The sequence below is a fragment of the Malania oleifera genome, chromosome 4 (genome assembly GCF_029873635.1).
Source record: "Malania oleifera isolate guangnan ecotype guangnan chromosome 4, ASM2987363v1, whole genome shotgun sequence".
Classification (NCBI taxonomy): domain Eukaryota; kingdom Viridiplantae; phylum Streptophyta; class Magnoliopsida; order Santalales; family Ximeniaceae; genus Malania; species Malania oleifera.
Genome location: NC_080420.1, coordinates 7,452,343 through 7,513,290, shown reverse-complemented (window position 1 = coordinate 7,513,290; position 60,948 = coordinate 7,452,343). Strand labels below are relative to the sequence as shown.

At 36.2% G+C, this 60,948-nt stretch overlaps 2 protein-coding genes across 3 annotated transcripts; both read left to right on the top strand.

Moving 5' to 3' along the window:
- The first annotated feature begins 826 nt into the window (after positions 1–826).
- Positions 827–8,830, top strand: LOC131152790 (pentatricopeptide repeat-containing protein At1g11710, mitochondrial). Of its 2 annotated transcripts, XM_058104650.1 has the most exons (3): positions 846–3,395; positions 3,512–3,603; positions 8,522–8,830. In XM_058104650.1, the coding sequence occupies exon 1, from the start codon at positions 1,242–1,244 to the stop codon at positions 3,264–3,266; it is 2,025 nt and encodes a 674-aa protein (XP_057960633.1). In that variant the 5' UTR covers positions 846–1,241; the 3' UTR covers positions 3,267–3,395; positions 3,512–3,603; positions 8,522–8,830. The 2 variants fall into 2 exon arrangements, with proteins under 2 accessions (XP_057960632.1, XP_057960633.1); XM_058104649.1 differs by lacking the exon at positions 8,522–8,830 and having other exon boundaries at positions 827–3,395; positions 3,512–3,784.
- Positions 8,831–16,305: 7,475 nt separating this feature from the next.
- Positions 16,306–17,943, top strand: LOC131152789 (ATP synthase gamma chain, chloroplastic). The gene has a single exon (XM_058104648.1). It carries the CDS (start codon positions 16,566–16,568, stop codon positions 17,694–17,696), a length of 1,131 nt encoding a protein of 376 aa, XP_057960631.1. The 5' UTR covers positions 16,306–16,565; the 3' UTR covers positions 17,697–17,943.
- Positions 17,944–60,948: the final 43,005 nt, after the last annotated feature.

The following is a 60,948-nucleotide window of genomic DNA, read 5'->3' as shown; positions in this document are numbered from 1 at the left end:
AAAATGATGAATACAATAGTTGAAGCAAAAATCAAAGAGTGACCAAGAGATGAGAGTGAGAGAGTGTGAGAGATGAAAAAAAAAATTTTAGAGAGACTAAGAGAGAGAGATGTGAGTAATAGATAATTTGAAATACAAGAAAGTTGTTAGTTGGGAAATATAAGACTTGAAAAAAAAAGAATTAAATTATATTTATTTTATGTTTTAAAATATAATTTCATTTATTTGTTAGTTGGGAAGTCAATTATGGGAATAGAGCATAATAAATAATATTAATATTATTTAATTAAAAAAAATTTTGGGGCCCAAAAAGTATATTATTATATTAAAAAAAAAATTGAGGGACCCTAGGCGGATGCCTCAATGGCCTAAAGGCATAGCCGCCCCTGACTATTAGCCCTAGTAAATAATATTTTTTGCAGGAAGAAAAATTACCAATTAGCAGATATTATTTATAAGCATGCATTTTAAAGCCTTATTTTTTAAATTTATTAATTTTAGTGAATAATCAATAATGTGATAGTTAAAAAATTGAGACTATTTTTTAGAAGGTGATTGAATAAAAAAATGAATTACAAAAAAATTTCTTTAATTTATAGTGCATATATACATAATTATATAAAATTTTAAAAAGAAAAAAAATTGGGCATGTTGTTCTTGCAACTTTAAGGCTAATAACTCTTTTATTTCTTATCCAAAAAAATTAAGAATTAATCTAGAATTACTGTGAACTCTTTTAACGAAACATAGCGTGATAAGACAAATAAATATATAATTATTTTTTTAAAAAAGATTTAAAGATAGAAAATTGAACTTATAATAATATATGGATGACTGCCAGGAATGTGACTTGCATCTCTCGTTATCTCAAAAGGCCATCGTTTTGATATGTTTTGAACTTTGATTTTCAACTACTTTGTTTTGAGCGGAAGGGTTTTGCCGGTGCTCGCCATTTGCTGAATACTAGTAGGGTTCTTGCTTTCTACGCTGTGGATCGTGGTCTGTTCTACAGTATTGTACTGATGTGTGAGGTTCTTAGATACTGGGGCTTTAACTGGAGGGTTCTTGTGGTCTCTCTTTCTTCAATTGCAGCGAAAGAGCAAAAGACCCACCTTTACGGTTTCCCATTAAGAGCAAAACGGGGTTCATCTGATGCTTTTTTATTGGAATGCCTTTGTTCTTTGACGAATAATTCGTTGTGATTAACTGGGTTGTCTTCGAAAACCGCTTACAAGCATTCTATGGTTGTAGACTGCCATTTTTTAAGAAAAAGTTCAGCTTTAATTCGAGGTTTTCACGTAGGTACGCGCTTCTCCCATCCACCTACCGAAGGCATTGTTTTCAAGGCCATTTGTGTTAATTTGAGGCAGAGGAGATGGAAAATCTTGGAACAGCTATTGCCCAGTCTCACAAATTCACTGGTATGTCGTGTTATTCGCGAGTTTCGACCCTCGCCGCAGTTAGCTTTGGAATTTTTCAATTGGGTTGGAGAGCACAAGGAGTGTTCTCCTCAGTCGCTAGAGTCCTGTTGTACTCTGGTTCATGTGATGGCCAATTCAAGAAGATTTGAGGACGCTCTGAGTGTTATGAGCAACTTAATGTTGAAGTATGGTGTTGCACCATTGGAGGTGTTGGAAGGGTTGATCAATAGTTATGAGACGTGCACATCGTGCCCGGCAGTGTTTGATGCGTTGGTTAGGGCCTGTACCCAATTTGGGGCAACTGAAGGTGCTTATGAAGTAATCAAGGAGTTAAAATTGGAGGGTATTTGGGTTACAATTCATGCATGGAACAACTTTTTGAATCATCTCTTGAAGCTGAATGAGTTTGGGAAATTTTGGATGACATATAAGGAAATGGTTTCATATGGGTATTTTGAGAATGTGAATACTTTTAATTTAGTTGTTTGTGCTCTTTGTAAGGAATTTAGAATACTTGAGGCGATCTCGGTATTTTATGGAATGTTGAAGAGGGGAACTTTCCCCAATATAGTTACCTTTAACATGCTCATAGATGGAGCTTGCAAGATGGGTGATGTTGATCTTGCCTGGAAGATTGTCAGGAAGATGGGAGTTATGTCAGGGGAGTCTGTGAAACCCAATTTGATTACCTACAATTGCTTGATCAACGGGTTCTGCAAATCAGGAAGAGTGGCCATGACAGAAGAACTTCGAGATGAAATGATCAAAATGGGTGTTGAACCGAATGTTAGAACCTATGCAACTTTGATTGATGGGTATTCAAGAGGAGGGAGTTTGGAGGTGGCCCTTGGGTTGTGCAGTGAAATGATAGAAAGGGGATTAATCCCAAATACCGTCATTTACAATTCAATTATCCATTGGCTTTACATGGAAGGAGACATGAAGGGAGCTTCTTTGCTGTTGTCTGAGATGATCAGTAAGTCTATTGGTGCCGATCAATTTACGTACTCTATCCTCATAAAGGGGCTCTGCGGAAATGGATATTTGCATGCAGCTTTTAAATTTTTTAACCAAATTCTAGGAAATAATCTTGCAGAAGATGCTGTTTCATACAATATACTCATTAATTATCTTCACAAAAACAATAATATAGCTGGAGCCAAGCAACTGTTAGGCATTATGTTTGTTCGTGGTTTGATTCCTGATCTCGTCACATATGGTACATTGATTGATGGGTACTGCAAGAAGGGTAACATTGAAACTGCAGTTCAGGTTTATGACAAACTATTGAATGACGAGAAAAAACCCAACTCAGTAATATATAATTCTATTGTAAATGGATTGTGCAAGGAGCCATCAGTTGCTGTAGCAAAGCATTTGATCGATGAACTACAGCAGGCAGGTTTAGTTGATGCTATTACTTACAATACTTTGGTAACTGGGTACTGCAATAGTGGGAAGATTGACGAGGCTTTTGATTTGATTGTGGAAATGAGAAGGGCAGGAATTTCTATGAATGTTGTTACTTACAATATACTGATAAACTTCTTCTGCAAGCTTGGGTGCACACAGCAAGCAAAGGAGATCATGAAGGTGATGGCTCTTAATGGCACAGTGCCTGATACTATAACTTACACTACTCTGATTACCACTTTGTGCAAGAACAGCAGTGCAGAGGAAGTAGTTGAATTGCATGATTATATGGTTCTTAAGGGAGTAGTTCCTGATAAGCAAACATACAAGTTCATTGTTAGCCCACTTATTGGAAAGAAAGTGCAGAGAATGTCGGCATGTTTGGTTCACAGTAATAGCTATTCTAGTACACCTCTATTTCAGACTGAATAGTTCTTAAGGTGTTTGGTTCATTTAAGGGGTGAAATAGCTATTCCTTATTCAATTCTTATTCCAGGCATGTCTAGAACACAAATTTTCCACCCACCTTACGGAAATAGCTTGCTGTTCCACACAGAGAAGGTTAAAATTTTTTATCCCAAGAGTTTCCTAGTATAATTTTTAAAACTGCAAAATATTTCTATTTTGATTTTGATTTTTTTTGTCTCAATCACTCTCATTCCACATTTTGTCTCCAGATCACTTCCCTTGTGGACTCTACCGGAAATCTCACTTGCCTCCTCAGTCCTCCCTCACCAAACCAGATATCAACATCTTTCACTTCTGTGAGGTTCTTGCACAAACCTTAACTTTTGATTTGATCCAAAGATCAAAGTACCAACATAACCATATATTACCTCCATGCTCAGTTTCTGTATATTTATTTATTAGATTTGACTTTTAATTTAGTTGATTGCTCCAACTAGTTGAACTTGATAATGGAATTGTATACAAATTGGTTGTTTGTTTTTTATATTTCTTATTTTGCTTGGTTATTGGTATTGAGAAAAAACTTAAGTGGAACAGAAAAATTTACCTCCAAAAATTATGAAGTAGGTTTTTACATCTCATAAAACATCAATTTTTGCATTTAAGGAAATAATATTTTGTCTATAATTGAAGTGAATGTGTGTTTTTCTTCACCTCCCAATTATTAGAAAGCAGTGTCACACTTAAAAGAAAAAAATAGAAGTTTTGAGATAGATTCTTCAAGTGTGAAAATATAAAACAATTGACATGATAGTCAACTTGGTATAATTTTTCCAAATCTAGAAATGAAAATGTTTCTTTCACACTTAGACTTAAAAAATGTTATGAGACAAAATAAGAAAGAGACACCTACAGAGGAAGAGGAGAAAAATCCATATTTTTTCAATCATAGCAAAAAAGAAGTGAATCATAGATAAAAACTCACCTTTCAAATCTGATATTAGATTTGATAAGTTGATATTTTGAATGGCACAAAATGTTGAAGAGAAGAATGTAGAAACAAATACATCCATTGTTACAGACAGCGTGAATAGGTTTAGGGGTTAAATGAAAAAAAAGAAAACAAAAAAGAGAAAATAGATATCCCACCCGCTGACATGCAAGAGGGAGCCAGAAACTCTCAAATGGTTTGGCAAAACAAGAACAATGACAGTCAATATATAGATGTGACTATTCCTTACATTATTTTCTAGGACCTCATAAATAAGATCCATATATAATATGCCTAGAAATGAAAAACAGATAGTATGTCTTTTGTTTATGCTGGTTGTTTTTTTGTTTATTTTACTTGATTCTTAAAGTATTTTGCTCAATTATCTTGTTTGCATCTCAATAGCTAATTATTTTTTCTTTTATTATATTTGTTAGATTGGTATCAGCTTATGTTGTAGGGTATTATTGTCTCATTGTTTTAGGGTTACTTTTTTGTCATCAATCCTTATTCTTTCATAAATAAAATGGCTTGCTGGTCTGTGAGAATTCTTCTCTGTAGACTGGAACTTCTCATTTAATTTCTTCTCTCTTTTCTTCTCCTTTCTTGCTTTAATGTAAACTTGCGTATGGTATCAACGCCATGATTTCTAATGGGTTTTTTTCTTGTTGCTCTCATTTATTGTCAGCTTATTAAAAATTATCTTATTTCCCATAGTGGGTGTTATTTATTGTTTGTTGGGCTGCATGTGCAGGAGAGTCTAAGGCTTGATATGCATTTTTTACTTAACCTAACAACTTAAGCTTTAGATAGAAGTTGATCAAACATGGTACTAGAGCTTTGGTTCTAGGAGGTCCTTGGTTCAAGCCTTATTATCCGTGTTTCTTCCCTTATATCTATTATACTGCAATATTTACTGTGCCTGTTTCTGCACTTGTTCAAGTCATTCAAGTTGCCTCTTCAAGTCCGATACAGGTTCACACTGCAGAAACCCCAATTTGGCGGCACCTTACGTTTAGAGAACCTTAAATTTGAAAGTTTTGCATATAATTGTATGAGTTTGAATGCAAAATCTAAAATTTCTTTTTTGGTGGGGGGGTGTGAGGGGGTTAAAATTGCTTTCTTGAGGATGCTTTAGGGATAAGAAGAGGATTTAAATGCCTTTTTGGTAATTTCTATTCTCTTTTTTGGGGGTATTTTGGGGATCAAAAGTTTATTTGGGTAATTAAGGGTCTATTTGATATCATTGTTGTTTTTCGTTTCTATTTATGCACAATGAAGAAACAGATTATAAAACGCGTTTGTTTAGGACTTGTTCGGTATTGTTGTTGTTTTTTGATTTTGCACAATAAAAAGATAGTTTATAAAAACATGTTTGCTTATGTTGCCAATTTTTTGTTTCTGTTGTTGATTTTTTGTTGTTTGTAAAATAACTAAAAATCAAATTTTATGGTTTTCAGTTGTTTTGACAATCTGTTGCCAGAAATTTTAATATTCAGAAATAGTTTTTTTGGATTATATCATTCATTTTATAAACTTTTAAATTAAAATAAAATAAAATGACCATATGAATTAAATATATTGAAATAAAAATATGCATAAATTTCAAAAAATAATAAAGTCAATTACAAAATATTTTTACTATTTTCAATTGTTATGTCCATTAAAACTTTATTGTAAAGCAAATTTTAAAAGTATAACAATTAAGTAAAATAATTATAATAATTTTATTTTTATTATTGTGTTTTTCTTAATGTGTATTATTCTGTAATTTTATTATTTTAATAATATTTCATAAATTATTTGTTTTGAAGACGAAAATGAGTATTTTTTTTAATTAATTTTTAACTTTTTAATTTTTTTTAGTTTTATAAATATTAACCAAACAAGTTACTGGTTTTTAGGTTTTTAGTTTGTGTTTCCCACTTTGTTTTGTACCAAATGGCCCTTAAACTATTCTCCTAAGGGCATTTTTAGGTTGAAACACAGAAAAAGAGTAAGAAACCATCCCGACTCAAATTCCAAGATAATTCGGGTAGAAGAGGTCTAGCACTTCAAGAACACCTACAGGTTTGTTAAAAAGACGAGGTGAACCTAAGGGCGGCACTAGGGGCATACCCATTTTTTTGCTTCATTTTTTCTTGCATTTTTTGCCCTTATCCTGTGCTTATTTTTATATTCAGTTCTTATCATGCCTTTTAGCACCATCTTGGGCACTAAGGTAGCCTAACATGGCGCTAGGGGTGTACCCATTATTAGCTTTGTTTTTTCTTGCGGTTTTTTACCTTCTTGCTTGCTTATTTTCATCTTGAGCTCTTATCATGCCTTCTAATGCCCAATTTTCAACAATTGATGTTTTTTTATCATATTTTGGGCCATTGAATAAGAGGAGGACTCTATCTCAAGATTTAGAGCCATACTGAGAGAACTCCTTGTGTTTAAAAAGGAGACCCGTAGGGTCCCTTTTCTAGTAGGGAGCATGATTAGGGTTTCTATTTGTTGTTATTGAAAGCATGTTTAAGATTTATTGTGTTGATGGGATTATGGAAAGCATGATTAGGATGTACTTTTGTTTCGTTGAGAGCATATTTTGGATGTATTTGGATGGAAGCGTATTTTAGAAGTATGTTTATGATTGGTTTATAAATAGGTGATATTTATAATTTTGTGCATTTTTGTCTTTATAATGCATGATTTCATTGCATGATGAATACAAGATTTTCATATTTGTGTGCGTGTGCATTTTGGTATTGACCCTCCTCTTCATAAGGGATCTTGAACTACAAGGGATTTTATTCCCCTTTCAAAACGTGGATAATTAATCAACTAGGGCTTGCATCCCCAAATGCTTATCCTTGGCTAAAATGCTGTTGTATGTGTACTCCCTTTGTCGTTTAGATATTGTGCTCTTCATTATTTTTCTCAACTCATGGTTAGCTATTAGTTATGGATTGACGTTAATTTAAAATATGTGTGACATAAGTTGAGAGAATAATTTGACATAAGTTGAGAGAATAAATTTTTTATAAAAAAATTTTAATATGTAAATATGTAAAATATTAAAATGGTATCAATTTAAATGATTTTTAAAATGAGACCTCTAATGAGCCTACTATTGAGTTTATAAACAAGCCAGCTAGAGAGTTAGTTCAACAAGGCATCTCAAGTTCTCAATGGGCCGAGTAAGTTCAAGTTGTAGCTTGACTTATTTATTTGGCTAGCTTCAAATCTAAGCTTGAGCTCAAATAGTTTATCTTACGAGAGTTCGAGTGAGCCATTACAAACTAGTTTGCAAGTTACTTGGCTCATTTGTAGCCCTATATGGGCCCAACTAGGTGGGATGCAACTTGAAGGTCTTAAAGCTTGTTCCAAATCCTAGTGGGGCAACTTGGAATCCAGTTACGTTATTAGTCTATGATGTTGGAATTTCTTTTAGCAAAAGTATTTTTCCTATAAGGCCTAACTACTATGGCCTAAGAATGACAGATGAGATGATGTCTTGCCTCTTGCACTCTCATTATGGTCTTGTAACCTTGTAAATCAAGTTGGAGTCCTTTTAGAGTTGAAACCATTTGCCTTCCTCATAAAATAGTGTCTGACCCCAAAATCACTATAACCTAATAGCAAGGTTGTTAGAATCAAGATCCTATATAGGATCATTGGGAGGGTCCTTAGGATTGAATCGTAGGATCGGATCGTGATTCGTGAATCATAAGATTGTACTTACAATGTAAAATAAATTTAAATTTTATATATTTGGCATTTTATGACAACTCTCAATAAAATAATCCTGAAAACTTGGCTGTAAGTTTAAGAAGTTAAAACAAATTTTAGGAATGTAAAGAGCTTGCTAGCAAGCACCTAGCAGGGTTTTCCTTAAAAAATTTTGGCCCTGAAAACCATCTGACTAGTCTAAACTACAAAGTGCTCTGCAAAGGGCAGGCTGTTGCTAGCTTATTTATTTAATAATTGTAATTAAAAAGAAAAACAAGTAGAATGAAGAGAAAAAGGAAGAAGAAATTGCTAATCCTAATTCAGTGAACTGATGTAAATTTCTCAGCTTCTGTTGTTTTGTTAGTAGACTATAAAAAATAAGAAGGAAAACAAGGAAGAGGAGGAAAGCTATACGCTTTCTGCTTTGGGAAAACATATAAGTCTCTAGCTTGTCAATAATATGAGAAAAAGAAGAGGAAGAAAGTATATGTATATAAAAAAAAAATAGTGCATAACTGCTACAAACATGTAACTTTAACCTTTCAGCCTGACTGCTACTCCCTATTTGTTGCAGCTCTCGGCTGGCCTTACTGGAAGAAGGAACAGTCCGAGCCTACTGAGAGACAACCTTGGATCAGCCTATCAAGAACTCTGAGCTTTCAGAGAGCTTTCAATTTTGAAGGAAGAGAGCTTTCAAGAGATGCTCAGTTGCCCTTTTGACTTGGATTGAACAAATCCTAGAACATGCTCATTGTTTTGCCCTAATTTTGATGCATTTGGGCCAACTAGACCAATTTGTGTGTCTATTGCAAATGTAGAGTGTTTGGACCAGTAAAAATATATGTTGAGCCTTTTTCTTAAAATCCTAAACAGGAAAAATCCATATTCCATTGTACAAATAGGTTCAGGAGGATCGCAAGTAGGATCGTGATCCTAAGAACCTAATGATCTGGATAAAAAAAAAAAGCCACAGTTCCTATCGTTTTTTTTTTTTCAGTGTATAAGGAAAGGATGTTAGCTCCATGGTTTCTGAATTTTTAAGAAATCATGGACACTGAAAATAAGATCGAAGTTGCAACAGCAACTAGGATAATTAAGTTGGAAAACAACAAACCCAAATCCTCACCTCACAATGGAAGACCTGAAATAACATCCAACAACTGGCTGTTGTCCTGCGAGTGATTTGTCAATTTTGATGAGACACACACCTAGATCTCCAAAGTGTTTGATCTTTTGAGGACCAAAGAATGCATCAGGTTATCTCCAATTCTTTGGTGTTAATTTGGGGCTGGAATTTGGATAAGGAAAACACTCTTATTTGATGAAACTTTGACCTAATAGCGGGAGGTAAGTTATTTCCAAGGTTGCCCCTAGCTACGGTTTGGGGCAAACTTTGGGAACGTTGGGCTTTAGCTTACCCAAATGGTTCCATAAGGGAATTTGTGTCATTTGGGTTATGACATTGGTTCCTTTTCTTGTAGAACATTTTTTGTCATGACAACATCATACCCCTAACAACCTAAATGTGGATCCAAAAGCTCCCCCTAAACCTTAGGGTGGTATCGTTGTCCCTCTCTTTATGACACAAAGGTCATCGTGTATGCACTATGTGCACAATGTGCATGAAATGCAAGGACACGTGCACACAATATGTAGTGGGTGCATGATTAGCCCTAATGGTAGGTTCTAAGATTGCATATACTCACAGGTCACGGGTGGGTTTACTGGTTCCTCTTCAGCCTAACAAAGTATGGGTCTTGGAAGGATGCTTTAGTCCAATAGTACACGTGGATCTGTATTATATACCAACCATGGGTTAGTATTAGGCATTGGGATTGATACGTCACAACGGTAATCTGAACATGGAAGTCAAGGCAACTGCCTAGCGTTCTAATCACACAAGGCACATGCAAAGCACAAGATCACATAAAAGTGGTAGTGTAGTGGGTGCATAATGTGAATTAAAAATTACCAATTTGTCATACTTGAAGTCTAATCCTCTATGTTTTTAGTCGATGAAGGGGAGTTTAGGTGCAATGGTAAGGTCGTTGCCATGTGACCTGAAGGTCATGGGTTTAGGGCGTGGAAACAGCCTCTTGCAAAAATATAAGGTAAGACTGCGTACTATAAACCTTTTGTGGTCTGCCCCTTCCCCGGATCCCACATACGCGGCAGCTTTGTGCATTGGGCTGTCCTTTTTACAAGTCTATGAACCCTGCTCCTATCCCCTACAAGAAATAAAAGATTTAAATTAGTTTTGAAAAATCTTTTTAGTTGTTATTTGTGAAGAAAATGAAAATTTGGATAATATAATGTAGTTTTAGATTCACTTCCAAGCTCATTAAGGCTAAAAGAAGTTATTATCCCTAAATTAAATAAATCAAGTGGTAAGAACCCCAAAATGGCCTACCAACTCTAATTTAATTTGAATATTATGGATTCATATAAGCCTACAGCAGGAACCATCTCTATTGGACCATGAACCATGCAACTTAAAGCTAGTGGCCATAGGGTTGTCATCATGGGTAGGCAAAGTCTTAGGCAATAAGGACCCAGTTCATATGGAGTTGCTGTCTTATTATATATAGGATGAAAATGATCAAAATCCTAAGTTTAACTCTAAACTTGGAAATGCATGCCAAATGAAGTATAGCATCTCAAATGAGAAATTATTGGACTTGAGATAAAGTCTGTTGAGCACCTCAATTTGCCCTGTACAAAGTCCTGTTCATTCTGTTGTACTCAGTGAAGGAACTGTCTGAGCATACTTTCTCAACCTCTCACCTTCATCTTCCTGCCTCGCCAAGCAAGCACTCTGCAAGGTGCATTGTTCTTCTTCTTGGCAAATTTGCATTTAACTCTAAATTAACTCAAGTCTAAGTTCCATGGTTTTAAATAGCGGCCACAACCATCTTGTAATGTCATTACATTATGATTTTTTGGGTTCCTTGATACTGTTGCACACTGTTAAATCGGTGGGAAGGAAATTCACAACCATAGCAGCTAGCTGTTACAGATAGCTACTGTTACACAACTGTGTGTATCTGCTACAGGACTATTATGGCAATATATATATATATATATATATATATATATATATATATATATATATATATTATTTTTTACTTTTTAACTTTCTCTTCTCATTTTTTGTTTTTTGTTTTCTCTTTCCTAAGTCATTCTCAATAAGCAAGCTATGTGAAGAGGGGAAGAAGATTATAAAGAGGATGACAATGATACAAAATTTATTTGTTTAGATTAATATTCACAAGAGATGTATTAATTAACAATTTGATACGAACACAATTTTGCTAAGACAATACTACTAACTCGATATTTATTTTCTACATTTTTCAACTTCAACCTTATTTTCTTTCTAGTTTTTGTCATGTTTAAGTTGTTATTACTTTATTTATTTAACGATAGTTTATGATTCTATATTATAATTTTAAAGCTTTGGTTATAACTATAACTTGTTGGTCTAAATTTATTAAATTTTTATTACTTTAACAAATGGATAATAGAACTTGTTTAATTTATTGTATTATTTGTATGTCTTATGTGAATGTATTGTATTATTTGTATATCTTATGTGCCTAATATATTAATGGAGTGCCTAATTATTTCATTTAATTAATTTTTTTTTCACATATATGATTAATGAAAAAGTGAAAAATCTATATAAATTTTTTATTATAGTGGTTTAAAACAAATAAAATTTATAGCCCTTACTAAACAAAGTTAGTAAGTTGAACCAAAGGCATTTCAATGCGTTAAAACTCTCTTAAGAAGGGTTAAGAGCTTAAAACGTGCAAATAAAGCAATATACAGAAGATTGTGCATGCTTGAAAAAATTTCTCGCTGTTACTGTGCTTCCCATTAGGTAACATTCACTACTCCTGCTTCCTGCTACACACATTACCATTATGCCGCCCTACCCCGATGAGTCTAATCACCATAACCATGCATGCCATTATTAACAAACATGAGCGCCATAATAATAAATGATTAAGCTAAATGAATAATGAACAATGCATATAATCTGATCAATATGTATAATATATTCCACAAATATGATAAGAAAATGTTACATTCGCCAATCCTTAACTAGCAGTTAACCATGAGTGGGAACAAAAGACACAGGACATAATATCTAAATGACAACGAGAATAATCTAAAGACACGTGAAGGCATTTTGCTATAGATTTGCATTTTCGGATGAAACCCCAAGTTGCCTACCGACCCCTGCAAGAACTAACCCTTTGCAAGGGCCATCACAGCAAGAGTCAACCCCTCACAAAAGCGAATCCCTGCAAAGACGAGCCCTGCACGAGCCAATCCCTGTGGAAGCAAATCCCGCGAGGACAAAGCCCCCTATGTGGGAATGATTCCTTGCAAAAACTTGCTCTGCTTTTACTAAAAGTTTCTCTACTTCACACCATTTAAATACAAATTTTGATATACAATAATTTCTTCAACAAATCTGAATGAGGAGGCTAAAATGCTGCATTTGGGAGCGTAAATTTCAGACCTTGGATTTGAATTTGAGAGGATTTAGATAAATTTTAATATAATTTTATATTACATCTTATCCAAATGCAATATAAATCCAAATCTAAATGCTATCCAAACATAAAGTAAATGTAAGTGCATACAATTTTGGCCATGCTCGCGATTGTGAAGTTGACCAACATCAACTTTGCTGTGCATAATTTTAAATAAATTGCTAATTATATTATTTTTGCGTTCTTGCGGGCGTTTAAAATTGACAGTATGCTTAGGATGGCCATCGATTCGAGGCACATGACAGGGTCCCCACCATCCTTGCTTTGGGAATTGGGATGCTCTAGAGATTCTTGGTTTGGTGAGTTGGTAGGCTTGAACCAAGGTTCCGCTAAAGAGAGTACTAACCCCTTGCGAGTTTTTTCCCATATTATTATTATTTTATAATAAAATATAAAATAAATATAATTTGTTTCAGAAAATTTTTTCCGATGCTTACATAATCTCGGTTAAACAAATCCCGCAAGTTGGTGTTGCGACATTTGCATGGATCACTTCTCTCCTCTTCTTTTTCTTCTTCACGTGCTGCCTGCGCCTACTTCTCTCTAAGCTTTCCTCCTCTTCCGATGAGAAGGTTCAGCTTCCCCTCTTTGTCCACCCGTTGCCGTGCACGACCACCGCGGCGCGAAGCAAGAGGCGCTGGATTTGACAGAGATGATGGGGTTGGCGGAGCCGCGGAGAAGCCTCAATGGAGGGAAGGATTGTCAAAAGTAGCAGGTGGGTCGAAGCTCAGTTGCTGAGAGTTTAGGGGATCTGGGAGCTTGGGAAGGTGAGAAATGGTGGGAAAGGTGATGGATGTGTGGTAGAAGCCTAGAAGGTTCAAATGAGGGGATATGGAGTTTTGATAAAAAATAAAATGGTGGAAAACTCATTAATTGGGGAGAGGTGCATGTAGGAAAGGAGGCAGCATATTAGATCCCAAAACAATGTCATTTTGACCCTAATTAATTTTTTTTTTTATTTTAAAACAATGAAGTGTCATTTTGCAAGGTGAGCACTGTCTGCATGCACATACTTCTTTTCTATTCTAAAATATAAAAAAAAATAATTTCATTTGATTGAGGCCATGTGAGCAGTTTTGCACCAATTAATTAATCTTTTTAAAAATTTTAATTAATTAATTGATTTTTAAAAATTTTAACTTATCAAAGTAGAAGAAATCACAGGTGGGGCCCAAAAACCCAAAATTTACAAAAATAAAAATAAAAATTCAGAGATCCTAAAAATAATGAAAAAATGAAAAAAAAAAATCCTAAAAAATAAGATTTTTTTTAATGAAAACCATAAGGGTTTAATGCTTAAATGGTACCTGATAATATTTATAAAATTTTATAAGTTAGATAAAAATCTAATAAAATATTAAAATTTACACTTTACCTATAATGCCACTATTTATTTATTTATTTTTCAAATTAACATGTGCAATTAAGAATTCACAACTTTCACCGTTAAGTTGTATATAGTATTCCAAGGAGAAAGAAGTGTCGTTGTACATTGTGATAATATAATGCAATTTTTTATCATAGTTTTAAATGTAATGCATAAATTAAATTATATTAATTAATATAATGCATATTTTTCAATTTAATGCAACAATTTTAAAAAAAAAATACTTACACTCACCAGTTTTTTATACTTTTGAATCTTCATCCATTTTCCCATTTTTGGGCAAGGTATTTGGAAGAAATTTTTGTCTTTGTTTTTATGATGTTCCATTCCTTATTTTTACTAGTTAGGTCTTAGTTTGGGACACAAATTTTGTTTTAAATTTTAATAAATTTAAATAAAATTGAGTGCAATTTTTTATTATATTCTATTTAAATTTAGAAAATCAAATTCAAAATTTAGTATTTAAGCATTAAATATATATTAAAGTAATCAAACAAAATTAAACCCCTTCATTAAACCCTTATGGTTTTCATAACAAAATTCTTATTTTTTAGGATTACTTTTTCCATTTTTTCGTTATTTTTAGGTTCTGTGAATTTTTGTTTGTTAATTTTGGATTTTTGGGCCTCACTTGTGATTTCTTTTATTTTGATAAATTAAAATTTTTAAAAATCAATTAATTAATTAAAATTTTTTGAAAATAATTAATTAATTGGTGCAAAACTGCTCACATACATGGCCTCAATCAAATGACATTATTTTTTTTATTATTATTTTAGAATAGAAAAAAGTATGTGCATGGCAATGCCCACCTTGCAAAATGACACTTCATTGTTTTAAAATAAAAAAAATTAATTTTTTTATCAAAACACCATATCCCCTCATTTGAACCTTCTAGGCTTCTACCACACATCCATCACCATTTCTCACCTTCCCAAGCTCCCAGATCCCCAAAACTCTCAGCAACTGAGCTTCAACCCACCTGCTACTTTTGACAATCCTATACCTTTTGACAATCCTTCCCTCCATTGAGGCTTCTCCGCTAACCCCATCATCTCCGTCAAATCTAGCGCCTCTTGCTTCGCGTTGTGGTGGTTGTGGACGGCAACGGGTGGGCAGAGAGGGGGAGCTGAACCTTCTCACCGGAAGAAGAGGAAAGTTTGGAGAGAAGCAGGCGCAGGCAACACATGAAGAAGAAAAAGAAAAGAAGGAGAGAAGTGATCCATGCAAATCTCGCAGGACCAACCTGCGAGATTTGTTTAACACGCAGGACTAAACTTGTGAGATTTGTTTACGTAAGCATCAAAACGGGAAAATTTTTCCGAAATAAAGTATTTTATTATAAAATAATAATAAAATGGAAAAAAACTCAACCCCTTACCCTTATGCTATACTGCCCAAGCATATCCGTCATTGTGTTGTTTTTAACTCACTGTGAAACGAGTAACGCAAAAACTATTCCAAGTATAAGAGTTATGTTTTGTAATAATTAGCACAAAATACCAAATCGTCTTCTCAGAGAATGCAGTTCAGTTTCAAACTTGCGTAAAACAGAAAGAAGAAAATGAGAAAATATTTTACTGAACATAGTTCATATTCGATTTCTTGGAGTTTTTTGAAAGTTTGTGACAAAATTAAAATAAAGTGAAACCTAAAATAAAAACATAATATGCATAAATAATAAAATAAATACTATAAAATTAAACAGATCAACCAATTATGCCAATCCAATACAATCCATTCACAAATAAACAGTGCCAGATTAAACAAACAAATTAATCAACTCTTTAAACATTCAAATGACGAACTAAAGGAGAAGACTTCATTAATCTCATAAGCATTCAATAATTAAATGAACTTAAATAAGGGCCTAAATAAAAATAAACTATACCTAAATAAAATTTTAAATAAAAATAAACTTAAACAAAGTCTTAAACTCAACCAAAGGTATTAAATAATATTTTTTTTGAGAAAATAATTTTCTAAATGACTTTGATGTAATCTCGCTACTTTAAGTAGCAAGATTTGCCACGTGTCATTTTGGGAATTATTTTTTCAAAAAAAATATTATTTAATATATTTTTTTTAAAAATAATAAATCGAAAAATAAATTCTTATGCGTAATAAATCGAAAAATAAATTCTTTTAATATATATATATTTTAAAATATATTAAATAATATTTTTTTTAGAAATATAATTCCAAAAATGATACATGACAAATCTCGCTAGCGAGATTAGGTCAGAGTTATTCTGAAAATTATTTTCCTAAAAAAGATTTAAAAAAACAAATGGGGAAAAAAACTCCAAATACAAGCCTCATCACCGTACACAAAATATCATCTTCGCATAGCCGCATATTCCCTCCATAAACCGGCGGAGAGTGGAGGGCCCAAAATCAAAATAATCTCACTTACAATCTCTAACGGTCAAAATCGTTATCTCAATGCCTCATCCGTTCCCTCCCCCTCCCTCCACCTCTCATTTCGCTCCTTCTATCCAGCCAGAGGAGCACCAGCGCAAGAGATAAGATATCTGAAGAAGAAGAAGAAGAAGAAAACTAGAGAGCTCTACACCACTCTCTTCTGACTTCTGCTCTTCTCCTCAGCTTCCCTTCTTTTCTGAAGTTTCAGATTTTGGTGTGTGCCCAGAAAAGTGCATTAAACCATGTCCTCCTCCAATCTAACAATGTGGGTTTCCTCCAAACCTTCTCTGTCTGAAGCCTCTTCACTCTCTTTCTGCTCTTCCCTCAGTCCTTTCCAGCTTCCTGCCCATAATTCAGCTACCTGCAGCCCCTATCGATCATCGTCGGTTAATCCAATCCACTGCAGTCTCCGAGAACTTCGAGAGCGTATTTCTTCCGTAAAGAATACCCAAAAAATTACTGAAGCCATGAAGCTTGTCGCTGCTGCCAAAGTCCGGAGGGCCCAAGAAGCTGTTGTCAATGGAAGACCCTTCTCGGAAACTCTTGTCGAAGTTCTTTACAGCATCAATGAGCAGCTCCAAAATGAAGACATAGATGTCCCTCTCACCAAAGTTAGGCCTGTTAAGAAGGTTGCTTTGGTTGTTGTCACTGGCGATCGGGGTCTTTGCGGTGGTTTCAACAATTATGTTCTCAAAAAAGCTGAAAGCAGGATCGCGGAATTGAAGGGTCTTGGCGTTGATTATACTGTGATCAGTGTAGGCAAAAAGGGTAACAGCTATTTCAATCGCCGGCCTTATATTCCTGTGGATAAGTATTTCGAGTCTGGATCCCTCCCCACTGCAAAAGAGGCTCAGGCCGTTGCCGATGATGTCTTTTCGCTCTTTGTTAGTGAAGAGGTTGATAAGGTGGAGCTTCTGTACACTAAATTTGTGTCGCTGGTTAAGTCTGATCCTGTGATCCATACCTTGCTTCCACTCTCGCCGAAGGGAGAGATTTGTGATATAAATGGGAATTGTGTTGATGCTGCTGAGGATGAGTTCTTCAGGTTGACAACTAAGGAAGGAAAATTGACAGTGGAGAGAGATGTTATGAAGACTGAGACGGTGAAGTTCTCACCCATCTTGCAATTTGAGACAGACCCAGTTCAGATCCTTGATGCTTTGCTACCTCTTTATCTCAACAATCAAATATTGAGGGCATTACAGGAATCACTAGCCAGTGAGCTTGCTGCTAGAATGACAGCCATGAGTAATGCAACTGACAATGCAGTGGAACTGAGGAAGACCCTGTCAACTGTCTACAATAGGCAACGTCAGGCAAAAATCACAGGCGAGATACTGGAAATTGTTTCTGGAGCCGATGCTTTAGGCTAGAGGAATATAGTTCTTCCTTGCCCACACATTGAGCGTCCCTATAGGGTTCTATAAGTTTGGTTCTATAGTCAGCAGGGTATGCTTAATTAAAAACAACTTCGCAGATTTGACACTTTTGAATGTAATTTTCAACTTCATGAGCAAAAAAACTGTAATGAATCTGGGAACAGATGGGGCCTTCCAATAATCTTTGTATGTCATTTTTGCCCTCTTTCATATTTATAATACTTGTATTATTTGGAGTTCACTTCCTTTGAACCTCTACGATAAGGTTTCAATTATTGTGCATTATCGCTGCAATTTTAGCTGCTCGTCGTTATTTGTTATTTTTAGCTGTATGTTGTAGACTGCATGAATTTTTACAACGGCGGAAGTTGCTCTTGTGAAATCTGAACTAAATTATTGATTAAAACTAGTGTCACAATGTCGCGGAGAAAGGTTTGAAATTGCGAAAGATAATAATATTAAACGTTCGTTGGAATCACCACTAACCTGTTATTTTCTTAGGTATGATTAGTTCACCTAATTATTACTGGTTGATTGATCTCTAAACTAATCTTAAAGTCAAGAAACCAGTAGTCTCGGTCTATTATTACTAGAGTTGGGATCAAAAGTTCAATTATGCAAGGGGGAGGTACTAGCATCCCTTACACACCTGTTCTATGAACCGTACCTAATTAACTATAAATTATCTCACAGTTGAATCTAATGATCTTAATTAACTCCTTAAAAAACAAATAAATATTAAAATTTTAAAAGAAAATGTGAAATAAGGTGTGATTTAAGAATGTTTAATATGACCTCTAAAGGAGGAGATCTTATTAGATAAACCCCACTTAAAACTAATATAGATGAGGTCTCCAATACCTTTTCACCCTTTGTGTAACCATACCATTGGGAGGCATACACATAAAATAAACTACATACAGACAATAATGAAACAAATTCATCAAATTTGAGCAAAAAAGGAACATTCCCAGGTTTTCAAAATTGAGAGTTTTTTTGAAAAATTTTCCAACATTTTTCTGCAATACTCTCAAATTTTTAAAGATTTTCTCCATTTTATTTATTTTTTATATTTTATTTTTCTATTTTTTTTGTTATCTGAGTAAAAAATATTTCAAATAATTTTTTATTAGTTTTTTTATTTAAAATTTTTCTAATTTTTTCTGATTTTTTACTATTTTTCAATTTTTCAAAAAATTAAAAAGCAATATTTAAATTTTAAAACAAATTGACAATACAAGATGGGTCAAACCGGTTCAACCAATCTTATTCAAATCAATGAGTCAACTTAGGTTGATCTGATTGGGGAAGAGTGATGCCACGTGTCAGCCAGCAATTGCGACACGTGACACTGATATTTTATATTTTATATATTTTTTAAAAAATTTACTGTAGTAGGGTGACATCAGCATGACGTCACACGCTACATGGCAAACTATGACGGGCGCTAAGCTTTTGACATGAATTACTGATGTGACAATGATCTAGTCATCATAGAGAAAACACAATTTGGACGGCCAAGATCACATCGCATTGCTCCCCAAACACACTATCTTGATTATGTCACGTGACACCGTCTGAAAGGTGACACATGTCCCACTAATTATTATTTTTTATTTCTTTTTTTTTGAAAATGTAATATAAGAACCTTTTTTCTATTTTCCTTCCTTTTCTCTCTCTCCTCTCTCTCTCCCTCCGCTCTTCGAATCTCTCTTTCTCTTCATGTTTCATTCTACTCTCGCAGATCTCTCTCATATTGATCTTTCCTTCTTTCTCTCTTCTATCTTTCTTTTTTCAAATTCTTTCTCTTTCGATCCTCCTCTCACAGATCTCTCTCATCTTTCTTCAATCTCACTCTTTTTTTTTATCGATTTCTTTCTCTTTCTCTTTCCTCACTCTATATTTCTCATTTTTGCAAGCTTCAAGAGACTAAGGGCCACAAGTAGAGAGCCTAAAGCTCTCTATCTTTTGGTCTGAACTTGGACCAATCATGCGCACCAACGGTGAGCTTTCTTCAATTTCAGATTTTTTTTTTCGCTTTATTAGGTTTCATTAGGTTAACTTGGGTTTAATTGGGTTTAGTGTCATTGGTCCAAGGCTACATTGGGTTGGGCTATTTTAGATCAATTGGTTTTTTGGTTTTGGGCATAATTGGACGTTAAGCTGAATAATTGGGCTTGGCCAATTAGGCCGCCTAAACTGGACTTGGGTTGACGGGTTAATGGATCTAGGTCAAGGTTGACCTGGGTCCTGGGTCTTCAGACCTAGACTCAGGTCAAGTTGACTTGGGTATCCAGGTTAGATCTAGGGTATTCGATCCTGATTATTGAATATGGGTATTCAAATTTTCAAGAATGGATGGATCTAAATTTGGGTCCAGGATTTTGGATTTGTGCCTAAGATTTTGGATCCGGTCAATTATCTAAATTTGTTTGGTGAATTCTAGGGAAATTCTTTGGTTTTTCAGATCAAGTTGAATTCTGTTTAAATATTTTGCTCATATATATGAACTTAATTTATGAAACCTTGAACTTAAAATTTTTCAATTCTAATCATACTAGAAATTAAAACGGAATTAAACAAAATTTAAAGAACTAACTTGTTGACCTTATAGATCATACTTAGTTTTGATTATGACAAATACTCAGGTATTTATGTCTATCAAGTTTGTGTGCAGGTTCATATTTGTAAGATCACTTGATGGCATGAGAAGATTTAAAGTCTAAAGATCTAGAAGATTTATTCTTGTTGTAATTTATTTTATGCTCATTCGGGTATGTAATAGTACTATAAGAAAAGGTATGTAATAATCACTGCATATCATGCATGTAGATGCAATATCCCCAAAAATACATATATTATCGAGAGAATTAATTGAAGTAAAATTGGACTTATAGGGTAAAATCAGTGAGGCTTCGGGCAACCGAACCGTTGTGTTCAAAAGACTTCGGGCGACCAAACCATTGACCAGTTATAATGTTGACTTGGTCTCGGGAGACTGAACCAAAAGGAATGTACCGTCCTTGGTCAACCGAACCATGATTCTGACTTTTCCCACCAACTTGGCAGCCCGAACTTCACGTTCAAAAATGCCTTGAGCTACCGAACACATGGGTTGGGTAAACCGAACTCTAGACCAGGCGGCCGAACCGCGGACAGAATGGAAATCATCTTTAGTCAGAAACCGAGCCATGATTCAGGCACCTGAACTTCAAAAATCAATTTTTTTTTCCATTGTGTCTGTTTGGGTGACTGAACTGTGGATCAAGTGCCCAAAACTCTCCGGTTGTTTTAATTTTTACCATGGTTAAGAAAGGTTAAACGAGATTAATTTTCTTAAACAGTTTTAAAACAATTTTTATAATTACCCCTATGTCCCCAACGGTCAAAATTTAGCTAGGGGCTCATTTTCTTGGATTAGGGACTGATTAGCAAAAGGGATTAAGCAAAAATCCTCTGAAAAATCCTAAGCCCTATTTTACTATACAAACTTCATACACTCGTATTCTACTACTCTCTTGAGAAATCAAATCTTTGTGAGTATTTATTGATTGTTCTAGTGTGCTAAAACCCTCATTTGTATATTGCATTTGATTTTTGTTTGAGGGTTAAGTAAAGATTTTCCCCATTGATTTTATTTAATAAATCTTTGGTTGGGAAAAATCTTAGAGCTAAGTGGGTCTATAACGACCTGCTTATCTTATCATATAATAAAACATATTTAATAATAAAGTCAACCCGAACCCATGGGTAACAGGGACACATCTGACATTCACAGCGGAAACCTACGCAGCAGTAAATGTAAATCACATTATCATAACCATAAAATACATAATACCAGAGTCAACAACATTCCAAAATACTGTGTTTATATACAATCTCCCAAAACACAAAACCTACGTACATGTCTAGGAACCCATAACGTAAATCTCTTGTTCCTAGATCAAAACTTACCCTCTTAGTGGGGTAGTATCACACTATCTCAATAGCGGCCTCGATCTGCTGGTCTTTCTAGGTTTCCTAAAAATGATTTAATGTTGGGGGTGAGACACCTCTCAATAAGAGAAAATAAACTAAATACAGTTGTGTGGCAACATGAATATTTAGTGCTATAATACATATACAGTACATTTCATATGCTAGAAAACATTCATCATAACATACTGAATAATCATATACTTTCATAATTTCTAATAATTTATACTGATCATGAAATGTCTGATATAACTAATAATATTGAAATTTACCTATGATGTATAGCTAACTAATGTCATGTATTACCCTCTATGACGGGTTGTGCTGCTCGAATGCGGGACCCGACAATGGCTGGCCGATCACTGCCGAGTAAAAAATGTCTGTAAGTATGATGGGCCTACCACACCCTGGTCTGGACTGCCAGGTGGACGTCTACAACTCTATAGTGAAAGCTACATCGACTATGCATCTCCCACCCCCTCTACTAGTAGGGGTAGTTAGCACAAGTCTGAAACATAATAATCTGATTTGTAAAGTTACGGTACCGTGCTCTTGAAATTGAACTGAACTATCATCCGGGTTCTCATAACATATAATATATGATGATATACTTGTCTAACATAAATATATTGATAGCATTTTCTGTAATTACATACATAAATACATACATACAGCCTTGCGCCAAATTCTTTTATATCTGCGACTTTGCGCCGAACATTCATAAATACGGCCTTGTGCCGAAATCATATAATATACACGGCCTTGCGCCGACTATCAATCACGACCTTGCGCCGAATATTTCATACATATCATTCTGAATAAATATTTTTTTATCATGTATTTTAAAATCATAATGTACTGCATTATTTCATAATCTCTGAAAAACATACTTTATTCATAAAATTGTTATATCATAACAATATTCATGCCACACAATGCTATATAAAATCATACATTCTATTCAAAAATCATATTTTTTGGTATTTCATTCTAATATATATACATTTCAACATAATAGCGGTATTTTCCCAAATATGCATTTCCTCAATCATATTCAAATATAATACATATTTTCTGAACATAAATCTACTAATAAGTTAATAATAGTTTTCATGGAAAAATAACTGCTTTAGTTTATTCTCTTACCTGATTTCTGAGAAGAAACCCCCTAAAATTCACTGGTTTTGCACTCGCAGGGTTCCCCGCTCAACTCCCTGAAAATGATATCTCACAGAACTAAACTTTAGTATTTTTCTGTGAGTTACATTTCCTATAACTATGAAAAGACCAAATTCAGAATAAAAAACCTTACCTCGAATCTGGGATGAATTTCAAGCTAACCCCACTGACGATCCACTCCAGCAGATATGCAGAGAACTTTCCCAAGAGTGGCGTGGTGGCTTCAGATTGTCGAACCGGCGTAAAACTGGCCCAAAAACTTAGAGAGAAGAGATGAAAATTGAAGAGGAGAGAGAGAGGAGGGTTTTTGTGTGAGAAATGGCTGAAAAATCGCGTTTAGAGCTATTTATACACTGACCTTCGTCGACGAGTTGCGGTCAACGAGGTCAAGAAGGCAACTCGTCGACGAATGTTACTCCTCGTCGATGAAATTCAGAGCTGCAATATATATCTTCTCGGTATCTTCTCGTCGACAAAGCACACCCTCGTCGACGAGTCCAAACGTGAAGCGTTCGTCAACGAAGTCTGCTACCGCCCTTTTTTTTACAATTTACATTTCCCTCTCACTTTATTATTTAAATACCATTATTCTTCGGGTCATTACAGAGTCTTTGTATTATCATTGCAAGACTCATTAGGGTTTATATTTTGTGTGCAAAAATATTTTTACAAGCTCAGATCTGAATATCTCATTGTGCTTTAATATTGAGAAAACTATTTTTGAGATATTCTAAATTTCTATTGGTTTGAATCTTTGAAACCCTAAACTGAGATTGAGATTTTATCAGTACTTAGTTTTAAAGATTTTCTTATAGATACACTCTTGTGCTTGATTTTAGATAATCACTATTTTGAGTGTTGATTGCACATATACACCATTGAGCTTATTGTTCCTACATTATTGGTGTGTGTTGATTAATACTGGTTCAAATCTGCTTGGTTGAGAAGCATATATCTTGTACATATCTTGTGTTGTAATTGATTGTATTCCAGGTGTAGGCCTAAAGAGGGAGACTAGCCCTGTTGTAAAAGTCCCAGATTAGCTTTGACCCAATTAGGAAAGCTAGGTGTACCATCCTGATAAGGTGTAGTTGTAGGTTGAGGTCAGCCTCGTTAATTGATCTGGTTGTAAACGGTGCTACTCCACCTATTAAGTGAGCTGTAGTGGAAACCCTCTTACTTGTGAGCTCGAGGCGGGGATGACGGTATTGGCCGAACCCCGATAACATATCGTGTGTGCACTTTACATTTCTGCAATTTATTTACTGCACGTGTATGTTATATTATGAATGTTACCTCAAATCCTTTTCCTATATTCTGGTATCATTTTCGCTACACTCTAGGGTCTACAGAACCTAGTAACCTAGGCTCTGATACCAAACTATAATGACCTGCTACTCATATTTTTTTTTTCTCCTTAATATATATAAAACACATAGCCAATATGTCTGTAATACTACTGAAGACACCTTAGGCCCAACAGAGCACTAAGGAAACTTTGTACACAATACATTCCTAAGCAACGGTAAACATGAAATTGTAAACAACTATATACAATACCAAAAATATAAGGAAAAAAATCCCAAATATACATCACAAAATACCTAATGACATCATAAAAAATTATGGGATCTACCCCAAACAACTGACACCATAGAAACACCTACCCTTCCGGAAAGGGTAGCGCAAGAAGTCCTCTACCCACGAGCCTAATCCGCTCGCCTAACTGGATCACCTGAAAAAAATGGTAAGTCACTGGGATGAGACAACGCTTAGTAAAAGGAAATATACTATAACTAGTGTGTGACAGCTAGTACACATTTAATATATAGATATAATACTGATACTGTAAAATAGGTAGGCTAGAATACCCATATCACATTTATTATAGTTTAAAATACAACTGTGTATCTGAGTTTTCTAATCACACATACTTCTAATATTATAATAATACTGCTGCTGCATGGTATATCTGCATATCAGTATATATATATAAGAACATCTGTGATAATATCCTGGGATCTGAATGTCATGATTTAACCCCTCATGATAGGATTGTGAGTCCCATAGGTGGGACTTACTCTGGTTGGCCTACCAGGCAAGTCAATCCATATCTCTATCCACCATTTGGCCCACTGCAGTCTCTCTGGGTAAACTCCAAGTCTATCTCGTCTAATCGACCACCTCAACCCAGCTTTCTAGGGAGATTGCAATCTCTCATAGTGCAGTTAGACGAAATCCACATACTATCTGATATATGTGGTTGCACTCTATCTGAAATAGCATCTGTACCGTGCTCTGCTGTATGAATCTAACTGAAAATTTCCTCAGGGATCTAATACTGTGTAATACTAATATATATATATTTATCTTAATATTTTATCATGATTTCAAAATAATCACAACACTATAAATTTGATCTGAAATACTGTAATATCTCATTGAAATATCTGCAATATCTCATTGAAATTTCTAACTGAATAATTTGTAATGTTTGAGTGTTATGGTTTTAGAAATCATGTCATTATGAAAAATACTATAAATCATATTTTCTGCTAATATACCATATAACATGATATCTGAATAGTTGTATAATCACCATACTGAACTGTAATAAACTCATGCCACACAATTGGGTAATTAAAATCTCATGCTCTAATTCTGTATTTTACTGTAACAATATAATAATAATAATATTCTGAAAATAACTGATTAATAAGCTTATATATATAAAAACATAACCTTCGGATATACTTTCTAAAATTCCTAGCATAACATATTTCCCTTACCTAATTACTGAAAAAGCTCTTACTGTGTCTGGTCCTACAGCCGTAGGGTTCCCCACTCAACAACCTGAAAATAATATCTCTCAGAACAAAATTTCAGTATTTCTCCATGTTCTACATTTCTTATAACTATGGAAAAGCCAAATATTGAATAAAAAGTCTTACCTTTAATTTGGGATGAAATCCAAGGCATCCCCACCAACGATCCACTCCAGCAGACTTGAAGAGAACTTTTCCAAGAGTGTCGTGGTGGCCTCGGATCGTCAAATCGGCAAGAATTTGGCTTGAAATCTTAAAGAGAAGGGGGAAAGGACGAACAGGATAAAGGGAGGAGGGTTTGCATGTGAAATTCTGTAGAAAAATCAAATTTAGGCTATTTATTCACTGGCCTTCGTCAACGAGACATGTACTTCGTTGACGAGGTCAATAAGGAAGTTTGTTGACAAATGTTTAATCCTCATCGACAAAATTCAGAACTGAAAATATAGCCTCTCGGTATCTTCTCGTCGACAAGACATGTGCTCCCGTTAATGAACCCCTCAAGTGTGCTCATCAACGAACTCTTTGTGCCCGTCGACAAGACCCTATTTAAATTCCTTCTTTCCTCTTCTCCTCCTATAATTAAATTACGATAATTATTCGGGTCTCTACACCACCACTATCACTAAATAGAAGAAAAACAAACCATAATCCATTTCCTTAATTTATAACCAAACTTTTTATGTCCATAACTGAATCCAAGAAACCCCAACTCAATCTATCACAAGCCTTCTCACAATCTAAGTAATAATTTCATGCACAACCTAAGTTGCATCAAGAATGCTTGAGAAGCAACCTTCTGAACAAAACTAGAAAACGTTAGTTGAATTGTGTTTTAACGTTTTCCTTGTAATATTTTCTTCATGGATGATATTATGTTATATGAATTGTATATTGAACCATTGGAATACATGCTTGTGTTGAACGCCAACTGCATAACTGATGCAGTACATTGTGAATTGCATGCTGGTAGTGGATTTAGGTTCTCGCATGTTCAAACTCACTAGTATCTGCATGATGCGTATTATTGTGATTTGTTTGCTTGAATCTATCAGATTTTAGTGTAGGAATTTTTTGGAAAATGTCCAATTTACAGACGGCATACAGCCGAAATTTCGGTAAAATTTTTTCGGAATAGATCGTGTATAAAGAAACGTATGCATGATAAGTAAAAACATAAATTCATTCCAACTCGCGTCTCTCACGTGTTGATATTCGTAAGAAAAGAGACGAACTTAGGATTATCATTCAAAATCAAAAACATTTGACTAAGAATAACAATGTGTAGAATACAGTGAAAGGTTAAGAACTAAATGTCATATAAGTAAGTGAAAGCCACTTTTGAACATTAAAACCCATTAAAGAATCACAACTCGAAACCTCCTATATAGTAAAAACTTTTATAGTCAAACTCAAGTTAGCAAATTAAATCCTACGGACCAAACACAAGCTCAAAAAACTCCAACAAAGCAAAGGCAATCTTAAAACCTTCTAAACCAAGATTACGCAACTTTCACTAAATAGAAGAAAAAATAAACCATTTCCTTAATCTATAACCAAAGTTTTTTATGTCCATAACTAAATCTAAGAAATCCCAACTCAATCTATCACAAGCCTTCTCACAATCTAAGTAACAACTTCATGCACAACCCAAGCTGCATCAAGAATGCTTGAGAAGCAAACTTCTGAACAAAATTAGAAAACCTTAGTTGAATTGTGTTTTAACATTTTCCTCGTAATGTTTTCTTCATAGATGGTATTATGTTATATGAATTGTATATGAACTACTGGAATACATGCTTGTGTTGAACGCCAACTGTATGGCTGATGCAGTACATTGTGAATTGCACGCTGGTAGTGGATTTAGGTTCTCACATGCTCAAACTCATTGGTATATGCATGATGCGTATTATTGTGATTTGTTTGCTTGAATCTATCAAGTTTTAGTGCAGGAATTTTTTGAAAAATGTCCAATTTACAGACGGCATATAGCCGCAATTTTGGTAAAGTTTTTCTAGAATAAAATCGTGTATAAAGAAATATATGCATGATAAGTAAAAACTTAAAGTCAATCTAACTCGTGCCTCTCACGTCTTGATATTCATAAGAAAAGAGGCCATCTTAGGCTTATCATTCAAAATCAAAAACACTTGGCTAAGAACAACAATGTATAGAATACAGTGAAAGGTCAAGAACTAAATGTCATATAAGTAAGTGAAAGCCACTTATGAAGTGTAAACTCATTAAAGAATCACAACTCGAAACCTCCTATATATTGAAAACTTTTATAGTCAAACTCAAGTTAGCAAATTAAATCCTACGGACCAAAGATAAGCTAAAAAATCTCCAACAAAGCAAAGGCAATCTTAAAACCTTCTAAACCAGGATTTCACCACTATCACTGAATAGAAGAAAAACAAACCATAATCCATTTCCTCAATCTATAATCAAAGCTTTTTATGTCCATAACTAAATCCAAGAAACCCCAACTCAATCTATCACAAGCCTTCTCCCAATCTAAGTAACAACTTCATGCACAACTCAAGCTGCATCAAGAATGCTTGAGAAGAAACCTTCTGCACAAAACTAAAAAACTTTAGTTGAAATGTGTTTTAACGTTTTCCTCGTAATATTTTCTTCATGGATGGTATTATGTTATATGAATTGTATATTGAACTTGTAACGACCTGCTTATTAAATTGATTTTTTTTAATAGCAAATAACATACTCTGATACCATAGTATTAACCTAAGCAGCAGGAAGCAGAAATCATACGAACACAACCATAAACCATTATATACAGTACCACATAATACCAGAGTACTACATGTTTCCAAAATATGCACATGTATTTGTTTCCCAAAAATACCCTCAGCTAGCTAGGGTTTACAAAAATGTTCCCAAAATGATACTCACTCTCTGACAGGGCACTACATACGGCCCTCTATTTGCGAGCCTGGTCTGCTCGCCTACCTGGATCACCTGAAAAATATTTCAACATTGAGATGAGCCAACGCTCAGTAAGAAGAAATATGCTATTACTAGTGTGTGGCAAATAAGCTACTGTATATATATATCATGAAATCTGTTTCATATAAACATGAATAACTGAGTACAAAAGTACAGCACAAATAATAAAGTACACCACCCCTTTTCCCTATTGCTTGACATATCAGTATTATGGTTATAATTCATAATACTTCTAATGTATATAAGTAGGATCCTCCTAACTGTAAATCAATACGTAAGTAATAGTAACTGAAATTGTTCCCTATGACTATCTGTGTCATGACATGCCCCTTATGACGAGGTTGTGCAACCCGTAGGCTGGATTTACTCTGGCTGGCCATCCAGGAATAAATCACTGAACTCCGTCAGTCGACCTGCCCACCTAAACCCATATCTGGATGGGGAGCCTAACCTCTTCAAGAGCCTAGGTGGTCGACCGTACCATGTATTATTTGAATAGGTGGTTGCACTCATAAAGTAACATAGCATCTGTAGCAACGGTACCGTGCTCTGTAGTTGCAAGTCCAACAGGGTCTAATATCATATAATATCTTTCTATACATATCTATCTGTTTTACCATGATTCTGAAGTAATCATAATAACCATGATGCTGTATAACGTACTGAGATCTGAATAATCATAACATGGAACTACATATTCGTAATACTGGAATTCGTATAATCATGGTACTGAAGTTCACATAATCATAGTACTTAAATCCGTAAAATCATTGTACTGAAATTCATAAAAATCATGAAACTACAATTCGTAAAATATATCCCCGTACTACATACATATTCACAAGTCACACCATACTTTAATACATAATTTTCGTAAATAAATACACTGTATAATATTTAGAATTTTCCTAGCATAGCATACTTCCCTTACCTTAACTCTGCAAAGCCCCTACTGTACTCTAGCCCGATACCCGCAGGGCCTCCTATACAACACCCTGAAAATAATATTTTCCAGAACTAAACATTAGTATTTTTCTGCCTACATCATTTCCTATAACTGCCAGGAAGTCAAACACTGGATAAAAGTGCTTACCCTAAATTTGGGATGAAATCCAACTTCGCTTTCCTGACGATCTGCTCCGGCAGATTCGTAGAGAACTCCGCCAAGAGTGTCGTGGTAGCTTTGGATCGTCGATCCGGCGACTGGTGGGGCCAGAAATGAAGAGAGAAAGGAGAGAGAGTCGTAGGAGGGAGAGAGGAGAGAGAGAGCGGCGAGAGAAATGAGAAATATCCCGGTTTTCCTCCTTATATACTGCAAGATTCGTCGACGAGACACGTCACCTCGTTGACTAGTCTTTCATAAAATTCGTTGACGAAGCCCTGTATTCGTCGATGAAATTCAGAGTAGCCGGAACCTCTCTCGGTATTTTCTCGTCGACGAAGCCCTGTGTTCGTCGACGAAATCCTTAAGGCCTTCGTCGACGAAACCCTGTATTCGTTGACGAAACTTGGCAATTTTCTGAAATTTTGGATTGTTTAATATTATCTCCAAAATGCAATGTCGTCGACAAAGTCTACGACCTCCTTCTGTTTCTGGTTCTATTTCTCTCCCTTTTATTATTACTAAAATGCTATTATTCTTCGGGTCACTACATTCTCCCCTCCTTATTAAATTTCGTCCTTGAAATTTACTATCTATATCTTTATCTATATTCTCCATCATCCAATAAAGAAAATGGTCTACTTAATTTATTAACTGTCCTCACTTATGGCGGAGGAATATCATGGTTACATGGGTGGTTCTGGGAGATTACATACACCGAAAGAAAATTTCTCCTAGAACAAAATACTATCTACTAACCATAATCAATACATGTACCTGCAAAAGAAAACTTATTTAACCATTATACTTTACCTAAGTATCTCTATACCTCTTGGAACAACTGTGGGTATCTCTGTCTAATATGCTCCTCGAGTTCCCAAGAAGCTTCCTCTATGGCGTGATTTCTCCACAAAACTTTTACTAACTGTATTTCTTTAGTACGTAAAGTCTGAACCTTTCTGTCCAAAATCTGAACTGGTACTTCTTCATACGTTAAAGCCTCACTGACTTCCAGTTCTGCATGGCTGATGATATGGGAAGGATCTGGGACGTATTTTCTCAACATAGAAACATGAAATACGTCATGAACTCAGAATAAGGATGGCGGTAAAGCCAGCCGATAGGTTATTGACCCAATCTTCTCAAGTATCTAAAAAGGGCCAATAAACCTAGGGCTTAACTTACCCTTCTTCCCAAATCTCAAAATTCTCTTTAGTGGTGCTATCTTTAGAAAGACATGATCACCTACTCCGAATTCCAATTCCCGGCGGCGAGTATCTGTATAACTTTTCTGTCGACTCTGCGCTGCACTGATCCTATCATAAATAAGTCAGACTTTATCACATGCTTGCTGAATTATCTTGGGACCCAAAACTCACCTTTTGCCAACTTCATCCCAGAAAAGAGGAGATCTACATCTCCTACCATATAATGCTTCATAGGGTGCCATGCCGATGCTAGTCTGATAACTATTATTATAAGCAAATTTAACTAATGACAAAAACTGAATCTAGCTACCTCCAAAGTCTAGCACACAAGCACGAAGCATATCTTCCAATCCCTGGATGGTTCTCTCAGTCTGACCATCGGTCTGAGGGTGGAAAGTCGTGCTGAATGCTAATTGAGTCCCTAGTGCCTCTTATAAACTCTTCTAGAACCGTGATGTAAAAGGTGGATCACGGTCCGAGACTATGGATACCGGCACTCCATGGGATCGAACAATCTCCTGTAAATATCTGCTAACCTGTTCATAGGGTAGCTGACCTTAATAGGCAGAAAATGCGCTATCTTCGTCAATCTATCAACTATCACCCAGATGGCATTTTGATATGTAACGCTGGCGGTAGCCCAATAACAAAATCCATGGATACGTGGTCTCATTTCCACTCGGGAATGAAAAGTGGTTGCAACTGACCAGCTGGCCTCTGGTGCTCAGCCTTAACCTGCTGGCACGTCAAACACTACTGCACAAACTCTGCTATCTCCCTCTTCATTCCACTCCACCAAAAAGAATTTCGCAAATCTCTATACATTTTCGTACTGCCAGGATGAACAGTGTATAGAGATCTGTGTGCCTCCTCTAGAATCGTCCTCCTGATGCTATCATCTGCAGGCACACACAATCTAGTGTGAAATCTCAGAGCCTCATCATCATAAATACTAAACTCCTCTCCCTGACTGTCCCGAACTCTGGCTATCACCTCCACTAACTCTAGATCATCTCTCTGAGCAGTTTTAATCTTCTCATATAACATGGGCTGTACAACCAAACTGGCCATAAATGCCTGAGGATCATCCTCCACTAACTCTACACCAAATCTCTCTAAGTCCATCTGAGTCGAATGCTAAATTACTGCTGCTAATTGTGCTATGTCTCCTGACTTACAACTCAGTGCATCGGCTACCACATTTGCTTTACCTGGGTGGTAACTAATGGTGCAATCGTAATCCTTGATGAGCTCCAACCACCTCCTCTGCCGCATATTCAATCCTTTCTGTGTAAAAATGTATTTCAGGCTTTTATGATTAGAAAATATCTCGCACCTCTCACCATAAAGGTAATGCCTCCATATCTTCAATGCATGTACCACTGCGGCCAATTCTAGATCGTGAGTAGGGTAGTTCTTTTCATATTCTTTCAGCTGTCTGAACGCATACGCCACCACCCTACTATGCTGCATCAACACACAACCGAGCCCTTTCAAGGACGCGTCACTGTAGATGACATAACCATCGCCACCCGATGGAATCGTAAGAATTGGTGCAGTGACGAGCCGCTGCTTTAATTCTTGGAAGCTCTGCTCGCACTCTTCATTCTACACAAATCTAACATTTTTCCTAGTCAACCGCGTAAGTGGACCTGACAAGACTGAAAAACCCTCAATAAAACAACGGTAATAACCTGCCAGTCCTAAAAAACTCCTGACTTCCTGCACATTCCTTGGCCTAGCCCAATTTACCACTGCGTCAATCTTGCTGGGATCCACTGCAATACCGTCCCTTGAGATCACGTGGCCTAAAAATGCCACATTTTCTAGTCAGAATTCACACTTGCTAAACTTAACATAAAACTTCTCCTCCCTGAGAGTCTGCAGCACCTGCCTCAAATGTACCTCATGATCCTCAAAACTCTTCGAGTACACCAGTATATCATCAATGAAGATTACTACAAACTGATCTAGATACTAGTGAAAAACTCTATTCATCAAGTCCATGAACACAATTGGGGCATTCGTCAGCCCAAACGGCATAACGAGGAACTCGTAGTGTCCATACCTGGTCCTAAAGGCCGTCTTCGCGACGTCCTCCGCATTTACTCTCACTTGATAATACTCGGATCTGAGGTCAATCTTGGAATATACCCGCGTCCCCTGGAGCTGATCAAACAAATCATCTATACGGGGTAGAGGATATTTATTCTTGATAGTAACTTTGTTTATCTCCCTGTAATCAATGCACATCCTCATGGACCCGTCTTTCTTCTTTACGAACAACATTGGAGCTCCCTATGACAATACACTGGGTCGTATAAACCCCTTATTCAAAAAATCCTGCAACTGCTCCTTCAATTCTCCCAATTCGGCTGGAGCCATACGATACGAGACCTTAGAGATCGGCGTCGTACTTGGAGGTAAATCTATAGGAAAATCTACCTCGCGCACAGGAGGTAATCCTGGTAGCTCTTCTGGAAAAACATCAAGAAATTCTCGTACCACTGGAGTGCTATCAATCTTCAGTTCATTTTCATATGCTTCTTTCACAAATGCTATAAACCCCTGACCTCCGTCCCGGAGTAATCTGCTCGCCTGCACGGCTAACACTAACTGTGTTGGAGCACGTACCCGTGAACCGAATCTGAATTTCTGCTCTCTAGGAGGTCTGAAAATGACTTCCTTTTAGAAGCAATCAATACTAGCGTGATTGGCAGCCAACCAGTCCATACCCAGTATTATGTCAAACCCACACATATCAAATAAAATTAGATCTGTCGGTAGCACTTTCTCCTGAATTTCTATCGGATAGCCTCTAAGAACCCTCTGACATCTTATCACTGATCCTGATGGTGTAGCTACCAACAGTGCTATATCTAATGGCTGGGTCTTACCCTTATATAATTTAACATAAGATGTAGAAATAAAAGAATGTGTAGCACCCGAGTCAAAAAGAAAAATAACTGGATATGATGAAACAGTAAATGTACCTGTCACCACATCCGTAGCAGTCTCTGCATCTCCTGCATCAGAGCGTATACTCGTGCTGGGGCCACATTCCTCTACTGACCACCACGAGGTGCCTGGTATCCTCCCCGTGCTACCTAATGTTCTCCCTGATAAGGCCTAGGAGCTAGGACCTGGGCAGTCACGCATCACGTGACCTGGTCTCCCACAACGATAACATACACCTTTGCTTGCCCGGCACTCACCCAAATGATGTCTCCCGCATGTTTGACACACTGGGTAAGTCTGCGCACCCTGGTTCCCATGAGGTCCTACCATCTGCCTCTGGTTTCCCCTATCGCGACCACCTCTCCATGGACCCCTATTGGAGCCAGCCATAAAACCCTGAGGCGCCGGCCTAATTCTCTGACTCTGAGTTGCTACACCCCTCTAAATGCCACTCTCAATGATGGCAGCTCTGTCTATGACCTCTTTAAATGTCTGAGCCCTGAAGCCAATCACCTGCTCAAACATATTCTGCCTCAACCCTTCTTCAAACTTCCTCACCTTCTTCTCTTCATCAGGTGCTAGATGTGGAGCAAAACACGACAACTCAACAAACCGAGCCGCGTATTGAGATACAGTCATCTGCCCCTGTACCAAATGCAGGAACTCTGCTGCCCTCGCACTCTGAACGATAGTAGGGAAATACCGCTCGAAGAACATATCCTTGAATCGGTCCCACGTCACTAGAACTGGAATCGGACTCTGCTCCTCTATCAAACGTGCTCTCCACCAGCGCTTCGCCTCCCCTGTCAATTTAAAAGTAGCAAATGCTACCTTCTGCTCATCCGTACACGGAAGCACCGTCAATATCTCCTTGATATCCTGGACCCAATTCTAAGCTACAGTTGGGTCATCTCCTCCAACAAAGAATGGGGGCTTCATACGTGTAAAATGCTCAATCGAACAGCCACGCTCCCTAGAACTCCTGGCCATCTCAGCCATCACCTGCTGAGTGACACTACGCAACACAGCATCAGTATCTCCTCCACCTATACTGGAAGGTCCTGGCCTGTCCTCCCCAGCATTCGTGCCACTGCTTCCTAGATCCATCCTGAAAACAAAAAACACACTTAAACACTTAATCTCCTATACGGACCTATTCTGTACCAACTCACAATTAATTACCTTCCCTGATCTTAACTCAATATCCAGTTCTGTCACCTAGACAGACGACCCGACAATAGTTTACTATGGTTTTCCTGAAATCGTCACCCTAGGAAAAGCACAGAAACCACTACGGAAATCCTGTTCCCAGACACAAAACAAACCTCAATTCCCTTTTCCTATACTCTGGTATTGCTTCTGCTGCACTCTAAAGTCCACAGAACCTAGCAAACCTAGGCTCTGATACCAAACTGTAACGACCTGCTTATTAAATTGATTTTTTTTAAATAGCAAATAACATACTCTGATACCATAGTATTAACCTAAGCAGCAGGAAGCAGAAATCATACGAACACAACCATAAACCATTATATACAGTACCACATAATACCAAAGTACTACATGTTTCCAAAATATGTACATGTATTTGTTTCCCAAAAATACCCTCAGCTAGCTAGGGTTTACAAAAATGTTCCCAAAATGATACTCAGTCTCTAACAGGGCACTACAGACGGCCCTCTATTTACAAGCCTGGTCTGCTCGCCTACCTGGATCACCTGAAAAATATTTCAACATTGGGATGAGCCAACGCTCAGTAAGAAGAAATATGTTATTACTAGTGTGTGGCAAATAAGCTACTGTATAAATATATATATATATATATATATATATATATATATATATATATCATGAAATCTGTTTCATATAAACATGAATAACTGAGTACAAAAGTACAGCACAAATAATAAAGTACACCACCCCTTTTCCCTATTGCTTGACATATCAGTATTATGGTTATAATTCATAATACTTCTAATGTATATAAGTAGGATCCTCGTAACTGTAAATCAATACGTAAGTAATAGTAACTGAAACTGTTCCTTGTGACTATCTGTGTCATGACATGCCCCTCATGACGAGGTTGTGCGGCCCGTAGGCTGGATTTACCCTGGCTAGCCATCCAAGAATAAATCACTGAAGTCCGTCAGTCGACCTGCCCACCTCAACCCATATCTGGATGGGGAGCCTAACCTCTTCAAGGGCCTAGGTGGTCGATCGTACCACGTATTATCTGAATAGGTGGTTGCACTCATAAAGTAACATAGTATCTGTAGCAATGGTATCGTGATCTGTAGTTGCAAGTCCAACAGGGTCTAATATCATATAATATATTTCTATACATATCTATCTATTTTACCATGATTCCGAAGTAATCATAATAACCATGATGTTGTATAACATACTGAGATCTAAATAATCATAACATGGAACTGCATATTCGTAATACTGGAATTTGTATAATCATGGTACTGAAGTTCACATAATCATAGTACTTAAATCCGTAAAATCATGGTACTGAAATTCATAAAAATCATGAAACTACAATTCGTAAAATATATCCCCGTACTACATACATATTCACAAGTCACACCATACTTTAATACATAATTTTCGTAAATAAATACACTGTATAATATTTAGAATTTTCCTATCATAGCATACTTCCCTTACCTTAACTCTGCAAAGCCCCTACTGTACTCTAGCCTGATACCCGCATGGCCTCCTATACAACACCCTGAAAACAATATTTTATAGAACTAAACATTAGTATTTTTCTGCCTACATCATTTCCTATAACTGCCAGGAAGTCAAAAACTGGATAAAAGTCTTTACCCTAAATTTGGGATGAAATCCAATTTCGCTTTCCTGATGATCCGCTCCGGTAGATTCGCAGAGAACTCCGCCAGGAGTGTCGTGGTAGTTTTGGATCGTCGATCCGGCGACTGGTGGGGTCGGAAATAAAGAGAGAAGGGAGAGAGAGTCGTAGGAGGGAGAGAGGAGAGAGAGAGAGCGGTGAGAGAAATGAGAAATATCTCGGTTTTCCTCCTTATATACTACCAGATTCGTCGACGAGACACGTCACCTCGTCGACGAGTCTTTCATAAAATTCGTTGACGAAGCCTTGTATTCGTCGTAGAAATTCAGAGTAGCCGGAACCTCTCTCGGTATTTTCTCGTCAACAAAGCCCTGTGTTTGTCAAAGAAATCCTTAAGGCCTTCGTCGACGAAACCCTGTATTCGTCAATGAAGCTTGGCAATTTTCTGAAATTTTGGATTGTTTAATATTATCTCCAAAATGCAATGTTGTCGACGAAGTCTCTGGCCTCCTTCTGTTTCTGGTTCTATTTCTCTCCCTCTTATTATTACTAAAATGCTATTATTCTTCGGGTCACTACAGATGTACTAGAATACATGCTTGTGTTGAGCACCAATTGCATGGCTGATGCAGTACATTGTAAATTGCATGTTAGTAGTGGATTTAGGTTCTCACATGCTCAAACTCACTAGTATCTACATGATGTGTATTATTGTGATTTGTTTGCTTGAATCTATCAGGTTTTAGTGCAAGAATTTTTTGGAAAATGTCTAATTTACAGATGGTATGCTGCCAAAATTTCGGTAAAGTTTTTGAAGAATAAAACCGTCTACAAAGAAACGTATGCATGATCAGTAAAAACTTAAAGTCATTCTAACTCACGCCTCTCACGTGTTGATATTCGTAAGAAAAGAGGCGATCTTAGGCTTATCATTCAAAATCAAAAACCCTTGGTTAAGAATAACAATGTATAGAATACAGTGAAAGGTCAAGAACTAAATGTCATATAAGTAAGTGAAAGTCACTTATGAACATTAAAACTCATTAAAAGAATCACAACTCGAAACCTCCTATATATTGAAAACTTTTATAGTCAAACTCAAGTTAGCAAATTAAATCCTACAAACCAAAGACAAGCTCAAAAATCTTCAACAAAGTAAAGGCAATCTTAAAACCTTTTAAACTAGGATTCCACCACTATCACTGAATAGAAGAAAAACAAGTCATAATCCATTTTCTTAATCTATAACCAAAGCTTTTTATGTCCATAACTGAATCCAAGAAACCTCAACTCAATCTATCACAAGTCTTCTCACAATCTAAGTAACAACTTCATGCACAACCCAAGCTGCATCAAGAATGCTTGAGAAGCAACCTTCTGGACAAAATTAGAAAATCTTAGTTGAATTGTGTTTTAACGTTTTCCTCATAATATTTGCTTCATGGATGATATTATGTTATATGAATTGTATATTGAACTACTGGAATACATGCTTGTATTGAACGCCAACTGCATGGTTGATGCAGTACATTGTGAATTGCATGCTGGTAGTGGATTTAAGTTGTTGCATGCTTGAAATGATTTATTTTCTAAAAAAAACCAAGTTTCATGTACAGGTTTTATAGGAAAATGTTCAATTTGCAGACAGCATGCTGCCGAAATTTCGTTAAAATTTTTCCAAAATAAAACCATGTACAAAGATAATTATGATAAAATGAATGTTAAAATATTTTTAAAATGATGAGTGAAAGTTAAACGAATATTAAACTTCATCATTTATGTGACCGCATTGCATATTACTATCCATATTGCACCGCACTTAAATTATTATACTTCTCTCGAGTTTATTTTATTTTATTTTATTTTTTTAGTTCTTTTTTGCATTAGTGTCTGAATATCCGATTATTTTGCTATCAAATCGTTGATACTTATGGTACGTATACATATATGTTCAAGAATCATATACTAATTTTTTTTATAATTCTTAATTTGTAAGTTTTACAGTTGTCACAATATCAGCACGATGTCATGCACTATAGTTAAATGCAATTTTGATTTTTTTTTTTTTTGTATTTTTTTTGTTATCTGAACAGATGGAATTTCTGTATTTTAATTTGAATTTGTATAATGTATTTGTATTTGAACTTGAATTTTGATTTTTTTTTTGTATTTTTTTTTTTGGTTATTTGAACAAATGGAATTTTTCGTATTTTAATTGAATTTGTATAATGTATTTGTATTTGAATTTGAATTAATTTATGAATTTTTTAGTAATTATGGTTTAATGTTATGTATGCAAAACATAATTACAGATTTTGACCGGAATTAATGATTAAAAAAATTATTAATTTTAAATTATTAGTGATGGTTTTAAAACTTTCACTAATAATTGTCCATTTTTTAAGTATTAGTGAAAGCTTTAAAATCGTCACTAATAGTAGAGTATTAGTGATGAATTTTAAAAGCGTCGCTAAAGTCCAAGTATTAGTGACGGTATTTAAATTCGTCACTAATACTCTACTATTAGTGACGATTTTGAGTTGAGCTAATATAAAATTTATAGTGACGGTATTAGGGTTTTAGTGATGGTTATAATCCGTCACTAATACTCAATTATTAGTCACGCTTTTAGGATTCGTCACTAATAAGTATTACTAACCACATTTATAGCAATTAATTCAAAATCGTCACTAATAATCACAAAATCGTCACTAATACTAATAACTTTGTAAGACCCTGAACCGTGATGTAAGGATTAATTATATAAAAGAAGGGTAAATTGGTAATTGAGCAGAGTTCGTCGACGAAGTCTATGTACTGCTCGTCGATGAAATTCAGAGGCTCGTCGACGAGGAGAAGCCGAGAGATTTCAGGAAACTAGGGATCTCAAGCTCATCGATGAGGTCACCATCTCGTCGACGAGGTGTCTTCAGCAACTCGTCGACGAGGACGCCATTTGCTTAATCACTAAGTTATCTCAAGAAAATCCTCTCTCTCTCTCTCTCTCTCTCTCTCTCTCTCTCTCTCTCTCTCTCTATTTGAAGATCACTCTCTCTATATAGATTTCTTTGCCGTTCGTCGCCTAATTCGTAAATCTGATGTTACTGCGTAGATCAGAGCAAGATTCTCGTTGTGAATAGTGGATCGGAATCTCATTTCGAGCAATTTCGAGTTTTGGTCCAAAATCGAGGTAAGGCTCGGTTTCCACTTTTGTTTTGAGATATGTGTAGTAGTATGAATTGTAAGGAAGTATTGTTCTGTGTTGTTTAGGTTTTGGTGTCTCGGTTCATAGTTTTGGGAGCCGTAGAGTTCGTGGTTCGATTTCGGGTTAAGGTAGGGGGATTCTGTTTATATCATTTTATTTTTGAAATCGAGATCAGTAAACCTGTAGGTTACGATCGTATGTATGTTTTAACTACTTATTTGGGAAAATCTATAGGGTAAAAATGCTGGATTTTCGGGTTACAATTTTTGGAAAAATCGGGATTTTCGGGTATCATCTCTATTTTGTTTGAAAATCTGTATGTTGTATTTAAACTGTATTACTGAGATGACTGAATCCATATTTGTATAAAACTGTATGCTTGAATTGGAAAACAATATGATTTATGATATACCAAATAAGTGTGGAATGTATGAATGTATGTAATTGTTCCAGGTATTTTGTAAAAAAGCTAGTGGTGGCTAATTACCATACGCTGATGAGTATAAGAACGTGAGTTCCAAAATGATTCCAAGTTTTGTGAAATCAGCTAGTGGCGGCTAATTACTGTACGCTGAAATAGCTATGTGGCAGCTAATTACCATACGTTGTGCCATGTACCGGTTCATTACCGTGGGTGAGAGTGTCCGACTCTATATTCGAGGGTGTGAAATATCACCAGTGTGTTCCGGCTGGTCACCGAAGGGTGTGAGCTACACTGTATTGGCGACTTGCCGCTGTGAGGCTTCGGTTATCATAGGGTATCAGTTACTTTAGTGTGACGACACTGACCGTATGTTTGGGTGTCGTATGTACTGGAATGGATTTGTGAAAATACTGGAACTGTATAGAAATGTATGGAACTGTATGAAAATGTTTCAAAATTGTATCGTATTGTATGGTGTTATGTTTTATATAAAATAACACTGGTGTGTCACACACTGATATAACTTGTTTTCTTCCTTACTGAGAGGTATCTCACCCCGAATGTATATACAAATGTTTTCAAGTCCTTCGGGTAGCCGAAACTGACATTCTAGCATCCAGAAGCGGGGGTGTCGTTTAGCTACAGTTAGTGCCTGGATAGGTATGAGTTTTGTAACCAGGTTGTCGTGATGGTTTTTGTAGACACTCGGAGTACATTCTGTAATTATGGGAACGTATATCCTAGTATTGTATAGACTCTGGTATGCTATGGTATGTTATGTGGATAGACTGAACAATTTCTGTTGTGTATTTGATGAGTATAGATGTGTATGTGTATGTGTATATTTTTGGGCTACCGTATACCCCACGGGGTCGGACCCTCTTTCAGTATCGTATCATGTATGTTTAATTGATACAAAGACAGGTTAGGTTACTATTTTCACACCTGAGACCCATCTGCGGGTTTGGGGCGTGACAAACCTTATTTTTTGTAGTGTTACTCCTTCCTAAGCAATTCATTTTTTCTTGCCTCCAATTTGCCTCACCAAATTCTCTTACTAATTTCCCTTTGCCTCCTCCTATCTCTTCTGAAGCTCGCTATTTATAGGTCGAGAGGAATAATTCAATTAATTCTGAATTGATCAATCAAAGTATAATCAATCAATCAAATTTAACTTGAATTGATCAATTTACGTTTGTATTAAACTTCGATTTAATTCATATGTTAATTGTACAATTGCTCACATGTCTAGTTGTCATTTTCTTTTTGTGCTTGCAGGTTTAAAGATGAAGTTGGCCCACTGATTTTTTTTGTTTCATTTTTTTCCTTTTCTATTTTTTTTTTTCCATTTTTCAATGTATTCAATTCCATGTATTTAGTATTTTTCCTTCTTTTTTTTTCCTGTATTTTCTCAATTTATTGTATTAATGAATATTTGCACAATTATGCATGAATTCAAAAATTAGATTAAGAAAAGACCCAAATGGATACTAAAATTAGACCTAAAATAATAAATTCTACTGTATAAATCCTAAACAAAATGGGGCGTCTACAATTAGCTTTTTTGAAAAGTTGAAAATGCATATCAGCATTAAAATTAGCGGCTAGATTAACTTACATACCATGGATTGAACCAACTTCTGGGAACATGCATTTCTACAAAGAGATGCAAAACCTGCACATAAGCATATCCATCAAGACCTGCTTTCCAGAAAATAGAATTCTCATGTTAGTGCAAGTCTGCAAGCTGATATATATCACTTGTAGCTACAAGCAAACTTCAGCAACCTGCTCATAAGCATATCCATGAAGGCCTGCATTCCAGAAAAAGGAATTTTCATGTTACTGCAAGTCTGCAAGCTGATTTATCACTTGTAGCTACACCAAACTTTAGCAACCTAATCCACCTGCCTCCCCTGGCGCGTCCACACAAACACACAAGAATTTTTGAAAAAAGCAGTTGCTTGTTATTTTAAAAGATGTATGTACAAGATTAAAGTAAAATGGCAAACAAAGATTTGCTCCGACCCAAAAATGATGGAAATAAATATTAGCATTCGTAATGTTCTCTTAACTATTACTGTTTTTGCTCCCAGTCCCCAGAAAGATTTGGGCATTATGATTACAGCAAAATGTTTGTTGTGGTTTAGAGGAGGATGCAATATCATTTATGCTGCCAAATCATTCAACCAGCCAACAAGCACCTACTTCAGACTTGTTATTGCAGACTCCAATTAAAGTTAATATAAATTTCCAAACTGCAAATATGGTAAAAAAAAACTATTCTAATACATTAAACATTAATGAATTATGCAATCTTAACTGCATGAGTTCATGCTAATATACCAAATGTTAATAAATTATGCAGTCTCAAGCACATAACTGCCATAAACAATTAATATATGTTTAAAGTACAATGCTTTCTAAAGAAATCAATGCGGCAAGCTCTGGTGTATTGCAAAGCCAAGCTCAGTATCCCATATACCATACTAAGAACTCACATATACAATAATGTTAACTGCCTACCTAATTTTTCCAATAATATTATTGCAAACCCAGAGAGATAGCTAGGCTTGTAGGCACAGCCTTCTTCTGTTGTAAAGGTTTATAAGCTTTCCTCACGAGTAAAGAGCACGGAGCTTACTTATCTCAGCTCGTGTTCCTTTTTGGGGTCCTATCAGGATTAGTAGGCCCAAGCCATTCCCATCCCTCCATAAGACCTCTTTCTCTTTCCCCCTTGATAAAGAAGAGAAGTGTTAAAATCCTGTTTGTGAATAATGAGTAAACTAAGAAAGTTGGTAAATGTAGAAGATTATATATTATTTTGTAGGGAGATTATTTTCTTGTTTAGAATAGTTAATTGTATTATATAATGTAATATTGAGATGTATAATAACAAGAAGTATTGAATTGAATTCCGCTCACATGGTATCAGAGTTAGGGTTTCTCAACCTTAGCTAATTATGGCCAGCAGCACCGTCAACAGCTGAGGGTCGACCTCTTCTAAAAATATCGATGGCGACTCAGAGGCCACATCCATTGGGGGTTCGAATGGGCTAGGCAACACAGCCTTTCCACTCTCAGTGGAAAAATTAAACGAAAAAAATTTCCATGAGTGGGCTCAATCCATAACATTGGTAATTGAAGGAAAAGGGAGGCTAGGTTATCTTAGCGGCGAATAGAGGAAACTAGACTCTACCGACATTGTAGCCTTGCAAAAATGGAGGTCTGAAAACTCCATGGTCACCGCTTGGCTCGTCAACTCGATGCAGTCGTCAATTAGGAAAATCTACTTGTTCTTGCCAATGGCGAAGGATGTCTAGGAGGCCATTTGTGAGACATATTCCGACATCAAGAGTTACTTGCAGATCTTCGAGATCAAGACCCGATTGTGGCAGATGAGGCAAGGTGAGAGAGGTGTTACTAAGTATTTCATGGAGATGACTCATCTCTGGTAGGAGCTCGATCTGAGTATCGAAGAAGAATGGGAGTGCTCCAGCGACAGCACACGATACAAAAAACAACTCGAAAACGAACGAGTCTTCGAGTTCTTGACCGGCCTCATGTCACGACCTGCTCATTTTTCACTTTTTTTTTTGATAATAATATCAACATCATACATTCCAACTCAGCAGGTCACCATCCACCTGGACCCGTAGGTACTAGGGATATATTAGAATATATATATAGCAGAAACCTAAGCAGCAGAAAGTATATAATCATATACATCTCGATACCATATAATACAATATACCAAAGTTGCTATAGTCCACAATATTTCCATACATACATCCCAAAAATAAGACCTAGGGACATTTCCCCAAAAATCTAACTGTTCCTACAAAACTTACCCTTCAAAAGGGTAGATACACAGCACTAGCTCAGCGGGGCTTTTCTCGCTCTCCTATCTGGGCTCCTGAAAAGTTTATAAGATTAAGGGGTGAGACACCTCTCAGTAAGGGAAATAAACTAATACCAGTGTGTGGCAACATGAGTATTCTGTGTTCTACATATATCATATATAACATATTCAGTATTGTTTATTAAATCTGGGAAAACATATGTATATCAAAACATGGCAGAACATACTGCATTTCATAAGCATACCTCATCTCATATCATAATAATAATAACATAAAAACAATCCTGGTACATTAGCTGGCTATTATCATGTATTACCCCCACATGACTGGGTTGTGTGGCCCGAAGGCGGGACCTGACAATGGTTGGCCGACCACTGTCAAGTCAAACAGTAGTCTGTAGGTCTGATGGGTCTGCCAGACCTAGTCCATACACCAGGGGTGATCAGCACACTTCTTATAAACCACATCGACCATTCAATCTCACACCACTCTGTACAGCGGTGTTAACACAGATAACATGATCATGAAGACCATGGACATATAGCAATGGTACTGTGCAAGTGCTAACCTAGACCAAGCCAACCAAGTTCTGATATCATATAACATATACTAAAACTGTGATACATAGATATCTCATATCATTTATTTTCACATCAATCATATCATTTTGCATATATACGTGTATCATGAAAGTCATCGGCTCGTACGCTAGTATTACACATTTTATCATAGCTTGGCCCGTACACCGGAAAATCACATAGCATAGCCCGTACGCTGGCAAATCTCATCCACATTGCACGGCCCGTACGCCAGCAAACATATCCACATAGTATGGCTCGTACGCCGGCAAATCATATACATATATAAAAATATCTCGGCCCGTACGTCAATAAATCACGTAAAAATCTCGGCCATATGCCGGTTTTCCATCATAAAACCCATATCATAATCACATTCCCAGAAAACAGTATCTCATACATTTTATACTCATGCCACACTAACGGATTTTCACATATTCATCATACGATCATTTTCATAATATTTTCCAAATATAAATCATATAAATACATATAATTATTTTTCCTGAAACCACATGTTATATATATATATATACATGCATTTTCTCAAAACAAAACTAGTTTAGTTTATCCCCTTACCTGATTCCTAAAAAGCCTCTAATAAAACTGTCTCGCATCCGTAGGGTTCCTAACTCAATACCCTGAAAATAAAAACTCCCAGTATTAAAGTTAAGTATTTTCGTTCGTACAACATTTTCTATAACTACCACTAAGTCAAATTCGGCTTAAAAGCTTTACCTCAACTTAAGGATGATTCCCTATGCTCTCAATTCAACACCCCTGGAAACAACATTACCTAGAACTAAAGTTCAGTATTTCTAAGCGTATAACACTTTTTATAACTGTCACAAATCCAAATATTGAGTAAAAAGCCTTACCCTGGATTTGGAATGGTTTCCACCTAACTTTCACCAACGATCCGCTCTAGCAGATTTGGAGAGAACTTCCCCAAGAGCGTCGTGGTGACTTCGGATTGTCGATACGGCGAAGATCTGGCCCGAAATCGACAAAAGAAAAAAGGAGAACCGAAGAGGAGAGAGAGAGAGAGTTAGCTTCTTAGAGAAGCTTAAATCCGAATTTCCATATTTATAGAACAGGGGATTTTGTCGACGAGACACGTCACCTCGTCGACGAGTCCTTCTTTAAATTCGTCGACGAGGCCCTGTATTTGTTGACGAAATTCAGGCTGCCCCAGAACCTCTCTCGGTATTTTCTCGTCGATGAAGCCCTATGTTCGTCGATGAATTTTCTTATGCACTCGTCGACGAGGCCCTATATTCATTAACGAGTTTTGGCCATTTCCTTGAAATTATGGTTATCCCCCAAAATGCAATGTCGTCGACGAAATCTACGGCCTCCTTCTGTTTTCGGTTTCCATTTCCTTTCCTTTTATTATTTAAATCTCATTTTTATTCGGGTCGTTACACCTCAACCAAGATCTAGACGACGTACGAGGAAGAATTCTTGGCCGATGACCTTTGCCATCAACCCGAGAGGTGTTCGCTGAAGTAAAGAGGGAGGAAAGCCGACGATGCGTGATGCTGAGGCCACAGGCAAATCATTTTGGGACTGAAATACTAGTTTTAAATCCGAATGGGCCTGACGTCTCAGCCCTAACTTCAAAAGGCCCAGTAGGATACGAGCAAAGATCACGAAAAGGCAAATTATGGTGTGAGCACTGTCGAAAGCTAGGTCATTCAAAAGATACCTACTGGGAGATTCATGGAAAGCCTGTAGATTGGAAGTCGAGACAATATAAAAAAAATCATGGGTATCAGGCTACCACTGACAGCTCAACTGAAAAATCACAAGGCGAAAAAACCAATAATCCCACTCCAAGTATTGCATTCAGCCCTAAGTAGTTGGATAAGCTATATAAAATGATTGCCTTAATTCAAACATCGGTCAGTCTTCCACTGGTTCTCTGGCTCACCGAGGTAATTATTTATCAGCCTTAAATACAATACCTTGTTACAAATCACCATGGATAATTGACTCGGGTGCATCTGATCATATGACAGGTTCTTATCAATTGTTTTCATCTTATTCACCATATTCTGGAAGTTTGAGAGTCAAAATTGTAGATGGTTCTCTCTCACCAGTTGCCGATAAAGGAAGTATTCGCATATCTGACTCTGTAACTTTAAAATATGTCTTACATGTTCCCAAGTTATCTTGCAATTTGTTATCCATCAGCCAGTTAACAAAAGACTCCAATTACTCTACTAAATTTTTTTCATCTCATTGTGTTTTTTAGGACCTATCATTAGGGAAGATGATTGGCACTGCTAAGGCGTATGAGGAACTCTACTACTTTGAGGAGGCAAGCTTGAGTGAACAATGTAATACTGCAATTTGTGATTCTGCATATATTTCTAAAGATAGTGAACTTTTGTTATGACATTCTAAGATGGGTCACCCAAATTTTCAATATTTAAAACGTTTGTTTACATCTATCTGTTCAAATAAAATGTCTTCTGAGTTTCAATGTGAAGTGTGTGAGCTTGCAAAACACCGACGTGCTTCTTTACCAACATCCATATACAAACCATCCCGTCTATTTACTATGATTCACAGTGATTTGTAGGGACCCTCAAGATCCCTCAATCGAACCTATATGAAATGGTTTGTTACTTTTATTGATGATCATACTCTTCTTTGTTGGGTTTACTTGTTGAAAGATAAAACTAAAGTTAGTTCATCAGAGTTCTTGTGTGGATACCCCTTAACAAAATGGAGTTGCTGAATGAAAAAACAGACATATACTTGAAGTAGCTCAGGCATTGATATTCACTACAAACATGAAAAAACTATTTTTGGGGAGATGTCATCTTAACAACTACACATCTCATTAATCAAATGCCAAGTAAAATCTTTAGATGTACTACATTTGTTCATGTTCATGCTCACCATTGAGGATAAATTGGATCCTCTTGCCATTAAATGTGTCTTCATTGGTTACTCCCATACCCAGAAAGGCTACAAATGCTATAACCCTGTCTCAAAAAGGATGCTTGTTAGCCTTGATGTCACATTCTTTGAAACCACTCCTTATTTCCTAAAGACCTCTTTTCAGGGGAAGAAATGGAGTGAAGATCTATTCTTTGACTTCTTTACTATTGAATTTGTGCCATCTATTGAGTCTCTTATTGCTTCATTCCCTGACCCATCTACTGAGCCTCCCATTGGATCACTTCCTGACCTGTCAAACACAAAAGAGCACTTAACCTCAGGGGGAGATGCAGGAAATCAAAACAACACAGACATACTTGTTTACTCAAGAAAGCCAAACACAAAGAATAAAGAGAATCTCATACCTAAGGCACCAAAAGCGTTGGAACCGGTGATGGCTCTAAACAACCATAAGTCCACGCCCAATCCCAATTTGGTAATAGATAGTCATGAGCTCTCTTTTGGTAATCATGTACCTAATGACATCAATTTACCTATAATAGTCAGAAAACAAACCAGGTCATGTACTCAATATCCTTGGTCTAAATACATGTCTTATAAAAGTTTGTCTACAGGATATCGTGTTTTTGCCTTTAACCTTGATAGGATGAGAATTCCAAAGAATATTCAGGAAGCTCTAGAAATACCTAAATGGAAGGAGACTGTCATGGAGGAAATGTGGGCCCTAGAGAAAAGTGGAACTTGGGATGTAATAAATTTGCCAAGAGGGAAGAAGCCAGTTGGTTGTAAATAGGTCTTCACAGTGAAATATAAATCTGATGGAACAGTTGAACGATATAAAGCCCTATTCATTGCAAAAGGATTTACACAGACTTACAACATTCACTATATAGAGACATTTGCACCGGTGGAAAATTTGAATATAGTTCGGGTCCTCTTGTCCTTGGCAGCCAACTTAGATTGGCCACTACAATAATTTGACATTAAGAATGCATTTCTAAATGGCGAGTTAGAAGAAGAAGTCTACATGACAATACCACCAGGCTTTAGTAAGAAAGGTGAAGAAAACAGAGTGTGCAAACTCAAGAAGTCCTTGTATGGACTCAAGCAATCTCCGAGAGCATGGTTCGACAGATTTGAAAAAGTAATAAAGAACCAAGGATATCAACAAGGGCAATCTGATCACACCCTGTTATTCCAACAGTCTGAAAGGGGTCAGAGAACAATTCTAATAGTGTATGTTGACGATATGATCTTAACTGGGGATGATACAGTAGAGATGGAAAGATTGAAGAAAGTTTTAGCTACTGAATTTGAAGTTAAAGACGTGGGACAAATGCGGTACTTCATGGGCATGGAAGTTGCTAGAACGAAAAAGGGTATTAGTGTCTCTTAAAGAAAGTATATCACTGATCTCCTAATTGAAACTAACATGCTTGGATGCAAACCTAGTGAAACCCCGATTGAAGCGATAAAATGGGTCGAAGATTGTGGAATACCACTTGAAAAGGAGAGGTATCAGAGATTGGTTGGTAAGCTAATCTGCTTATCACATACTAGACCAGATATTGCATTTGCGGTTAGTGTGGTAAGCCAACACATGCATTTTCCAAAAGAAACTCATTTAGATGTTGTGTACAAGATCCTTCGATATCTCAAGGGCTCCCCGAGCAAATGACTCTTCTCCAAGAAATGTGAAAGCAAGGAAGTAGAGATATTTTCAGATGCAGATTGGGCAGGATCAGTGGAAGAGAGAAGGTCCACCACCGGTTATTGCACATTCGTCTGGGGAAATCTAGTAACTTGGAGAAGCAAAAAACAGAATGTAGCGGCTTGAAGTAGTGTCGAAGCTGAGTTTAGGGCAATTGCTTAAGGAATATGTGAAGGACTGTGGTTACGAAAACTCTTAGATGAACTACAAGTCTCGATAAAATTTTCTATCAAACTCTATTGTGACAACAAAGCAACTATCAATATCTCTCTTAATCTAGTTCAACATGACAGGACTAAACATGCGGAAGTGGACCGACATTTTATTAAATAGAAAGTTGAAGAAGGAACTATCTGTATGACTTATGTACCTACCAAGGAACAAACTGCAGATATCTTTACTAAAGGGTTGGCACGACAGAACTTTGATGATCTCATTAGCAAGTTGGAGATGATTAATATCTACGAACCAACTTGAGGGGGAGTGTTAAAATCCCAAGTATCTTTGTGAATAATGAGTAATTTAGGAAAGTGGGTAAATGTAGAAGATCATATATTATTCTGTAGGGGGATTATTTCCTTATTTAGAATAGATGATTGTATTATATAATGTAATATTGGGATGTACATAATAACAAGAAGTATTGAATCAAATTGTGCTCACAAGAAGAAAGGATCCTACTTGATAAAAACCAAGCATGCAAGTATGGCTAATGATAGTTATCTTGACATCTCTATAAGCTCCTTTAATAGCCATATAAATACCTCAATGGGAGTGGCTTTACAATACTCTTATGAGTGCCCAGAGAGAAGTATTCATGACCATTGATCTGGTCTTCGAGAAGGAGCTGCTAAGGAAGAGAATATAGAGGAATTTGATCAAATGGTGGGTAATGAACTCATTCCACCCGTTTTGACTAATGGCAGTTACTTCCGATGCATCAAGAATCCCAACCTGATAGACATGCCTAAAATTTCCCAACGGCGCCACTTCACTAGCAACTACAAAGGGAGAAGGATGCTTCTGATTTGTTTCATTCGACACCTTTCATGTGAGCTTACACTTCCTCAAGTCAGTGCCACGCGTTCAAGTCATTAGCTCGTCCAACCTAGCAGCATTCATGAGTCACTGGTTCAACTGTCCCTCAAATCAATTCAAACAAGGGAAATGATGGGGAAATCTAAGTTAACAAAAACCAAACAACGTAGCTTCGAAATTATTTTTTTATATAACCCCCATGATCTTACAAACTAATTCTTGGTCAGGTGAATCAACTTTAAACCAGCTATACATTTTTTTTTATTTAAAAAAATTCAAAAATGCTGCATAATCAGTCACTTCAAAAAAATCCATTGGCACCCCCTATGGTAGAAATATGCATATCTGCCTTAAAAGGCTGGAAAATGGACATACATATAGAAGATAAGTTATTTCCTTCTCAATGAGGGACGAGTGCCTAAGTGTACATGCAATCAAACCAACAAAGAAGCCTTCAAGCGAAAACAAAAAAAATCAAGCATCTTATATACTTACCTCGCCAGTTAATTGCAACATGTAATACTGAACTTCAGCCACAAAACTCAGCAAAGCAACTCTTTGTTGAATTCACATTCATATAGAACAAGGAGTACAGACTAAAAGTTCTCTGCCACATTTTAAATTATTTATTTTGTCTGGTCTCCAACTTTCTCTTAATCATCATCAAGCTACCCATAATAGGATGTGTACAGCATATACCCTCCAAAGGCATGCATCCTAGAGTTTTTCTTCTTTTTGGGCCAAATCAGAAGAATCACAAACAATAAAGAGATTATTTTTTTCATCTTCCTAACAACTTTGATCAGAATGTTCTTCTCCTGTTTCATTTTTCTTGAAACTACTGGACTGGCTGATTCAGCATATTTCTTATTGCTCCTGTAAATAAAACCATAGATCAACCCTAATTTTGTCGCCCTTTATATAAGGCAAAGTTCAAACTACTGTTGACATAAAAGAAAGGTCGGTCATTCCATAAATGCAATCTACATCATACATTATTCATGCTTTCCCTGTATGCAACATTTGATAATTTTGCAGTCACATGCATCCTTCTGGTTGTCGGCAAATGAAAACCACCCTTTACTCCCTGTTTTCAAATAAAATCGTAGAAATTTGCAACCCTGCCATTAATAATCCAAATTGACTCCAACCCAATTCAGGATCTAGAAAAGAGGTACCACAAATCTATTCATTTTGAAGCTTTATGTGCTTTAAAACAATTACACGCTTTAGAACAATTACAATTCTACAAAGAATCCATGAAAAAAGAACTAAAACTGTATCATACACACGCCCACCACATCCAGTTACCCGTTATAGGGCCTCCAAAGGTGTATCACAATTTTTTTCCTATTCTTTTGGGCCAAATCCATTGACATTACAATCATCTTCATAACAACTTCAACTTCTTCATAATGTTCTCCAGTTTCATTTTTCTTGAAACAACTAGACAGGCTGGTGCGGCATATTTCTTCTCTAGACTGCTCCAGCAAATAAAACAATAGATCTACCTCAATCCTAATTTTGATTTCCCCTGATGCAAGGAGACTTATCACTTGCAGAAATCGAGATTGGGCTTTTCCCATTCATGGTGTTGCACATCTTGTTCCTCGAAAAATAGAAAGTTGCAATAAATCCCACTGGTGGCACAGGGGAAAAAAATCTAATGGAGCCTAAACTTACTATCTATGCACTCAAGTATTAATCAGAACAGTTCTTGTCGCCCTCTATACAAGGAAAAGTTCAAACTCCTGTTGACATAAAAGAAAGGTCGTTCATTCCATAAAAGCAATCTACAGCATACATTTTTTCATGCCTTTCCTGTATGCAACATTTGATAATTTTGCAATTGCATGCATCCTTCTAGTTGCCAGCAAATGATAACCACCCTTTACCACCCGTTTTCAAATAAAATCGTGGAAATTTGCAACAACCCTGCCAGTAATAATCCAAACGGACTCAAACCCAATTAAGGATCTAGAAAAGAGATGCCATGAATCATATATATTATTCATTTTGAAGCTTTATGCGCTTTAAAACAATTACAATTCAACAAAGAATCCATGAAAAAAAAAAGAACTAAAACTGTGATTACATTACACAATCTCTGGCTTTTTATTGAATGAACAACACCGAGACCGGTCGGGACTAAGAATCTGTGAAAATCGGTGCAACAGCAACGAGTTTCTTCCGCTGTGGACACCGCGGGCGGTTGGTCCGCAAAGCAAAGCAGGGAACCCCATCGATTGGGTACACCGCAGCCCCATTGTTCACAGAAGACGCCGCCGCCGCCGCGGCCGTCACCGATTGGGTCGAGATCGAAGAACCCACAAAGGATCTCTTAGACTTGGCGATTATCTTGGAGTCTCTGAGTTGGGCGAGTGCCCCCGGCTTCAAATATCTGTAGAAACCATCGTCCGATCCCTTCGATGATGATCTGCCGACGACCCGAACTCTGGCCTTCATTGTAGAGGGAGAGAGAGAGAGAGAGAGAGAGAGAGAGAGATAAAGAGAAGGGTGAAGTCTGTGAAGATGGAGAATTGAAGGATGGAGAATTGAGAGGTGTGGATGGGGAAACGGGGGCATTCTGGTGGATTTTAAAGATGAGGGTTTGAAGGAAGGCGGGAAGAAGAAGATGCAGAGGCGCGTAGTTTCGGACACAAAAAACAAACTCAAACGAAGAAAGGCGCGGCGCTTCTCGGTGCCTCTCTAGGGTTTCTCCTGTGGGTCGTACCGGTCCTTTGGGTCGTACCGGCCCTAAGCTTAATAATAAAAATCGCGCATGGCTCTTCTAGTGTGCCGTGTGCGTTCAATTTTCTTTTTCCACACACCATAATAATAATAATAATAATAATTTCTAAGTTAGAGGTCCCCAATTTTAATTATAGAAAAAAAAATAATATCTTACTTTTATAAATAATATATTAATTATAAATTTAAAAACTTATTAGCTGACACTATAACATAAGAGAGTACCAATTCTACCTCTACACTTTAGACCCAATACCAATTATTAGGATATGGGACTACGTATTAGATTGAAAATGTGTTATATGATGTTGTACACTTTAGATCCAGTGAACTTTCAATGAAATATAAATAAAAAGATAAAGACACTAGAGGAGGAGAGAGAGAGAAATGAAGGTGTAAAAAACAAGAGAGATGCAAGTGCTAGTATAATATTTCATGGTTAATAAGTTTTAAATCCTAAATTATGAAGTAAATACTTCTTTTGACTTTCAAGAATCTCTCTAAGTGGAGACATTAATGGATACAAAAGTCAGCTATTCCTTATTTAGTTTGTTACCATTAGATCAAAGAGAGAAAAAATGACCATTGATGTTTTTATTGACATAAACAACTTGTTCTGATTTAATTTATTGACAATTATATTAAATTCTTAATTATTATTATTAAATTAAGATAAAATAATAAATGGAAATCTTTTATTAACAGTTATAAAGTAAAGCGCATTGAGGCGGCTAAGTATTTCTTGTTTCGTCAATAATAGCAATTATTTTCTAAATAAAAAGCTCCAACTCGGGAGACTATGGTCGAATCTTTTTCCATTAAACACTCTTCATAAAAAGTTATAACTCAAGAGAGCGGTGGAATTTTTATCCGCTAAGCACTCTTCACAAAAAGCTCTAACTTAAAAGAGTACGATGGAGTCTCTTCAACACTCAAAGTCCTTCCAAAGAATTTTTTATAGATATAAAAAGGTATTCAGTGTCAAAATAAGTAGTAAACTAAAAAATTTAATATAACTAAACTCCCATTACATATTTGTTATATATATATATATATATATGAATAGATTAGAGTATAATAGAAGATAATAAAATTTATCAATTGGTTTTCTCATGTTCTTTATTTCAAATTTTTGTTTCCTTTCATTCCATGAATGGAACATAATATCAGCATCTTGACTCTAAATTACTAAGAGGGCTTGTGAAATTTAGCATGCATCTACTTAAACCATTCAACTAGTAAGTTGAAGCATACACTGAGCTTGTTTGTTATCCATTAAGAATATTTTATTTATGATAATTTAAGCTAGACATAAATTATACGAAATCCTTAAATTTTACATGGAATAAAATCTTTTTTAGCTCATGATTAGATGCAATGTCGTGTATTATGAATTTCCTAAAATCTTACGGGGAGTGAAATCTTTTTCTAATCATAATTAAATGTATGCTCGTGCAATGCTAATTAATATCATATAAAGTACATAAAGTCGACAAAAATTTAAAATAAAATGTAATAATATGAGAAGAGCCCTCCTAGCAAGAATATAAACTTACAATATGTTGTATGCACGATATAAATGACCTACATAAAGTCGTATTGAAGAAAACATTTAATTATCAAATAAAATTACGTAAATCCAAGTGCATGTGTACTGCATACTAAATATGGAAAAGTTAAATTAATTGGTGAGAGATATCTGCGAGCCAGTGAACACCGTGGATGGTGAGAGTTTTCTGTGAGTCAACGGGGATCGTGGATGGTAATGGAGATGTGTCCCGGAGATTGGGTTGGCTGAACGTCCAACTGATGTACAGAAGTCGTGTCCGCATTCCGGACTTTACCCTAATCAACGAGATATGGGGGCGGAGGACGCTGATCTGTAGGTTTGGTACCGCACCAGGGGGTTTGAAGGGTTCATTGGTGGCTGGAGTTCCTATGTAATCCAAAAAAAAAAAAAAAACTAAATTCTCTTATTAAGCCTTAATTTAGTGGGCATTAGAAGAAATTGTGCACTCACCATGTTAGAGAGAGAAGCTCTCACCTCTCTCTAAGAGAGGTGCATGAGCTAGGGCTAGTTCTTCGTCAGTCGTGGATTTTTTCCTTGATTCTGGGTTTTTGTATGTTGTATTTGATCAATTAGAGTTGTTTGAGGGTCCGTCTCCAACATTAAGAAGTGTTGGCGTGATATTTCGTTCAAATTTCCTTTCCCGTTCATTTGCACTGGAAAGCCTCTAATATGACTTGTCCTACACCCGCAGGGTTCCCTGATCAACACCCTGAAAACAACATCTCCCTGAACAAAATTTCAGTAATTCTTTGACCATTACATTTTCTATAACTGTAAGTAAGCCAATTTATGAATAAAAAGTTTTACCTTGGATTTAGGATGAAATTCAAGTTAGCCCCACCAACGATCCACTCCAGCAAATTTGAAGAAAACTTCCCCAGGAGTGTCATGGTGGCCTCGAATCATCAATCTAGCGAAGAAACGACTCGAAATCTTAGAGAGAAGGGGGAGGGGACGAAAGGAGAGAGAGAGAAAAAAAAAAATTTCTTCGCGTGATTTTTGCTGAAAAATCCAATTTTGGTATGCTTATACACTGGCCTTCGTCGACGAGGTCAAGAAGGGAGTTCATCGACGAACGCTTGTTTCTCGTCGACGAAATTCAGAGCTGAGAAATAACCACTCGGTATCTTCTCGTCAACCAAATGTGCCCTCGCCGACGAACCCAATAAGCCACTTCGTCGACAAACGCAGCACATTCGTCGATGAGGCCCCTATTTGAATTTTAATTTAAAATTTATTTTCTCTTCTCCCTCTATTATTTAAATACCCTAATTCTTTGGGTCATTACATTCTCCCCTCCTTAAAAAAAAATTTATCCTCGAAATTTACTATCCATATGATTCACCATCCCCTAAAGAAACATGGTCTACTTATTTTATTACTTACCCTCACTTATGATGGAGGAATACCGTGGTTACATAAGTAGTTCTGAGAGATTACAAATATACTCATAAAAGAAAATTCTCCAAAAACTAAAAACTCTACCTTTTCTATACTCTACATTACAATTACACCTTTATTACACTATACTAAAAATAATAAAATTATCATTACTTTAATTTACAAATCACTACTGTATCCCACTAAACAGGTGTGGGTATTTCTATTTGATTTCATCTTTAAGCTCCCAAGAAGCTTCTTCTACCGCGTGACTCCTGCATAGGACTTTCACTAGTGGTATCTTCTTACTGCGCAATTTCTATTCTTTTCTGTCTAAGATCTACACTGGAGCTTCCTCATATGCTAGAGCATCACTAAATTCTAATTCTACATAACTGATAATATGTAAAGGATTTGAGACGTATTTCCTTAACATAAAAACATGAAATACGTCATGTATTCTGAATAAAGTCGGTGGTAAGGCTAGCCGATAGGCAACTGACCCAATCTTCTCAAGTATCTCAAATGGGCCAATAAACCTAGGGCTCAACTTACCCTTCTTCCCAAACCTCATGATTCCCTTCAATGGTGCTATTTTCAAAAACACATGGTCACCCACTTCAAATTTCAATTTCCGGCGGCGAGTGTCTGCGTAGCTTTTCTGCCGACTCTATGCTGCACTGATTCTATGTCGAATAAGTCGGACTCATCGTACACCTGCTGCACTATCTCTGGCCCCAAAACTCACCTCTCACCTAGCTCACTCCAGTATAAAGGAGAATGACACCTCCTACTATTATTAATTAATTAATTTATTATTATTAATTAAATTATATAATATAATAGATTCATATATTAATATAATATATTATATTATAATATAAGTAAAGGTTTCCTGATAGTTCAGGAAACCTGAGATTGAATTTAAAGAGAGCTCAACTCTCTCTCTCTCTCTCTCTCTCTCTCTCTCTCTCTCTCTCTCTCTCTCTCTCTCTCTCTCTCTCTCTCTCTCTCTCTCTCTCACTCAATTTCCTCAGCCAAACGAGTGTTGATGGAAAAACAGAAGATACCTCTGAGTTTCATTCTCCGCCACCGAAATTTTAATTAGAGTGGATTTGTCGTAGGAGCGTCGTAGGCACCACTCCTAGGGTAAGGTAATCTCTCTCTCTCTCTCCCCCCCCCCCCCTCAAGTTCTCCTTAAATCTTTAGTCGAATCAATGATCGGACACCACCACGAGGTCCTAGCTCCGATCCTCGTCATTTTAACCGGAGTAAATTTTTAATTTGGGTTTCTTAGGCACCACTCTAAGGCTAGGGTATGATAGTGGAACTATATCCGTTATTTATTTTTAAAGTTTAATTAGTATTGGGAGTGTGTGGGCCTAGGAAATGTTAAAATAATTATAATTCTGGGATGTAGTTGATTGAATTGAGGAAATGTGAATTTCAGGGTTTTGAACTTCGAATTTGTTAGCAAACCTCTCAGAAAGTCAAGTAAGGGAAATAAATTATAACAGTTATTTTGAAAACTACTAGTTGAGTTAATACGTGAAAATGAGAATATGATATTTTTCCTGAAATTATTATAATACAAATATCTGATAAAATTGTGTGGCAAATGATTTATACTTAATTATGATGTTTTGGGATTTGAAATATGGGAAATGATGAAAAGTGGTAAATAAAATTGTTTTATTGAGAATGATGAATTATGTTATACCAACGTGTATTTTACTAAGAAGTGATGGAATATGAAATATGAATATAGAAATGTTTTCTATGCTAAATGAGGAAATATGAAATGATGATATGTTTTATTAAGAAATGTTGAAATACATGAAATGGAATATATATTGAAATGTGAATATTGTAATGTAAATATTGAGTTGTGAATACTGATATGTGAACACTGAAATGTGAATATTACAACGTGAATACTACAATGTGAATACTAAATTGTGAAAATGAAAATGTGGAAATGAGAACCCTAATGGACTGGAGTATTTCTGAAAGCACGGTATCGTTGCTAGTGGGATGATAAGTGCAACCACACGGTCTCGTGGAGAGTGTGGCGTGATAGTCGATTGAGCTAGTGAGAAGGGTAGTTTTGCCCCTCGGGTCCGAACCAAGGTTAGGCAGGCCAATCGTACTACAGACGATGGATTTCTTATTTTGATTTCTTATTTTAATCTAACCGGGTAGGTCAATCGCGGTTTAGATCAAGCCTTCAGGCCGCACAACCCTGACCATGGGGGGAAGTATGGCGTGGTGAATATCCTCAAGGTAGCTATGAGTTACAAAAGGCACATGAATGGGTTACAGTGGACACTCATGAGCTAGATTTTGAAATGAAAATGAGAAATGAAAGAGTGTGAATTTAATTACATAAATAATTTGGGCGAAGTAAAACTCTCCGCCTAAAGGTTTACTAAGTTAGGTGAGTGCCCTGATAAGTATCAGTTGTAGTGTAACGACTTAGAAAATGTTAATGATTAAGTAATTAGGAAAATGATAAATGGAATAGATAAATAAGGAATAAAGGGGAAAAGGGAAAAATTCTGAAAGAAGGAACAACAGATCTCATTAACGAGTTTCATGTCCTTGTTGACGAGTGTTCTACTAAAGATTGGCGACGAAGTTCAGTTCCTCGTCGATGAGAAGATCCCGAATGAGCAAATTTCATATTTTAAGACTCGTCGATGAATGAATATCCTCGTGGACGAGGTTCTTGCTGTGACTTATCAACGAATCCTGTCTACTCGTCGACGAGGCCACGTGACAAAATCAAGTATCAAAGGATTTGGGGAAGCTTCTTGGCGAAAAAATTAAATTTTCCTCCGAATTTCTCTCTCTAAAACGTCCCTCTGCCTTCTCTCTAACTTTTCAGCTTGGATTCAGCCCGACTCAACGATCGAAGACCGCTACGGTGCTCTAGGGAAGATTCTTTACACATCCAGCAAAGTAGTTTTCTAAATTGGGCTTTTAGGGAAACGCTCCTAAGTTGAGGTAAGGGTTAAGATTCTCAGTTTTGGGTTTTAAAGGTTTATTTAAGGTTTATAAGTTGAGAAAATGTAGAAATAATAGTTTATTTTGGATTTATTTAATTAAACTAGGGTTTTTGAATCAGGGTCCGAGTGAGCGTCACAGGCATCTTTTGGGAATTCTTGTTAGCGTAATTCAAGATAGCAGGTAAGGGGGAATATATATTAAACCATATTTTTTATGAATTAATTGGAAAATGAAATATGTTATATATATATATATATATATATATATATATATGTATATGTTTTCTTATGAGTTAAAAATGTCAACCATTTAAATTATGATTTCTAAGCCTAGGGTTGTTTTATAAGATATGTATATGTAAAAATGGACTAATGAAAGTGGAGAATTTTTCAGGATAATTATGTAAGAAATTAAAGGTATAATTCTAGTATAAGAATAATAAATGAGGGTTGACTTATTTTACAAAACATATTTGAAATATATTGCTAAATTGTGTGGCATGAGTAATAATGAAAGTATGTGATGAATTATGATATGTACATTTATGAGACGTTGGGAATACTGAAATGTGATAAAAATATGTATTGCATGTGTTTTATTTGATATGACATGAGATCCACGTAATGTGGACTGTTATATGAGATCCATGTAGGTTGGACTTTACATAAGATCCACGTAGGGTGGACTTTACATGAGATCCACGTAGGTTGGACTTTACACGAGATCCACGTAATGTGGACTGTTATATGAGATCCACGTAATGTGGGCTTTACAAGAGATCCACGTAAGATGGACTTTACAAAAGAATTATGTGATGTGAACTATGAAAGTGAATTATGTAATATGAACTATTGAGAACATGAAAAGATGTACATACAAAGATAACAGATACCAAGTAAAGTAAGAATGAATTGTATATTGCAATATCAATATGTATGCTAGTATAACATGGTACATGTTATGGGCGTGGTAATCTCTTCGCTCGAGGGCTTGCTGAGAAAGGTGAGTGCCCTAATAAGTATCAGATGTAGCAGTAGGCTGCATAACGTATTAGGCCAAAGGGAAATTACTTGTCTAGGCAGGTAAATTTCCTTATTCTAGGGAGTCTTCGTTGGTAAACCTTTGTATGAACTGTATGAGTACAAGATTACTTCTTCACCTGAGGGCTTACTGAGTAAGGTAAGTGCCCTAATATGCTTCAGCTGTGACCATTTGTTACCTAAAGTATCAGAGCAGACGCTGATTTAATAAATTATTTCTTCCCTTACTGAGATGTGTCTCAGCCGAATACAAACTAGTCTTTTTCAGGACCTCCACAGGATCGAGCTTAGAGAGCTTGAGGTTATTATAGCATTTTTGGGTTAGAGAAAGGAAGAAAAAGTGTATAAACTTGATGATATTTTGGGACGTATAAATTTATGTTTTATGTTTTATGTTTTATGTTTTAAGTCATTTGAGAAATGGATAAATGTGAATACTGGAAGTTGTGGTTTATGTTTTTGGAGTTATGTTTATATGTGGATAGAGGTGGATGTATGATTTATGTTGGAATGTACATAGATGTAGAAAAATCTGGTATTATACTGATTGAGGATTATAGTTATGTTTCCGTTGCGTAATTATAAATGGAATAACAGGTACAGGAAAATGAATGACGTGACCCCCGAGTCCCACAAAGAGGGTTCAGGGCTCCACAAGGCACGGTTAATTAGGTATAACGCACTGGACCGGGTTTACAGGTTCGGGGCATTACAGTTTGGAATCAAAGC

What these genes read in the sequence shown, in the direction of transcription:
- LOC131152789 (XM_058104648.1), top strand. Translation starts at nt 16,566, where the DNA reads ATGTCCTCCTCCAATCTAACAATGTGGGTTTCCTCCAAACCTTCTCTG.
- LOC131152790 (XM_058104650.1), top strand. Translation starts at nt 1,242, where the DNA reads ATGGTTGTAGACTGCCATTTTTTAAGAAAAAGTTCAGCTTTAATTCGA.